The following is a 69,844-nucleotide window of genomic DNA, read 5'->3' on the forward strand; positions in this document are numbered from 1 at the left end:
AAAACCCTCCTTAAGATAGGAAATAAGAACCCAATATCAACCATTTATTTCTTAAAAACTAACGGTTGAGATTAGAAATTTTAAATGCACACGGTATTTGTAAAATAAAGGCATGTAAAGGTTATAATTGTAAATGTGCATAACCATTTAACTGACAACCGTAAACATATAAGGATCATATACTACCCACTAATACTTTAGGGGATCATTTCACTATTTTTGTGCAACTACAACCTATTTATGCTATAATAAATTTTAGCAGGCACTTATTAACAAACATAATTTCTTATAAATTATTGTATAATATTTTTTTTGGGAAACTAATACAAACTATTAGGATACAACAATATTAGTGAATTAATCATCTTTAGAAAATAAATCGTGCAACAACACATTAAAAGATTTCATTATTTTCTTATGTGCAAGGTACTTGCTTATATTGTTATAGCATAAATACGCACAAATTCGTGAATAAGACTATTGGGATGTCCATTTGCTTTAATTTTTTAGTTTAAGTGCATTTTAATTGTGTTAGTGGATTAGTAAATAATCTGTTGCATAGTTGCATAGCTTAAAAATTATAAATTATTAAGTTTTGCACATAAAATAATATGCGTTACTCGATAATACTGTGTGTTGTTGATTTTCATCCGTTTTATATTAATTATAAGAGATTTTAAGTGTGAATTTATGCATTGAAAATTAATATTTGCACAGTTAGCTGAATTTGTTGTTGCACAGATATGTTTGGTGGTTCGTATGCAACAAAATACCAGATTGTGCAACTATATCCTTATTATATGCAACTAAAAAAATATTGTTAACAACAAAAAAACACAAATATAACTCTGCGAAAATACTTGAATAAGACTATTGGGATGCACAGATGCATAGATGTTAAGAATTGCACACACAGATTTTGTTGTTACATAGATGTTAAGAATTGTTACACAAATTCCTGAATAAGACTATTGGGATGTTCATTTGCTTTAATTGTTTAGTCTAAGTGCATTTTAATAGTGAATTAGTGCATAGTAAATAATCTATTGCACAAAAGTATGTCGAGTTGCATAGGTTAATAAATTATTAGTTGTTAAGAATTATTGCATATACGAGAAATTACTTAATTAATTCATTATGATTTGTATACAAATTACCAAACTAACCTTAAAACTAACAAAAAGAGAAAAAAACGGCACCTCCTATTTTGAATACCTAATTAGGCGTTATTTAATAAATGAAACAATCATGACCATTAGATTTAAAATTTAAAAGGCCAAGATTAGGTTCTTAGTTCTCATTTTAATAGAGGTTTTTATTAGAACCTCTCCCTATATATATATATATATATATATATATATATATATATATATATGTGTGTGTGTGGTGTGCTTCTAGTGAGAACATGAGAACCATTATAATTAATTCATCTGCTGTAAAAATTAATGCATCACTATTTATAAGAATACATCAAGAAGGGTAAAAAAGACATTTCAATTCCACTCACGTACTCTTCATGCATGAGCATCCGTTGGCATCGCTATCTTTTGATATTCGCCTTTTCAACTAACTCACAACTTTTGTCGGAAAATTATCTATCACATTATCAGCGCCCGCTATTGCATTGGCATCTATCCTTATTTTGGCCTCCGTTTAATCTTTTGTTATTGCACTAGCATATTTCCTTCTTTTCGCCTACGCTGGTAAAAGGTTCCTGCCATTCTTACTGCTTTAGTGTTGTATAATAAGATAATGGATAATAAATACTCCCTCCGTCCGCCAAAAGTATTCCACAATTACTATATTTGGCGTCCGCAAAAAGTATTCCACTTTCCTTTTTAAGCCATGGTCCCACCATCCACCTTTATATTTTATCCTTACAAACACTCTTTATTTACTAAAAACCCACCTCAAATTCAATCTCAACCACACATCTCATAAAGTGGTGGGACCCTTTCTCTACTACATCAACATCATCACACATTTTATTAAACTCCGTGCCCGGCCAAAGTGGAATACTTTTGGCGGACGAAGGGAGTAATAAATAAGCGGATTATGATATTTTCAGCGCTGATGTAGGGATTACTCATCATCAATATATATATATATATATATATATATATATATATATTAAATAGAGTGGATTTTTAAAATAACCATTTTGAAATAGTAAATTTAAAAACTGGCTACTAAGATTAAAAATTTAAAAATTGGCCATACTTACTATTTTACCCTTCACATAAAAAATTTAAAAATTATCAATGAATTCACAACCAAGTCGAATTCACAATTAGCACTAATTTTAGTTGTGAATTCAAGTTTTAAAACTTGAATTCACAACGAAATAGTTAGTGCTGGTTGTGCATTCGAGTTTCAAATTTAAAATCGCACATCGATTTTTCATGATTTTTTATTGATTGAGAACCTAAACGAAAAGGATATTTACGTGTTTGGGTAATTAGTGAGTATAAGTATGTGGGTTTGGAAGGTAAACAAGTAATAACTGTTTTTTAATTTTATTTAAAATAGGTATTGGTTTATAGATTCTGAATCGATTCGAACATTAATAAACATATCAAATGGAATTTTTTATTTTTTATAATATATTTTTATTTAATTTAATTTATTTTTATTTATTTGATAACCAAGAATTTTTTTTTTTTTTTTGCTTTTTGCTAAAGTGCATAAATTTTCTTTATCTCTTGATAATAGGTAGTAGGTCTTAACAAGTGTACCTCACCACAAAAAAATAACTTTATTAGTTACTTTTTTTTAGGCGAAAAAGAAATTACTCTATTAAATCCGTGTGAACAATGTCACGAAGCCATGGCGGAATATCCGACTTCCAAGACTCAACACCAAAATTAGCCAAAGCGTGAGCCGCTTTATTGGCACTTCTATGAGCATGATAAAACTAAAAAACCACAGTATTCCTAATATGTTGAAAAACTTTCCGACCCTTTATAAGTATCATGAATCACATGAATAACAAGCAAAGAATATGTGAACATCGACACCGGCCCAATATCTTCTTCGAAGCAAAGACCAATAGCAACAAGTAAACCATGCAATTCACCCATGAGAATAGAATTTGGGCGACCAATCGGATGACACCCCAACCAAAATAGAACCAACATGCATGATCCCTAGCAATGAACCCCACACCAGCATGGGGACTATCCTCATGTATAGAAACATCGACGTCAACCCGCACCAGACCTGGTTTTGGAGGATACCAGTAGGGGCTGCCCTCCTAAGGTAGCAACCGTTGGTTGATGTGGAACCTCGCCTTTGCCTCTTGAAAATTCGACAGCATGGCATCACTAGCAGCAAAATCAACTCCCTTCGTTCCATGAGGGCCCTCGTGTTTAACATCACAAAGGAAACGCCATGTAGCCTAGAGCATCATACTCCATTTCTCCAACCCTTCAACACCCTCCTTATCATAAACCGCTTTGTAAATATCCACCATCGGGAACTGCCTGAGGGTTTTCAGCAGATGCCAAAGCCTAGAATTCTTCCAAGAAGAGACCACCATCTTACACCAAAGCAGACAATGCTCCGCCGTACCCCATCTCTCTTACACCACGAGCACACACCTAGCGTAGGAATATGGTGACGAACAAGGTTGCTATCAGTTGCAATAAGATTATTGAGCGACCTCCACACAAAATGTTTAACTTTTGTCTGAATATTGAGAGCCCAAATAAATTTCCACCATTTTGATTCCACCGTGGAAGCCATAGAGTAGTGGAGTTTATAATAACCAGTGGAGCATAAGTAGCCTAACTTAACAAAATACATACATTTCTCATTAAAACTCCAATAAGGGATATCAGTTGTAGCGTCCGTCGGAAGCTTAATAGAAAGAATGCGCTGAGCAACAACGGGGAAAAAAGAAGATAAAACTTTCCCCCTATCCCACGATCCATATCAGCGGTAATAAAGTCTGACACCAAGCAACTATCAGGAAGATTAATGGAGTAACGATCCCCTCCCTCACTCAAACCAGGAATCCTTTTCTCGCTTACTTTAATACGAGCACCATCGTCAACCTTCCACCGAATACCCTCCTTATGGAGCTCTCTACCCCAGCATATGGATCTCTTAATAAAAGAACAGTTAGGTGTAACATCGCTGCCATAAAATCACCATCTCTAAAGTACCGCTTCCTCAAAACCATAGCAAGAAACGAATTCGGCTTCTTTAAAATACGTCACACCTGTTTAGCTAGCATGGCTTGATTAAAATGATTCAAATTCCTGAACCCCAGTTCTCTTTTAGATTTAGGCTCACACAACCGTTTCCACGAAGCCCAATGCATATTATTCCCTGTCTCCAAAGTACCCCACCAAAAATTTGCCAAATCTTCATGATATCGTTGCAAACACCAACAGGAAGTCTAAAACAAGCCATCGCGTAGGTGGAAATAGGCTGGAGGACAAATTTTATTAGGGTCTCCTTACCCCTAGCCGAGAACCACTTGTGGCTCCAACTCTGAACATTCTTACCAATCCTATCCCGGAGATAGTCGAATTGCATTCTGCGCTGTCTGACTATAAAGGTCGGATGTCACGACCGGCCTTAACTAAGGATAGCTAATCCGGGAAATCGTGACTAGGGAAGGGATTTAAGAAGCGGGGTTAGAAAGGGCACATTTGACTCATTTACAACTCGATTATAGACATTTATATCTAGCATTAATTATTGAAATAAAATTTAAGACATTGAAAGATTGACGCATATAGTTAAAAAGGATACTCGATGAACCCGAGTAAGCGTTAAATATTTCTTGAAGAGTAATTGACATAAATATAGACTTGACTAAAACATAATCAGTGTTTGCAGCGGAAGGCAAGACTGAGATACATGTATGCAGACACATATCATTTCTGAGCCTATTCTAAGTTCGACAAAAGCTCCACTCAGCAACACTTCATCGTTCATCACAGCTCAACCTGCACATTCATAAACATATGCAGGGCTAAGTACAAAAGTACTTAGTGGGCAGTTGCCAAAAACTAAATTGTAAGCTTAACATTTTATCATCAAACCACAGCATCATATAAGCGACATGAATCTTCTTTCAAGTTCTTTGCATACTATCATTTTCAAATTCATAAATAGCGTAAGTGCATTCCTTATCATCAAAAGTCATATCAATAAGCATCGTGTCGTGAGGAAGATCCTCAACATACACAGGCATCGCGCCGTGAGGGAGACCTCCCTCAGCGGACACGGCATCGTACTGTTTGAGGGAGGCCTCCCCCAACAGACGCTAGCATCGTACCGTTGAGGGAGGCCTCCCTCAACGGACGTTTGACCGGCCAACCCTCTCATTGACTCACGGTCGCGTTGCATATATAAATATATATCCTGGCAAGATAGCTATCCGCTCAGGAATCGATCTTGTTAGCATCAAATAAGCATTAGATAATAAGCATAAAACATTAAAGCGTAACTCACATAGGCGTTAAATAATAAGCGTAAAGCATTAAAGCGTAACAAAGCGTGAACCACGTAGGCGCGTAACAAAGCGTAACTCACTTAAGCGTAAATCTCTTAAAAGCATAACAAAGCATAAATAATAAATTATAAAAATTTAAGCCTTAATTAAGCGTAAATAGCATAATGTAAATTATTAAAGCGTGACAAGCGTAGATAATAAAGTTTAACTCATTTAAGCATAATAAAGCATAACTCATTTGAAAATCTAATTTTGCATTTTAAAGCATGAAAGTTGCATAGTTCTTAAATAGCATTTTTATTTTACGCGTAAGAAATGCCCACCTGGTAGTAGAGACTCACGACTAAGCCTTAAACTCTTGTGCTTGACCTTTAATACGAGAAAATAAACAAGATTTTAATTCGAGGGAATTCTCAAATAAATGAGGATGCGTAATGTAATTATGCATGGCTCATATTCCTTTTTATTAAATCATTCTGAGATACTAAATCGAGAAATTTCTAATAATAATCCAATTATAGGATTAAAGCTCGTTTCATGGGGTTGGATTATAAATCTTAATAATCTACTCATCTTGAATTAATCTAACTCACTTACCAACTAATAATTAGTAAGTATTAAAATTAATCACTAATTAAATATAATTAGGATTAATAATGAGGCCTAAAATAATACTCCCTATTTTCCACAAAATTCGGTAGGCTCATCTCTCTCGTAATAATACTCCCACAATTAAAATAATCAATACTCTATTTTCTTTTTCTTTTTGATCAGAAATTTTAAATCCTCATAAACAACAAAATCGACACTTCATTAAGAAATTTTAAAAATTTATAGCACGCATGTAAACCCACAAAAATCGACACTTTCTTTAAAATAAAGCACTACTCATCATTTTCACTCCTATAATAAAACACCTCACATTCCCTTTTTATATATATATATATATATATTAATCGCCTCCCCCCAATCAACTTTTTATTTTCTTTCTCAATTAACATAAAGGTGGCAGACCCACATTTTCCCCAATTCTCGGTTCTCTCTCAATACTAGTCAAAAGTGGAAGTAAAGCATTTCTCTCTCTCAAACTTTATTAAAGTAAAATTTCTCCTTTTTCTCACATTAATATCGGTTCTCTCTCACTCTCCTCACACTACCGATTTTCTTTCACTCTCCTCACACTACCATCGGCTCTCTCTCCCTCAAAAAATCAAGAAGGAATCGCTGCTGTTCGCTAATATTTTCACCACGCCGCAAGTATACGGGTAGTTGTAATATATGGAAGCAAGGTCGTATCCCACAAGGATTAGTAGTTCAATCTAGTGATTATCCTAAGTCATTATGCTATAGCTATTTAGACTAAACAATGAGGTGAAAGGTTCAATTATCTAGCAATTTCAAAGACTAATAAGATCAAACAAACAAAGAGAATTAAACAAGTGATGAAGGTGATTTAGGGACTAGGCATCAATGGACAAGTAATGGATTTCAAATAGCTCAATATTAATCTTAACATTCCTAATTATCTAGAGTGATCTCCCAACTAGTTCTAGCCCCCTCCCGGACGACTAAAACGGTAGATTACGGGTCATAGTTGCCGTCCCCGGTCAACTTCTAACCTATAACTCCCAAAAGCACACAAAGATCGACAAACTCTCACCCAACTCTCAACCTCTCGGTTTATTGAGTTGATATGTTTCAAGCACCTAATCTATTATGATTATCCTCTCCCGATTCAAAACATAAATTGGAAATGCATAGAGAGTGGCCAACAATCCATACAAGATATAAATCTAGGGCTTGAAAAGATAATAGCAATAGAAATAACTAAGAAATATATTGAGCATAACATTCAATCCAATACAACATCCATCTAGCCTAATCCCCAAATCAAAGAGAAATTTAGCCTAACATGTTCAAACACAATAAATCAAAGTTAAAGGTGTACATAATGAAAGAGAGAGTAAGAAATGACAAATCCTATTAATGAGCTTTCTTCAATCTTCTCTCCTCTTCAATGCCTTCAATCTTGGTGAAAAAATGTGGTAATGGAGGCTAGGGTTTGGTGTGGAGGAATTGGGGAAGATGGAAAAATGGGTGAGGAAGATGAAAGATATGAGAAAAGAGGGGAAAAATGGAGTTTTGGGGCAAAAATCGCGTCTGGGCCCACCAAAAGGCAGATCCCCGCCTCTTCCCCGCGGTCACGGCATGAACCGCGGTTGAAAACGCGGCTGGAAGCAGGGGAGGCCGCGGTCATGGCCCGCGGCCGCGGCTCGGACCGCGGGTGCCTCTAAAAAACGTTCTGGACTGCTCTGGAGCAGAGGCCCGCGGTCGGGCCCGCGGCCGCGGCCCGGACCGCGGGTTACTGGGCAATTTTGGACAGAGGCCCGCGGTCGGGCCCGTGGCCGCGGCCCGGACCGCGGGCGCCTGGGCTTTATGCGCAGTCCGTTTGTTCGGCTCCGTTCTCCCTCGTCCGAACTCCGATTTGGTCGCCGTTTGCGCTCACGGATTCCTCTCGAGACGTACTTCGATCTCATGTCTTCAAAATCCTCCAATTAATCCTTGATTTTCCCTGAAATCACTCCAAAACTACACCAAGGAATCAAAACTCAAAATTGGGATACAAACACATATTAGCAATCAATTCATGGGGGAAAATGACAACAATTCATGCGATATTGAGGTACAAAAACCATGTTTGTCAGCTGCTCACATCTCTCTCTCTTTCGCTTGATTCCGGCGTCGCGCCGCCGCGCCGCTCCGCCTGCAATCGCCCGCGGAAGTCGCCGCCGTCTGGAGTTGCTGCCACCGTCGCCAGCTGGAGCGTCGGCAGCGGCTGCTGCCGCTCCTGGTTCGCCGCCGCCTCTGGCGGACGCCACCGCCCCTGAGCTTTTGACGAGGCTATAGACGTCATTCACTCCTTAGTTCTTTCCGCTTTCGAACTCAAGGGATGGGTCTTCTTTCGCTGTCTTCTGGGTTCCGGCTGAGAAGGGTAGGCCGTCGCTGCTGTCCTCCTCGGAGTCGACGGGCCTGACTCTTCACCTCGCCGTTGCTTCTTTACTCATATTCCGGCGAGGCAGCAAGGACTCGTCGTCGTTCCCTTGGTTCGACTGAACAGGTACATCAATCTAGTCCCCTTCCATTTTTTTTATGTTCTAAGTTAACATCTTATATTTGCGTGAAGTCTTGGTTCTACATACTATATGTGCAAGGGATTAATGGCGTTGTGGGGTTGCTACTGTGTTAGCATCTAATTTTTAGAGTCCAGTAGGAATCATAAACGCATAGGACATTCTACATAACATGGGTAAATCTGTATTACTGAAACGTGACTTTGCTAAGTCCATTATGCATATATATCTCAATTCTTTATTCTTACTTTCTAACACATAAGCATACTTGTTGGTGTAAATCATGTAGCATGAACTAGAGTAAAATGAGATTAGCAATCACCTTGTGTGTTTTGTGCTTGGTTGGCTGCTGTGCTAATGAATTCAGGAGTGAATAAACTGAAACATAATTGTGGATTTTTGCTTAACCATTGCAGGCTGAACTCAAGAAAAAAAATGGAGAAGTTTAAGTTGAGCTTACCTCTTGGGGTCCAGATTGCAGCTGAAATAAACTCTCTATGATTTTTGGTGCATAAAGGATGGAGTAGATTTGCTGCTGTGATGAAGAAGGTGAATGAGGATGGTTTTATACTGAACTTATGGAGAGCTGATTAGTGTGAAAAGATGATGAATAGTACGGCTAAATTGTAGAGCGTGGTTGAAGAATTTAAAGATGAGAGTTGCTGTTGACATTCTTGAGATTTGTTTGCTGAATTCTTTTTGATTATGTAGGAGTGGAAAAAGAAAAGCTAAGCACGGGTGAGCATATATAAATAGAGTGACTGAGGGAGCATGACGTGCTAGATTTAATACACGGAATAATATCTAAATTAATAACGTAGATTTAATTCTTCACAAGCCGGAATAAATTCACGACTCGAGAAATAAAAATAGAAAAATAATTCTATTGTGATTAATAAATAACATGACTTAACTAAGTCAGTTATGAATTTGAACTGAATCATTATTGGCTTAATCAATAATTCTCATCGTGGTTTTACTCACGCGAAGCTAATTGGCGTAGAAATAAAATAATAACCTTGCTTCAATTAGAAAATAATCCAGTGTCATAAACTGAATTTAAATCATAATTATTTACTGGGCTTGATTTACTGAAATATTACTGGATTTAAGTATAATAAAAGAGCGGGTTGTTACATCGGAAGCCCCAAATATATAGAGTGACCTTGCGTGGCTTTAATACCCAATCTAGAAATAGTAGCTGAGATATCAGGATGGCTCGTGTTAGGACTGAACATAACAGTCGACTTGTCCTTATTAATGGCCAGGCCCGATGCTCTTCATAGATGCCAAGCGCCTCCACCAACCTCTCAACCTCGTTATTCTCTACCTTGAAAAATACAAGGTTGTTATCCGCGAAAAAAAGGTTCGATATGGAAGGCAACCTCTCGCCACAGAAATTCGATCAAAAAGGCCTTGTCTTTCATAACTCTTGGGGCATGTTTGTTTGGCACGGATTCTGGCATGAGAAAGTAATCTGATTCCAAAATATTAAATTCCTGTGTTTGGTTAAATTTTTATGAGTCAAGGAAAGTAATAAGAATCCTGAAAACAAGGAAAGTAGTGCAACTTTCCAGGATTCTTATTCCCTAGCTTTTCTTAGGTATTCTTTTTCCTCATTCTCAGGATTCTTATTTATTTGTATTATTTTATAATAAAATGTAAATTATAATTTTTATTTAGTTGGAATTTAATGTTTCTATTATTATTATTATTATTATTATTATTATTATTATTATTATTATTATTATTATTATTATTATTATTATTATTATTATTATTATTATTATTATTATTTAATTAGTTCATAATTTATTTTAAGCAAATTATAATGTAATTATCGTAACTATGTATCAACTTTATATTATTATTATTATTATTATTATTATTATTATTATTATTATTATTATTATTATTATTATTATTATTTAATTAGTTCATAATTTATTTTAAGCAAATTATAATGTAATTCTCGTAACTATGTATCAACTTTATATTATTATTATTATTATTATTATTATTATTATTATTATTATTATTATTATTATTATTATTATTATTATTATTATTATCATTTAATTGATTAATTAGTTCATAATTTATTTTAAGCAAATAATAATTTAATTCTCATAACTATGAATCAAATTAATAATAATAATAATAATAATAATAATAATAATAATAATAATAATAATAATAATAATAATAATAATATTTTAAGCAAATTATAATTTAATTCTTAGAACTATGATCATACTTTATTAAGAAAATCTTAATTTAATTTTTTAAAACTACAAAAATCATACTTTATGTACATTATTATTATTATTATTATTATTATTATAAACAAATCTTGATTAAATTTTAGAGCTATGAATCACACTTTATTATTATTATTATTATTATTATTATTATTATTATTATTATTATTATTATTATTATTATTATGTAAGAAAATTTGAATTTAATTTTAGAATTATAAATCATATAATTAACCTTAATAATGTACTTTGTTGTTACTAAAAAAATTATAGAGAAATTTATTATAAAGATTAAATTACAATTTAATTCTTATATATATTGATTAATTATATTTATTTAATGATACAAATCCAGAATACTAATAAATATTTTTGGTATTTCCAAACACTGGAAAATGAATCCATTAGGATTCATTTTCCACAGAATCATTTTCCTGGGAATAACAATCCCAATTCACATTACTTTCCTGGCAAACAAACATGCCCTTGATAATAGTCGAGAACCCCTGCGCACACACCACAAAAAGAAATGGTGATAAGGGACAGCCTTGTCTAAGGCCTCGAGATGGGGAAACCGAGCCGTATACTTTTCGATTAACAACAAAAGAGAATTCCACAGTCGAAATACATTGTGAAAAAAGTCTCACGACCCTCTCCGGAAAGTGCATCACCTACATCATAGTATAAAGGACTATATTTTTATTTATACTGCTTATTTAATGCTCATGTTTTTATTGAGACTCATTACCAAATATTGTAACAATTTATATTTATAATTTAAACAGATTCGAATATTTAGCAGGTGGAGTATATAAATGAGTAATATATAGTATATGTAATATTATCGCCTTTTAATTGAATTTGTAACTAGGATAAGGGCACATGTATATAAATATATTTTTTAAACATGTAATAAAAAATAGAAATATATATGTATCTTATTTTTTATTTATAATTTTTTAAAAATACTTTTTCCAATAAATTGTCGAGTACAATTGCATGGAAGTAAAATATTGAACATTTTTTTAAAATCTATATTGATAATTTATAACATAAAATAATTTTTCCGTCGAATCTTGAGGGGTCACACTCTGAAAATGGTAAAACGCAAATTATGATGGAAAAGATTTAATGGGCAAAAAAGAGATGTCTTATTAATCTTATTTTTCAAAGAACTTAACAATCATATAGTAGTAACGAAGGTGAAATAGGCACTCATGGCCTTGCTGTTTTTCTAAACATACTTTTACTATCCAAATATCAAATGTTCTCACTTACAAAATCATTCCAACTATAACTTTTACTATATTTTTGAAGGGCAAAATACTTTTACTACTGATCATATTTACATTCATGATCAAATATTTGGTTCTATTACTAAGATTAGTCTACAACTTAATCTCTTGAAATACAATAGAGGAAGAAAAAATTACTTCTCTCTACATTTTGGTTGTGAATAATACTCCATACAAGTTTTAAAATAAAAAATCCAAATTAAGATAATGAAATCTAAATTAAGGTAACAGACTAAGGGGCCGTTTGATTTGCAGTTTAGGATTGATTAGGATTAAAATTATCTTGAGAAATTAGTGCGGATTAGTGTGGATTTATATTATTTCATGGGTGTTTGATATCATGGCTACTTAATCCTATATTATGTTTGATATCCATAGGATTATGTTGGATTATATTATCTAATACCAAAACTATCCTCACATAATTTTAAAAATATCATGTGTGTCCACCATTACTTGGGCATTTGCATCGATATGCGTGAGGAAGGGTAGCAGAATTTTTATCCAACTTCTCAGTATTAAATTTATCCGAGGGGGGTGAGCGGATTATTAGTATGGGTTAATCCCACAAAATAGCATGGAGAAGTAGGATTAAGTAGGAGTTGACCATATTAACTGCATATGATATCAAACATCACACTAATCTGTATTAATTTAATTTATCCTACTTATAAACCCATATCAAACAGGCCCTAAAAGAGGCAGACTGTAACGCGAAAGTAGAAAAAGTAGGATGGGAATGGGAGGGACCAAACAGCAAATAAAAAGTCTAAGCGGGAGAAGTGGAGATTGTGATAACTATATGGGTCCGATTCCAGCTCGGCTCCAAACCACCAAATCAATTATCCAAAATCTATTTTTTCATGTTTCCACCTATTCTCTCTCTCTCTCATATCTTATATTTCAAATCCCATTCCCTCCTTCCCATTATTGGAGGAAAAAAAGGTCACCGTAAAAAAATGAGGAGATAAAATACTAACAAACTGCTTTCCCTCTCATTTCGCTAACGCTATCCTTTGCCGATTGAAACGGTCCTCAGTTGACATCTGAATTCCCTAAACTGCCCCTGCTTTTATTTTTATTTATCTATCCATTCGACATCTTTTTGTATTTATTATAATTACCACTGGCTTTATTTGTTTTGTTTCACCGATTGACATGCCAATATGACACGACTCTATTACCACAAAAATGGACATGCCAAAACTGAAAATTTGCATGTAACTATTTTTAGTAGACATTTATATCTATGTTTCTCAATATTTTATTTTATTTCTTTTAAAATCGTTTCATTTTTCACTTGCATCTTCGAGCGAGTTGCTTGTTTGCTATGGATTATAGTAAGACTATATATATGGGCATCTAATATTAAAGATTAATCTAAATAGATAAAAAAAAAAGTTATGTGGATTAATTCATTATTTATTAAGATTAATTAATAATTTGAAAGATAATTCGAAAAAAATTAAAAATTTGAATGATAAATTTTATAATTTGACTTAGTTAATCTGATTCATTTCATTAAAAAACTAAAATTATAAATATTTTAATAATAATAATAATAATAATAATAATAAAAATACTCAATTTTTCCTTATAATTTCGACGCAAACAAAGTGCAAAACAACTTTTAAAGTACGTCTTGCACATTAATTTCTTCTCATTTGAGCGACAAACAAATTTACTAGTTCTAAAGTTTTGTACTTGCAATAATCATGTCCAATTAATGAGACAAAATTATTTGAAGTGGGTCCCAACTTAATAGCAATTTAATTAGTAGTAGTGTATACTGTACTTGGTATTCTTGAACAAGAAAAAATAATTAGTCAATGACCATGAAATACTAGTAATCATTATTAATCACATCTTGGTCATCAATATTTTAATAATAATTGCATTATCCACTCGGTGCTTCATATGCATACACGCAATTTTACCTATTTGTCCACGCATAACAATATAAAAATTGGTTTCTTTTGTTACAAAGGGAAACCCATCAGTAGTATTTGTGAAGGCACCAAAAATTCTTTTATATTTCGATAGTTTGTCAAGTTATTAGTATATGAAAATTTGGTTTTGCATCTGAAAAACCTCTAAATAATCCGACGGTTGTAATTGAAGGAGGTCCACAACTTCTTGAAAAAAAAACGAGGTTTGAGGCATACACAAACACAGATGTGCGGTCTAACGCATTCCATTTCCCTCACACATTGGAATTTCCGAAATTTCCAATTATTGTAACTACCTGGCATTTGAAAATGCTATGTGGGAAATATATACTATTAAACAAGGGTAGTTTTGTAACACAAGTTTCAAGCTGTCATCAACTATATCGCAAATCTAGGAAATATTTTGTTTATTTCCGATATAGTAGTATTAATTATATGAAGCGATAGCTGTGAGTTATTGAGGGAAAAAAATCCGCCATGGTTTGCAAATTGATTATCAGGGATAAGCATTATCTATTTATTTATTTAGGAAATGGTTTTAAAATAAATTATAAGCAATATATAAATGTGAAACTGCCAAAATACTGCAGTGAAGACGCATAGTGCCCCCTATAAAGCCAATATTTCTTGTCATTTTGCTTTGCGAAAGGAAGATGGCGTTGGCTTCTGTATGCTGAGAAGTTTCGGCACATAAAGTTAAGATTGAGAAGTAAAAAATAGAGCGGCGAGAGAGAGAGAGGGAGATCGATGGCTGGAGTTTAGTAACAGAAGTATTTTTTGTTGACATAGAGATGGAGACGGATTAGTTATTGTAGTATCCAATTTCTCTTTTTTCAACTTCTTGTTTTTCAAGTTCTGAGTGAAGGTTGGATCTGTTGTTCCTGCATACTTGATTCTGTTTAGTTGTTGTGTTGAAGGAACTGGTTTTACATGTTTTCTATATAAAGTGTTGTCAAGATTAGACTTTTCTTTCGTGTTCCTTTTCTTTTGCATGAGTTCTTGTTGATGCAAATTTCCTATTTCTTTTAACTTGGAGTTGTTCTCAATGTTTTTGTGGAGGCGCTTGGTTCTGTTTATGGTGCTGAATTCTGAGTCAAACAAGAACTCAAAAATTTGATTTTTTTGGGTTTTGTGACCCCAAATTTCTACTGTATATTATTTCCACATGCACTTTTCTATTCATTTGTGTGTGTGTGTGTGTGTGAGAGAGAGAGAGAGAGGGGGGGTTGCTGGATAATTGGAGGCTTGGAGCTTCCTTCTCCGGTTAACCTATTTGAGAGGTCATGTGATTTCTTGTTAGGCGAATAACTAATCAATTCTCACCTGAATTTGGATAAGAATATGTTATATTTGTCTGGCATGTATTATTGCTCCACACCTTTTCCATGGCGTTTTTCTATCCATACAACTTTTTTACGGTTTTCAAAGCTCAATTTGAAAATATTAGCTATTCTACATTTTTTTCCATCAAATTGTTTCTCTCACTCAGATACTGTGAAAAAAAAAAAAAAAAAACTTGATGTTTGCTAATTTTGATGCGTGTTGTGTAGACTAAATGGATTCTTCTGAGGCTACAAAGGTTGTAATCGAGAGAATTTCGAGGCTGGAACCCGAGCATGTTGCAAAGAAGATAATCGGATACATGTATTTTCAAGGCCTTTCTGACCAAGAAATGATTAGATTAGCCTTAGGCCCTGATAGCTTAATCCATAACTTGATACAGAAAGCTAAAACTGCACGTTTATTAGCCCCATCACAAGTTATTTCACCTCCAATTTCCCCCACCATGAATCCACCCTCTTTATCAGATCCTTCATTTCAGTTTGCTCCCTTTCAATCAGTTTCCCCTCGTCCATTTCCATCTCCAACTGCATTTCGGAGGATGGATCCTTACTGGGATGCTCAGTTACCTGTAGAACAACCAACAATGCAGAATGCCCCTTTGAAGCTTATGCCATATTCTGACTATATAGGATTCGAGGATACATTAGATGTTGGAAAGCCCGGGGCTTCGAGTTTTCCGAATGATTACTATTGCCCTGAAGCTGCACTCAACAGTTTGAGTACCAGGGGTGCTAGAAGCTCTTCTAACTTGATGGCTTTTCCTGTCAAGACTTGTCATTATTTCATCAAAGGTTTTTGCAAGCATGGCAATAACTGTAGGTATTATCATGGGGAGTCGTTTCCGGAGACTCTTCCCCATGCTTTTGGTCTTAGTTCATATGATGTAGCTGGAGACGAGGGGTTCTTACCGGGGTCACTTGAGAAGCTTGAATTAGAAATTACTGAGCTCTTGAAATCTAGAAGGGGGCATCCTGTTTCCATTGCTTCTCTGCCCATGCTGTACTATGAAAAATATGGGAAAACTCTGCAAGCTGAAGGGTACTTGACTGAGAGCCAGAGACATGGTAAAGCTGGTTATAGCTTGACAAAACTTCTTGCTCGGCTGAAAAACAGTATTCGTCTCATTGACAGGTGAGGTTGTGGTTCTGCCTCCTCGAATTTACGTATCAAGCTTGTCTCTTTAGCAAATGTGGTGTACTGATTCTTTTGTTCTAGGCCTCATGGGCAGCATGCTGTGATCCTGGCTGAAGATGCTGCAAAGTATATGGACATTCGCGCTGAAAGAAATGATCCTGGTCCAATTGTTAGTGGCTCGCGTCAAATTTATATGACTTTTCCAGCTGAGAGCACCTTTACTGAAGAAGATGTTGCCAATTACTTCAGGTAACATCTCTATTTTTAGTGTTGATTGTGTTCCTCCCAATTTTAAGTTTGAATTTCTCTAATTGTTCGTTGGTTCTCTTTGCAGTAACTTTGGACCGGTGCAGGATGTGAGGATGCCGTGCCAGCAACAACGAATGTTTGGTTTTGTAACTTTTGTCAGTGCAGACACTGTGAAGTTAATTTTGTCCAAGGGAAACCCCCACTATGTGTGTGGTGCTCGTGTTCTTGTTAAACCATATAGAGAGAAGGCAAAGCTTGTTGAGAGGTATATTTTCTTCTCGAGTCACTTGTAGGAATTCTGTTTTGTGGTCTCTGGTTATCCAACTTTTGTACACATACAATTTGATATAACTTCCACAATTCACGGTATTTGCTAATAGTATAGTCATTGCTCAATTTATGGTTTTGTTCCACATGCAATTTGTGTATGAGATTATGCTACATCTTCATCCAGATAATATTTTTTTTTCTCTCAGATGACTTGGTCTTTGTTTCGTCCTTTTGAGAGGGCGTATATGATTTTATGCCAATTAGCTACTCCTCACTAGGAACTTGAGTGTATCCTGTCAATTTGTATCATATGGATTTCCATTTCCCGTGCAGGAGATACTTGGAAAATTTTGATCATCAAGTTTTTTTCCAGTCACACCCTACAGATATAGACTCAGAGCTTCAAACTGGTAATTTACCACTATTTTATCCATTAACTGTGTAGTGTTGTTATTTGATCACTTTGACTTGTACTGATATTAAGAGAACGTTCATCATGTTGGATTTGGATCTATTTTTATTTTTTTCATGCTCTTTACTTCCACATGGCAGGCTGGGATTCATCAAGGCTGTTCCCATGGCAGCTAATGGAAGAACAGGAACACACAATTGAAGTCGAGGCAATGCGCCTTGCACAGCTCCAGTTAGCTGGCAGACCTATAACCAGCCAGTCTATCTTTGGTTATTCCATGGATGAGCTAAAAGTGCCTGAAGGTCCTTTATCTTGTCTTTGAATTAGGATTCTTCATTGAATTGTTCACATTTGATGTTCATGTCAAATTCTTGCATCAAACTTGCGCAGGTCACCCCAAATTTCCATCAAGAGAACAATTCAATTATCTGTTGGGCGTTTTGAACAGTGGCTCTACCAGTGATGATAACCCCAAGTATCCAGTTAACAACTGTGGTGATCAGGAGAGGTTGGCATGATTCTTTACCCAGATATTGTCTTCTTATAGTGCTTTTGCGTTCCTGCCTGTGATTGTTTTGATGACATTTTTGTCTAAAGAGTCCCCTCAATTCTTTTATTTGTTAATAGAAAATTTTCCTATTATTAATGTGGGAAAAACTCAGTCTATAACATTTGGGAGTCTGTTTTAGGTTGTCTTAATTTTTTGCTGCTTATTACTTATTTGCTGGTGATTACTCGTGGTGTGCAGCGCTCAAGGAGTTAGTCTACCGGATAGCCCTTTTGCCTCTGCGGTGGCCAGCAGCATTTCAGCAGTTATATAGTTGAAGATACAAGATTATAGAGCTTATAGAGAGGTGCTGGTTTTAGAAGGCAACACCACTAGTCAACACAAATACACTTAAATTTTTCTGCCACTCAAAGTTATGCTGCAAGTATACATCGTTAGTCAATACAACAGAATCATGTCCTCCCCACTGATTGGGTTGAAGGAGTTAGGAAATGCAATACAGAGAAAAGTACATCACATGTAAGCAAGTACTGATTTTCTTTTCGTTCAAGTCGTCTCTCTGCTGAAGAAGAATATAGGGATCTAGTTTTTTCTGATGAAGAAATGTAATATAGGAAGTTAGGAAGGTAGCAGAGATGTGATAAAATGGTCATACAAGGTAAATAACTTATTTACAGGTGTACGTATGAGTAGTTTAACAAATCTAAGGACATTATCAATACATATTTCTCCTTTGTCTGCTTCGATCCTTAGCCATTTACACTGCGCGAAACGATGCAAATTATGCTGGATTTTCCATAAGTAGATATATAGATGGATAGGGTTTGATTGGTTCATATATAGTTGCTTATCTTCTTCTCTGGCTTTTAGGTAAAGGCAGATTTTTTATATAGAAAAGTATAAACCACATGCACTAACACGTAGTGGATGTGTGTTGTGTGAAATTAGATCTGTTGTGCAGGTATGTGACTTTATATGTTGTATTATTATTATTGTGGTGGAGATGGATGATGAGCGTTGGACATTGATAGTGTGTTTCTGGGGCCATGCATGCAATTGGGATATTGAGTAAATGTAACCATAGGTTTCTTGCCATCATTTAATGATGGGGCATCCATTTCTTGATACATATGTAGAGAGTTGGGGGGTTTTGGTGATGGGTCCCCACACCAACCATCACCAATTCTTCCAACGGAGTCATTGTTGAGGAGATTGCACATGATATTCATTAGATTTCAGAAAATTAATGTGATGAAATCTAATCAAGTTATGAACTAAATGATCTCAACATTTTACGTGATCATAAAATATGTACTATTTATATGAAACATAAAAATAGGGCTAAATAAAAGAGGGTTAAGTCACAATTTGTGTCGTTTAACTTCGAGCGTTTTCATATGTTACCCAATTCTTTGAAAAAATGATCATAAAAATGTCCTGAAAAATGTTCCCAACTCAAAGTTTTGAATTTTTTATAACTTTGAAAAAAGTTTCGATTTATATTTAATACTCCTTCCGTCTTACTCTAGTAAGTTCATTTCTTTCGGGCACGAAAATTAAAAATTTATTTTTTTAGAAGGAAAGTAGTGTAGTCTACATCAATTAAATATATTTTTTTTACTCAAAAAACGATCCTATTCTAGTGTGACGTCACAAAAAGGAAAACAAGCCTATTAAGTGGGACGGAGGGAATATTACAAAATCCGACAGTGAAATGATGAATTTTCTAAAAAATGACGTTGTTTAGAATGCAGTAGTGCCACTGAACGTTCACGTAAGATTCAATTTGAGCAAAACTATAAATCATAGTATTAAATTTATAATAATGTTAAAGGTCATGTATTTATTGACACATTTTTGTATACAAAATAAAAAATATCAAAAGTTAGCATATTTAAACGCTAATAACTTTAGGACTTGTTTGTTGTATAGGATAATGGTGGGATAAATATTTATAGCAATTTCATATGTTATTTGTTTTATCATAGTCCTTTATAAATTAATGGACTGCTATCTACTATTTATATTTTTCTGATTTTGTATCACATTCGAAAGGTGTGCTAACATAACACTTTATATATATATATATATATATATATATATATTTTACTAAATATGATATTGATATTTAATAAATTAGTGACATATTAATGAAAGATATCGCACATTATCTCATACCACGCAGCAAACGAAATATAAATTAGTGGTAAGTTCATGGATCAAAAATTGTCAAAATTGAAATCATAAACTATTATTAACCCTAATAAAAATACAATTCATCATAATAAAAGTATAATATGGCATAAAGAAAAATACACAAAAAAATATGGCAACTTTTATGTAAACAAAATAAGATAAATAATACAAACTCTTTTTTATATTAAATGTGGTTTTTCATGTGGACATCTACACGGTGCAGACCACTTACATATTCAAATAGGACATTTATAAGTGTCTTATTATATACTCCAATAGGACATTTATAAGTGTTTTGGTCGCAAACGAATGCGTACTAGTGTATGGGGATGGGACAATACACTAGTTACAAACTTTCGTTTGCTTATCAGAGTGTTGTGTTTTGAATAGGGTCGGGTGATAATGAGTCAACTAATTTGATGTAGATCAATTTACCGATTTTAACTAACTGATATCTAGATAAACCTATTCTAACTGCGAGTACAGTTAATAATCCTACTGCCTGCTCAAAAGATGATCAGTTGAACTACTAGTTGACGTGTGCGGAATGTGGTGGTGTGTTCACTCGCTTTTTCAAAATCTTTCTAAGCTAACTTTTCAACTTAATCAATTCAGTTTATAATCAGAAAGCTTAAATCAGTTTTGTATGAAGATGCTGATTGTGATGAATAAGCTTGTCAGTATGGAGATAATATAAACAATAAAAGCAATACTGAATGTAAGTATAGAAAGTAATAACACAATCAGTTTAGAGTGGTTTGGAGAATTCTCGTACATCCACTTTCCCTGCATGCAGAAGAATCCAGTATACGCCGGGACTCCTTGTTATGAAGTTGCAAGTCAGCTAACCGATACTTACACTTTGTACTGCGGAAGTGACCCGTTGCAACTTACGTGAATTGCAACTGTAGATACCTATAAGATTTGAGTATGCACGAACTTGCAGCTCAATTTCACTACGTCCTTCTTCTACTCTAACATCGATCTTAAACTGAACCCGTGAGAGGTATAGAAGGTGGGTTTCCAATTAATGAGCACACTGTTACAATATGAACAGTAGGCATTGAGTGTGCTCGAGTTCTAGGCTTAAGATACAAAGATTTGATTCTAAGAACTAAGTGAATGTATATACTCACAATCTGGAAGAACTAAACTTGTAGTTCCAGAGTTGAGTTTGTTTACACCGTTGATTCCCTTCTTCGGAAATACGCTAAACTTTTTGTGAATGATAACTTGAAGGCTTGATCACTTGTGAATTCAAATTGACAGCATTTTTGGTAGCCATTCCGTTGAATATCTCGGGGTATTTATAGGCTGAAGCATAAATTTTTTTGTTGGAGAGAACATCTTCAAATCCTTGGTGGTTTGTTTGATTCCACGGATGGCTCTGCAGTTCCGTATGCTGACGATGTAGACATTCCTGGAAAATTCCTTGCACTAGGTTGGACTTTCTTCTGGAAAAGCGAGATACTCATTTAATGCCAAATCTATAGCATTAAATATCTTCTATGGTTTGTCATGCCTCGTATGTTTACTCCACTTCTATTTGACTTTAAACTTATGTAGCAAATTTGAATTGGGTGGGCAACACTTTCAGTTGGATGGTATTAGCTGATCTCCTAGTACATGAAGAACACTTTGGTCCTTCAGACTAAGCAAGTAGATTGTCTAGCTGATCCATTAGCTCACTTACCAAACTGATATCCTGTAAACAGAAAATGCACGCTCACCTAATAGATCAGTTGCAATCTACAAGATAGAGTTTTGGCATGTCATCATCAATTTTAGGAGTTCTGGTACCAATCAAACATCATAATTTTTCCAACAATTTACCCTTTTTTAATGATGCTAAAACCATTGACACTACATAATAGGTCTTTCTTCACCGTGATAGGATAGAGCCTCTTAGTGTTCTTGCTCATGTCGGGGTTGGTCATCTGCATCTCCAAGCTCCCCTTCAGACAAACATTGAACTCCATCTGATGTAGAATGTCTTCATTTTGGAGTGAATGATGATTTATTTTTTGTTGAACTCATCTTTTTATAGAGCAAGAATTCTTGACTGTTTTACACGGGAGCTGTGCATGAAAGTAGTTGTCACATGCCCACCATTTCTTTTTTATGTCTTGTCTGATTTAACCACACTCCCTTTTTAGGCATGCATTGTCGCGCTTAAGCCTGGATTGACGTGGTTAAGTGTGCATTTGACTTCATTTGATTCTATAATGAGACTTGATACGTTTCAATTTTATACGAAAAGCACAAATTTTGAGGAAATCTTTCTAATACTAAGACATTATTTGAGAATAACAGTTGTGCATTATGACTAATGAACGTAAGATCTTGCAATTAATTCAGATATTCATGTACATTAAATGCATTTTGTTAATACTTAATTGAAATGCATCTTACTTATATGATGATATAGTAATCAGCAGATACCACTTTAGTCGTCAAACGTTGAACTTATTAGCTGATGATATAGTCTACTGGCAGAGGTGGCTTGTGAGCATGCGTTTCCCCTTACTTCAGCAATTCTCTTCATACTAAATGATTGACTGATCATCTGGCTAATGAGGAGTCACATTAGTCATCTGGGTTGAGTAGACCCAGTTTTTCACATAGCATTCTGAACTGATCTTCAGCTAGAGGCTTTGTTAGTATGTCAGCCCGTTGAATGTCAGTGTGAATTTTCTTAACAATCACGTCATTCTTTTTAACGTTGTCTCTAATGAAGTGGTGTCTGACATCCACTTGCTTGCATCTTGTGTGAAGAATTATGTATTATAAAATAATGTATTACATAATTGTATGTTATTAATACATATTTCATCCGTTCCATTACAAATGTCCCATTTTCCATAATGGGATGTCCCATTACAAATGTCCCATTCATTTTTTGGCAAATAATTAAAAGACTAATTAACTAATGAACCACCACTTACTCTCTCTCTTTCTCTTACTCTCTCTATACCTACTTTTACAAATTTCAATATATTTTTCTCTCCATCAACTCATTTTATTTACTAATTACACATTACTTAATATTCGTGCTCAGTAGCAATAGAACATTTGTAATGGGGCGGAAGTAGTATTGTATGTAATGTCTTACTAGATAGTGTTAATGGGTACAAATGCCTATATTTATAATTTCTAACTAAAAATGTCCACTTTTATAAAAAAATCTTGATCATATACCCAAATTAAAGTGAATGGTCGAAATTTTCCTTGGATGTTGATGGCTTTATATCATTTTTGTGTAAAGTCTTATACTTTTTTGACACAAGTACAATTGTGTAAGAAAAATAACTAGTTGTCGCCCGAACGACAAGATACTTTTTCTTATAGTAAATAAAATTTCAATTGAAAAAGTAGCTTGCCGATCGAAAAAGTAGATTGTCGTGCGGGTGGCAACTTACTTTTCCGACAACAAGCTATTTTTGTCTCTGCAAGTAAATTGATTGAGATATTAAGGGTAATTTAATTAATTTAGGCATAGACACAATAGTTTTATCAAAGTGGGCATTTTTCATTATAACTTAACAAAAATGGGCATTTTTAATTTTTAATTTTTACTCTACTATAAAATATTCCCTCCCTCTATGATAAATGTGGCGTGGATGGCAAAACACGATTTTAAAAAAAATTGAGAAATGTGTATAAAAGTAGAGAAAGAGAGTCACCTAAATTGATTAGTTATGTAATTAATAAATAGTTAGTTAGATGAATTTTCTGTAAATGTTGTGTGTGAATGTGGTTAAAATATAAGGATATGGAGTATATCCTAACATGAAAAGATCACACTTATTGCGGACGAACGAAAATAACAAAATGGCTATACTTATTGTGGTCAAATGCAGTAATATTAATATTGTTTAATCGACATTGTCTTAATATGACGATGCAATTCCTTTTCATATTTGTAGTAGTAAATTATGAGATTATTAAGATATTATTACAATAACGGGCATTATTATATGAGATTGAAACATGAATGGGTAGAAAATTCACTTTTTAATTAATTTTGGAACGAATAAGAGTATATAAGTTATAAACGGGGACAAATATATAGATTCGTAACAACTTATATTTATAAAATTAAACGGGTTCGAATAGTTAATCAAATTTGGGACGACTACGAGTATATATATTTTAGACGGGTACGAACATTTATCGACATGTCTACCATAAACTTTCTCTAATTTTAAGTGTTTTTGTTATTTAAATTATTTGGATATAAATAGTACACATTCTTGATGGATACGAACATTTATCAACATGCCTATATGAATTATTTTTTTTAATTTTCAATGTCATATTTTTGTATATTAATATTTCTTATGTAATGTTCAATTTTCTATTAAAATAGGAAAATTATATGTGTGAGTAGTTGATGTATATTACAATACATTTTTGTGATTAAAATAAGTAATAAAATTACTTATACACCAATACACTTTTTATATAAATATATAGATTTTTTTGTAAAAATAAAATCTTCACAAACTGAAAATAGGAGAGGCAGAGAAGATTCAAACCACACCAACCTACACTATATTAGAAGAGGTCGCGTAATTTATTTATTTTTTGGTAAATTACATAATTCAAAGGCCACGCGATGGAGGACTCGAACTCAGGACCTCAGGTATTAACCTCATACCGGTAGATCAACACAAATACGGAAGTCGCGTAATTATTACTTCTTCCTTGCTTTGCCAATATTAATAACCTAATTCGCTAGTTCGTCAAACCGAAATAGTAAAGCAACGTTTGTAGGATACAATTAAATTAATGAAGCTTTAAAACAAAAATAAAATTAATGAACATCTCACAGCATTTCAGTCGACAGTACACAACCACATGAACAGAAAAATGAAGCAAAGCGGTAAAATATATTTGGTCTATATAAGTATAAGACTACAAGAAGAGCCCACTTAATTATGCATATTCCCTCAAAAAAATTATGCATATCTTCGTATTTACTGGACGAAGAATAGAAATTTCTAGAACACAGGAGAAAATTATAACCATCTATATTTTTAAGACCTAAAATCTTTCTTCTCATCAAACCTTAATATTGTGTTTGCCGATTGGAGCAAAATAGAAACCACAAGCTTACTTCTATATACTGGAAAGAAAGCAAACGCATACGCCTTAGTAATGCATCTGCAGCAAAGGCGACAACTCCATATTATATATATCCTTGATGAAATCCCTTGACTTATAAACCTGCTAGAGGAACATCAAATTTAGAATCAAGTTGGAACATGGACAACTCAAAAAAACAAAATACAAAAAGTTCGAACATGGTAAAAGCTCTAGTAGAGGAGATCTTGCTGATTAGAGCTTTGACAATTCCTTCATACATGTTGGTAATTCTTGATTTTACCACGTGCACATTATGTCAATACTTCCAAGTCTTTTTTCTTTTCTTTAAAGAGTGTCAATAATGGTTCTTATTTCACCTCTGTGATGACTCGAACCCCCGACCTAATGGATGGAGGGTAAACATCTTACCAACTGAACTCTGCGTCGTTGTTAGTCACTACTTCCAAGTTCCAATGAGGGATGTGATGAAGTAGGTTTTCACTATTTGTTCTAGTGGTGTATCAAAACCTTATTCAATCGCAACAATAAATAGCAAAAACTGTAAATGAAAATTGATGTGTGAGATCCTACATGCAAAACTTAATTTCTAAGAAAATGCTATAATGTCAGAGACTCTACACATGTCTGCATTTTTTAAATTTGAATTGACTTTTAATTCGTTATACCCTTGACTGTACATTCCCATTGACTTTCTCGTTTGAAGATACATATTTTCGACCACCGAAGGCCAGGATACTACTTCTTGAATCATTCTACGATGGGATTTCATTATTTTTCTTTAACATTATGTTTAGGATTTAGGCTATAATGTTCTACAGTCGAGCATATTCCAAAGGACCACAATCAACACCTTTCAAGGTTATATCATTCAGCCGTCCACGCAAATATAGAGATATATTAATACGAGGATAAAATGCCCAATGAAGCACATAACTGGCAATGGCAAGAAAGAAGGTATGATGATAGTATCTGAAATAGTAGATCTCTAATTTCTAATGACTGTAACAGAAAGCAAGGGTTTAGTAACACCTCTAAATCGTACCTTGAATTATGGAGAGATATTGTGCAAGCTGTAGAACTGTTAGAATCACCAGCAGTTAGTAAAAGCCAAAGCAGACTTCACCAAAATTGTTTCGCCAGCTCCAGAATCGAAGTGGCCCAAAGCCTAGCACTTATTTTATATACTACAATGACCTTTTTCCAGCTTCAGACGGAAATGCCCCAAGGCCTGCCACATATTTGAATACTAGAATTAAGTTTTACAAACATGCACCTTTTCCGAATCCCGAAAGAAAATGAAATATATGAGTAAGTTAGAAACCAGCAAGCAGTCTTACCATGGATAGGTAATTTCTTTGATCTTAAAGCATCGGTGGTCAGCAATCTGATATGTAATATGTTATACATCTTCTCGTTCACAAGTAGTAGACAAAGGGGGATTTATGCCTATTAGTACTGCCTTTCATATTTCTTTGCTAAGTCTTTGAGCAGTAACCTTTGGCGAAAATCCAGATATTTATCTAAGCTAGTTCCTGCCCACTGCCGGCAAAACGATTCATCAGTTGGGACAAATGAACTCAAAGGGAATGGCCCTTTCGGAGCTTTCTTCAATGAAACCAGGAATCGATGACGGGGTCTGATCCGTTGGTCCAAAGACAAGCTAAGGTACGTTGGATATTTGGTCAGAGAGTGGACCTCATTCTTAAGTTCATTTACCAAATACATGTATTTAGGCTTCAGATTCCCCTCCAGTGAAAGTGAGAATACCTGAAGGTTTGTTAGAATCATCAACTATTTCAGGCATAAAAGATATAGTATACTAAATCACAAATACGCTAAAGCAAACACAATTATCAAAAACACAACCAAATCAATTACACTAGGGAAGCAAGGGGACCTGTGTAAGGCTGGTTAATACTTTCAGTATCTCTGAATTTTGCATACCAATACTCCGTAAAAAATTGATTCTGCGGAGCAAGCCATCTTCAATGCTGTAGTGGAGGAGTTGGGGATGCTTGGTGACCATCTTCACTATACTCTGTCTAGGAGCACCCAACTCTTTCATTAGGAAATCAAGACGAGTTTTCCATGAATTATCTATCCGCTGAACCAGGATTTGAGGACTTAACTGCACAACCTTACTGATGTCTTTCTCCTGGATTCCTATCTCATCTTTCAAATACTGGACTGTGGGTTTTAAGGAATTTTCAACACTGTAAGAAAACAATGAGGGCGTGGCAGCGATTATTTGCCCTATTCGAGAAGATGGAATGCCCAAGCTACATAAAAAGGCAACATGAGACTTCAGATTGTTTTCCACAGTGTACTGCAATATTTGAGGCTGTCTCAAAATTATCTTTTGAATATCTCTATGCTTAACACCAACACTCAACAAGTATTCCAATCTTTCCTCAGCTGATTCAACATTTATCTGGAGTGACGGCATGTGCCTCTCATACATCTGGATGAAGTGGCGTTCCTTGAGCCCGAAGGTGCTCAAATAATTGAGAAGGGGAAAATATCTTTCGTCTAAGTCTAGCTCCTCCGACAAATGACCAAATCTGTTCTGAACAGAACTTTCTGCTTCCTGGAACAATCAGAGTGTACTCTTTAGTCCGGCATAACTTTGATATTGATATGAGATAGCTAGCTAGGAAGGCATAATACCTTGACTTTAGAATTCAATGTTGAAGAAACAACACCGAGAGGACCATCTCCATCTATTTTTTCCATATTATATATGCCATTCTTCGCAACGGACTTTCTCGGCCTTGTTGCAAGATTGCGTGCAGGGCTGGATGATTCCAAACCCCAAGTTTTTCCTATGTGCCTGGTTCGGCCTGTTTATGAAATATTTCCTTAAAATGATCTGTATCTATCACAATTTCAATTCTTTTTCTTAGTTTAGAACTACCTTGTCCCTTGTTAGCTGCACTTTTCAGCTTTAACCGCTGTCTATCAGTCTCAGAAATTTCAACATCTCCCAATTCATCCTGGTAAAAAAGCCCAAAACATTAACTTGACAAAACATTTCAACCATGATGAAGATACCTTGAACCACAAAGAATAGGTTATCTAAATCAAATGTAACAATTGATTGGTCATGTATATGGGGATCTCAACTTAAGTAACTAAACAAGCATATTCAGGAGGCGTTTCGTTCAAGTGATAAGACATGATTGATAAAATAATCCAACTTAATCAAGTGCTTAGTTTGCATGATTCGGCCTAACTCAGCCCGCACCCTAATCATATCAATCTTATTTATCCTATCCCCGATACCAAACGTCCAAGGCACATAACTGATTTACAGATTATCTTCTAAGAGAATCCAAATAAAACTTTACTCACTTCAAATTAGATCCAAATAGTCCAAATAAATTTGAGTGAATCTACTAAATGTACATGTAGCTCAACTGCTGAACTACATTCATGAACAGATAAAGAAAAATTAGGTGTTGATACTAACATAAAATTCTGCAATTTCGCAAACCAAGACACAGTGAAATGGAAGAATCATAGAGATAAGAAAAACATATACGTCAGACAACCAATCGTCCTCCCCGTCGTCGAGTTGATCAGAAGCAGCGGCGCGCACATCGTCATCAGTGTCGTAGGGCGAGAGCGGGTGGCCGTGCCTGGAGCGTCGGTTGGACTTCAATATCTTGGGATTGGAATGCGACGAGGCGACTCGGGTTCTGCAGCTGAATCTTCCAGCGGGGGATTGGAGGAGGGAGGCAGCGAGAAAGAGGAGAGAGGAGGCGTGGGAGAGGGAGCGGTGGTTGAGCGTGGCAGTGGAGAAGGACAAAACAGCCATTATTAGCTGAATTTAAGAGTGGAAGGAAGAGAATAGGAGAATATGCCGCTAAGTATGCTCTAAAACCCTAGAGAGATTTTAGGGAATGAAGGAGGAAACGCTACGACCGTACAATGCCAACCTTATCTTGTTGTATTCTTACATGCTCTTCTACTAGTTTCTCTGGTTTCGCTCCATTTTACGTTCTCAATCACTCTAGTCCTCGTGTCGGATGAATTTTGTAAGGTGAAAACCACCTCCATTTTTTTTTCTTTTATATTTCATTTCATTCCATCTACGGCATATCTTCTTAATTTATTTTACAAAGTAATTTCAATAATTATCATCCTTATATTTTTCTTACATATTTATATATTTTTTCACTAATAAATATACCACTTTTATTTTAATTGAACTATTAAGGGTTAATTGTCTGTAAATCCATAACGTTTACACGGAATTGATTTTTGCTCCTAATTTGAAAAATCCGCTTTTAAATCCATAACCTTTCTTTTTTGTCTCGTTTTTATCCGGTGACCGGTTTTCTTACTCCGGCGCCGAAAATGACATGGTGGCAGTCGGAATTGATGTCGTGACAGCCGGAAATTGACACCTAAGCATATTATGACATGTGGCATAAAAAAAAAGAATATAAAAAAGAAAAATGCCCTCATGTCTTCTTCCCCTTTCCCCCACCCCAAACCCTAATTCCCCCTCCCCAATCCGACGCCACCCCTTGCGACCTCCGGACACCGACGCCCGCCGCCGTCCGTCCCCCATTCCCTTCCCCCACCTTGGTACCGCTGCTGCCTCGATGGAATTCGAGAATGACGACAACGGTAGAGTACCCTTCTCTGCCCAAATCCAGAACAACGACCAAGGCACCGGATTTGAGAACGACGACGACTGAACCAGATGGAAGAAGAGAGCTAGGGCTCAGAATCGATTTGAGAAGGGGGTGAGGACATACTAGACGACTTGAGAGAGATGGAGAGACCGACTCTCGTCCCTCCGCCGCCCCTGCCCATTCCTCTGCTCACAGCTCCTGCTTTCAGCCGCCACCACCCTTTGCTACGACCTCAGGAGCGTCGACGGCATCTGGAGAAAGAAATGGGAAATGAGAAAAAAATCGGCTGCCAAAATCATCGGCAAACCCAAATCTGTAAGGCCTGATTTCGTTTGCCGATTTGGAGGTGTACCGATTTCATTTGGGTTTGATTTGGTTGTTGCAATTGGAGTTTGATTTGATTTCATTTGGCGCTTTGGAGTTTGATTTGGTTGTTGCAGTACGTGATGGTGGTGGTGAATGGAGGTGTGCCAATTTCATTTGCCGATGATTTTGGTAACAGCTTTAGATTCGGGTTTGGGCGGCGCCGGTGGTGGTGGCAGGGGGAGGCGGCGGCCGGTTGGGGGAGGGGAATTAGGGTTTGAGATTGGGGGTTTGTGAAAGATGATGATGATGATGTGGAATTTTTTTTCTTTTTATTTTATTTTATTTTATGCCACATGTCATAATATGCTTAGGTGTCAATTTCCGGCTGCCACGACATCAATTCCGACTGCCACCGTGCCATTTCCGACGCCGGAGTAAGAAAAAATCGATCACTAGACAAAAACGAGACAAAAAAGAAAGGTTATGGATTTAAAAGCGGATTTTTCAAATTAGGAGCAAAAACCAATTCCGTGTAAATGTCATGGATTTACAGGCAATTAACCCAACTATTAATCATTATTACCATTTTTTTATTATTAATTTTTCTAATTTGTGGAACTATTCTCCACTCATAAATTACACAGTTAACTTTTTTTAATACTCGTATCAACTTTGCTTGAAAAAATATTTTGTGAACGAAAAGAGTATATAAATAATTAATTGTGTTATAACTTAATAAATTATATTATTAATGCGATGATTTATAGATTATAATACGTGTTAAAAAAACAAAATAGAGTCAAAATTACTTATCTTTAAGCCATAAACCCTATTGAAAAACCATTCAATCATAAACAATTAGCATGCAACAACAATGTGACGTCCATTAAAATCATTTACATCTATAACCGTCGACTCGACTGGGCCTGCCAATCCAAGCTCGATATGGGCTGGCCCCTGGCTAACCCGTTCGAGTAGATGGTTTAGTTGAGCTGCTCTTTTGAGATAGGTTTTACTTGGATTATTTATCAAAATAAAATCTAGCTCAACATCTGAATCGCTAAAAGTTCAATCCGAGCCTAGAACTTTCGGATTCCAGGCTAGCTCATCGAGCTCGAAAAATTTATAAAATAAATTAACTAATATATTTCGCTTATTTGTCACCAACAAATATATTCATAAAATCAATGGTATTTCAATATCGACTTATATAATTAATATGCAATTTTTAGAGGGATATGGATGAATGCATTTTCTTAAATCATTATTATTTTCAAATTTTTACATCTAATTTTTTATGTTAAGTATTAAATTAAAAATATAGAGAAGTATTGGTTCTAAAATAAACATAAAGAAGTAAAATGATGAACATTCTTTAATAAAAATATAGAGAAGTATTCCTTCTAAAATATGGGCCCCATTCCATTCTAGGAGCAGTTCATTTTAGTTGTGCTCATAGACCGAACTGAGCCTACAAACTCTATTTACATCCAAAACTTTTGCCCTTGATTAGTGTCGTCCAATTGAGCTTTCTCATTTCTCTTATTATTCTCGTAGGAAAGTGAACAAAACTCATAAAAAACGGACATTGCAAGAATACAACGGATCGTACGTACGGGACTAGGGGTGGCACAGTACGGTATACCTTATTAAATCGAACATACCTTATACCTTACCTTTATCTCCGGTATGGAGAAAATTTATACCTTTATCTTACCTTTACATACGGTATACCTTAGTTCGGTATACCTTAAGTACGGTATGGAGAATATACAAAACCTTTACCGTACCTTTATTTCGGTATACCTTACCGAATTTCGGTATACCGTACTTTCATGGTATACCGCACTTTAACGGTATACCAAAATAATTGGTATTACCGAAATCGAAAAAATTTAATACGGTAAAAAATTGATAACTAACTTATTTATTTAAAACATGTTTAGATAATGAATAATATTTAACAAATATAATAATGACATAATAGTTATATCAAATTGTATAACTCATGGAAGTATATAATTTTATTATATTTATAGTCTCATACTTATATATTCATAAATTATATTTATGTTATAAGTTGGGTATAATTTAGTTTAGAAAAATAATCATAATTATATATACTATACAATATAACTATGTAACTCACGTCACATGATTATGATAATAAAACTATGTTATATATATATATATATATATATATATATATATATATTAATATAAACAACACTATCATATAATTATAAGATACTTATATTATTTGATTATATCTATAATCTCGTACTTACATGTTCATATATTATACTCCCTCCGTCCCGCTAAAGTTGGCAACATTCGTTTCGGCACGGAGATTAAGAAATTGAGTGTTATATATTTTAATAGAGTGTGGCCTACAATTGTTGACCAAAATAGTAAGTAATTGTTGACTTAATTAAAGTAATTTTGGCATTTTTAGAAAGTGGCCTACAATTGTTGACCAAATTAGTGAGTAATTGTTGACTTAATTAAAGTAAACTTTTGCCATTTTTAGAAAGTGGCCAACTTTAGTGGGACACCCAAAATAGAAATGTTGCCAACTTTAATGGGACGGAGGGAGTATAATAAGTTGTATTAATGTTGTAAGTTAGATGTAATTTGTTTTAAAAAATTATTCATATACTACACAAAATAACAAAATTAACATTGTCTACATCTCAAGTCTCATCAATTAAACTTCAACAAAAGCAAATTTAAATATTATATTATAATTGTGTTACAATATCAATATAAATAACTCAATTATATTAAATCATAAACTATATGTAACTTATAACATCTATATAATTTACTATATATTACATGAATGCATACAAGTATGAGAATATAAATATCATCAAATGATATAAAAGTGAATAAAATATAATATAGTATGTAAGTTATATCAATATACTGAGTTATGATATCAATATAAATAATTTATACTATATTAAATTATATAACTTACATACTATATTATATTTTATTTACTTTTATATCATTTGATGATATTTATATTCGCATACTTGTATGCATTCATGTAATATATAGTAAATTATATAGATGTTATAAGTTACATATAATTTATATGTTAGACGTAATATTATTTATAATATAATACTAATATTATAACTATGCTATTATATATGTAACTATTATAAGTTAGATGTATAATCTATTGTAAAACAATAATTTTAGTTATATATTATAACTATACTATAATATCAAAATAAACAATTTTATTTTATTGTATCACTTATACTATATACTGTATTTTATTTGTTTTTGTATCATTTGATGATATTTATAAATTCATGTACAATTGTATATATTCACATAATATAGATTATATACATCATTTTATAAAATTTATAAATACTTTTAAAAATATAAACATAAAAATATATATTATTTATTTTAAAACTATAGATTTTGATACGATATATACCGCGATTTTCGGTATACCAATATATACGGACAACTGCGGTATATCAGAATAAGGTATTGTACCTTATTACCGGTATATACTGAATATTAAGGTATACCGGAATAAGGTATGATACCGCATCACCGGTATATACAGTAATATTCGGTATATCAGTAATATGGTATCATACCGTGTTCCGGTATATACCTTTAATACGGTATTTATTGATTTTTTCGATATATACCGCGGTATCGGTATACACCGGTATACCCCGGTATCTGGAAAATCCATACTTTTACCTTACCGTAAATCTTCGGTACGGTATCATACCTTACCAAAAAAACCGGTATACCTTAAATTCGGTATTTTACGGTACGGTATGATCGGTATACCGAGTTTTCGGTATATTTTTCCAGCCCTATACGGGACTATAAAGAGAGAATTTCCCAGAAACGAAACGAGAATCAAAAATGGATATTCGATTTTTGTATTTGGGTCAGGTAAAATAAAAATGAAGTGGATTATGGGCCGGCCCATATGTTTAAGACATACTAATGAACCCTGTTGTTCGCATCTGAAACATTGAAGCTGGCATCAGATTTTGGTTCATAGAAGAAGAAGAAGAAGCTCACCAAAAAATCGCAAGTATGAACACTGACATTACGTCGGCGGCGAAGCCAGAGTACCCGGTGATTGATCGCAATCCTCCATTCACGAAGACCGTCGCCAACTTCAACACCCTCGACTACCTCCGCCTCTCCACCATCACCGGCGTCTCCGTCGTCGTCGGCTACCTCTCCGGTTTATTCACCAAACCTATTGGTCATTTCTGATTAAGTGCCTAAATGTTCGATGACTCTAATTTGATTGATTGAATTTATTGATTAGGGATTAAGCCCGGGATTCGGGGGCCGTCGATGGTGACGGGTGGTCTGATTGGAGTCATGGGAGGGTTTATGTATGCCTACCAAAATTCGTGCGGCAGGCTCATGGGATTTTTCCCCAATGAAGGCGAGGTTGCCAAGTACAAGAACAAGTATTGAATTTTTCCTAGGGTTTCTGCCGGTGAAGGATAATTCCTCTTGCTCATTACATTTCGATATTTTGTAAGAATGTCAACGACTTGTATGCTGTTGTTAATAATTAAGAGGTGGTTACTGAAACTTGGAATTACTTGTATTCAGATTGCTGCTTGGTGAATTTAACTGGCATTTCCAATGCTGATTAGCATCTGTTTTTCTTGTTATTTTTCAAAAATGTTGTTATCACAGACTCACAGTGTTGTGTAAGTTGTTGGGGAGTTTGCAATCATTATCATGATAACACCTCGTCTTTAAATGTCATTTGCATACATAATCATGATTTGTGCTGTTACATCTTTTGCTGATTGAGGATTAACCATAGATGGTATTGAGCGATTTTCTGCAAGAATAGGTGTATAATTAGTTACTGGTGTGTGCATCTGTTTTATCCTCCAGACATCAAAGGGCATTATTGTTTTCTTGAAGATTTGTCTTAAGACGTCGCAAAGAAACTAATACTAGAATTATAGATATATCTTAAGACTCTTTCTGGTGCAGAATAGCTGAATAGTTCATAGATGCATGATGGTAAGGCCTTCATACCTTCATGGAGGCTTTTCTTGTGGAATATTATAGTCTCAAGTAATACACCGGGTGAGAGATGTTGTACCATCATGGGAATGAAGTTGTTTCTCAAAATAACTACTGATGAGAAAGTCCTTGTGTGTGTATTTGTGTTTTGATATCTCTTGCTCTTTGCATTTCTGAACAATGATGGGCTTTTTTCTCAGGGGTTCTTGCCACAAAACGTTCTGATATTCAAGTGATAGAAAGCTCAGCTCGGTTTGTCTCTTTGTTATATCATAGTATTGGTTATTGACCAACCACTGTACTATCTAGTATCTGCTCCATGGTTTTAGTAGAAGAATAGTCGAACAAGGGATTCCCTTTGATTTAAGAAAGATTGCATTTGGCAACATGACTTCTGTGTGCATATATATGAATACGAGGAGTGTTCCAATTCCAAGTTTTCCCCTTTCTTGGATGGGCCTCTTAAGTTTATGTAGAGTGCTGGTAAAAATATAGTTTGTCTTCTCATTGAGTACTCTGTATTAGAATTGGCTTATACTGACATTGATAAAAATATGGAGTGTTTCTGAATTCTGAGTCATTAATACTTTTTCAGAAATTGGGAGGCGTGGATATTGAATTTAAAAATAAAAATATTAGAGTTATACTCCCTCCGTCCCCAAAACATCTTCCTAAGAAAGTCCACTTGATAATTCAATATGGAATGTTTTGCAATAGAATTTGGTGGAATATAATTATTATTGAATAAGTTTGTTAAAAAAATTGACATGTTTACAGTATAAATATTGACTATGATATTTATATTTGAAATAACCAGTAAATTATCTTACGAGCCCAACTAAAAAAAAAGTATAAAATCATTTAAAGAAAGTCCAAAATGATGGACCTAAATACAAGTTTAGAAGAGGACGTGGAGTAATGTGATGGTGGCAATTTGTATGGCTGTAAATATAGAGTATAGTCGAGGCGAAAGAAGGGTGTTGTGTTGTGTTGAGATATGTTGGGTGTTGAAATGATTTCCCCAAGATGTCCGAGCAGCCATGGGTGGCGTCGCGCAAACAAACCGGTGGTTTTAGTCCGACGACCCAAGGCTGTCAACATTTCCGAGCCGGCTCAGGCAGAGCTCAGCTGGCAAATTGTGGTTGGAGCTATAGGTAACTTTTCTCTGCTTTCTAGCTGATTAATTACATCTAAGAAATATATGTAACGCTATGCGCAGCTGGTGTTGCTCCATTTGTGGTGGCTGGGGTTGAGTTCAGCAAGAGAATTGTACGTAACCTAAACTAAGATTATTCGCATCTAATTTATATATATAAGTTGTGAATTGGCAATGGAAATGGCAGGTGGAACAGAGGAATTGTAAGGTGTGTAGAGGGTCTGGGCTTGTTCTCAGGGACAACAAGTATTATTTTCGATGCCCTCGTTGCGGTATGTATGTATTCGCTTTTCATCGTTATATTATACTCTCTCCGTCCCATTACAAATGTATCATTTTTTATAATGGGACGTCTCATTACAAATGTCTCGGTCCTTTTTTGGCAACATATTCTCTTTCTATACTTAATATTTAAATAATTTTCACCAACCACTTTATCTACTAATTACATACTAATGAGACATTTGTAATAGGAAGAAGTGAGTAGTATTCTTCAATGGAGTTGCAAAATATGTTTAAATGGAATATTATATGGTGCAGGTGGGTTTTTGCCGTGGCAATCGTGGAAGAGATTCTTCACTGGTTAGATGGAATGGAATGGCCCTTTGTTGTCTCACACATTTCTCTACCATGTATCATAATGTTTAATTAGGTTGCTTTTGGAATCTTCTTTCACGCCATTACTTAGATTTCATCATAATGTGACTATAAGCACTAATTAATTAATTGTCTCAAAATTTAAGAAGAAAATGATCTATTTATACTGCTACTACTTCTCTATTCGTCCCATAATATATAGTATGATCACTTTCTTTTTTTTTACTATCCCACACGAAATGCATAATTCATTTTTTTGATATGATCCCACTACTAATCTCTTATTTTCTATACTCACTTTCAATATTTATTTACAACTTTATTAATATGATCCATTATTATTTTTTCACTTCTCTCACAAAAGTGGATCACTTACTTCACTCACAACATACTTATAATATTTATTAAAATTGTGTCAACAAATTAAATACTGTATATTCTTTGATGATGAAGAGAGTATATTTTAATTTTGACGGGAAGATTTTATTGTTTCAAGAATAAAGAAAAGAAAACGATTCTGTTCTTCTTTGGCGGGAGTGGAATGGCACGTGAGAGATGTTCATTGATTGGTGAGAGGGAGGAAAATTTCAAATGTGTTAAAATCTAAATTGAAGGTATGTTAATACCAGTTCAACATTGGATAAAGCGTCTTTCACAGTAACGCAAATGAACTTCGGGTGAATAAGAAAAGAGTTACACACAAGCTATTCGAAATTCGACTTAAAAAAAGTTCGTTCAGAGCTTGATTATATAGTAAACGAGTCGAGTTCGAGTCTGATTTTGAGCTCAATATTTTTATCGAGTCGAGCTCGAGCCTGACAGCACTCGACTCTTTAAGCTTGCGAACCTCAGATTCGATTGTACACGAACATGTTTGCGAGCATGTTCACAAACCTTCCGTTGAGCCTTTAATCTAATTAGTGGACAAGTCTTAAACAAATCGAGCTCGAGCTCGAGTAATATATTAATTAAGAAATTTTTTCTAATGAGTCGAGTTCGAACATCATATATATGAACACTTAACGAGTCGAGCTCAAGCTCGAATTAGATATTATTGAGTATCACTCGAGCCGAGCTCAAACCAAGCTCGAGCTCGGTAAATGAGTGACAAGCCGAGCTCGATGAATAAGATAAAAGCTTGAATACCCAAATATTTGAACGAACCAAACTCGAGTCTGTTAGTATTTGGTTCAGTTCGACTCGTTGACCGGCCTACTTCATGTTATGGGAAGTTATGGTGTATTCATAGGCCCCGTTTGTGCCACATGTCTTATTTTTATTGAGTTTCATAGCTTTTATGTATATAAATTTATATTTTGAATATTCTTATTTATTTTATCTGTATAGGTAGCATATACTTTTGTTACATGTTTTACGACAATCTCACACTCTCATATTTCCTTCCTCTGAACATGTTATTAAAAGGTTGGGATTAATTGTGATGAGTAGTTATTAGTGTGGATAATCTTACGTAGTGCCTTTGGAAGAAACAAATAAACCTTATTTGAAATACCTTACACCACTTTCTGCTAAAAAAAAAAACCTTACCCCACAATTTTATCAATAACGTGTCAATATTTTCCACCGCAGCTCTCTCCTTAAAAAATGCATTATACATTGATTTCTTTGAGAAACTCGGGCCGTAAAATTTAATATTTACATCGATGTTATAATATTCTACCCCCACATGTTTGGCAGTAATCAATTGCGCATTAAATGTTTGAAAACAAATGCTTTAATTGTGGCAAAAATAAAATAAAGATGCATTTAGAAGAAGAAATTAAAAAAAAAAAATTTAAAGAAGGTGGAGTCATGGGGAAAGGAACAATAAATAGTGGGAGGATTGTCCGTTTTGGTGGTGAATATAGCAAGACATGTGCGTTTCGTCCTTACCTACTTCTAGAATGATGGATTGCATTTGCATTTGTATTTGTAACCTTCCCCCAATCTCATATATAAATCCAAATTCCACTGCACCAACCTGCTTAAACTTCAAATATGCATGCTTTACCTTATGTTCAAAATTGCAGCAAATTAAGTAATCCTTTCATATCTATAGCATACAGCGTTTCATCATGGATTTAATTTTAGTGTTGAATTTGTGCAGCTGCAGCGCCAAAACAAACTGAAGAAGATCCATGAATGAGGGTTGTCTGTATCTCCACTTGGTTTTAATTAATTAATTAACTAGCATCTTGTACCCAAAATATTTTTATATTTCCTTCTAAATATAAAGTTGATACAAATTTAATTAATATATAAAAAATTTTAAATATAATTTAAAAAAATAATATACTACTATAATTTTAGCTAAATATATTTGAGTTTAATATATAAAAAAAAAAAAAACAAAGAAGAATTCACTATAATAAAAAGTGATATTGTGAAAAAAAAATGAAATAAAAATATATTTATTCAAAAAAAGGAGAGAGACAAGAGAGAATTTTCTTAAGTTTTAAATTTTGAATAAATATAATTTTACATTTTAAATCCAATACTTACATAACATATACTCCTCAAATTAAATTCTCGTGTCATGATCTTTAATTTGATATGCATATCAAATATTTCATAATAGTCAAATTTCACAATTTTAAAAAAGAAATAAAATAGAAAAATAAGAAGTTACAAAAAAAAGAAAATAAAAAAAATATAATTTATAAACTAAATATTCAATCAATTTTATTATAATCACAAACTTGGCGCTCAATTTTATAAATGATTTGAAATTTTTCATTTTAAATATATTATAGATTTCCTTATGGAGGAAAAAAAAAACAAAATGAATTAATGAGTTGGTTTTTGGTTTTTTTGAAGCACGTTTGTGAGAACCCAATCACTTGGTAAATATTGTAAGGCAGAGTTTTTGTCCCGTTGATGAGATAAAATGTGAGATTTCTCATCACTTCACTTCAACTTCAACTGCAAATTAAAAGATGAATGCGATATGGATTTCTTTAAAGGAAAACATCAAGTGCAGCAGCAAGATTAAAGATGTAGCCCACAAAGCAACGGTGCCAAAACGCAGCAGCAGCTTTGACGAAGATAATGACACCACCACAAACAGGTTTCACGGTAAGAAATTCAAAAAAAAAAAAAAATCACTTCAAAGATGTAATCTAACTGCATGCTCTCTAATAAATTTGAGGAGCAGAGCTGGGAAAGGGAGAGGCTTCGAGAAACGTGATTGAGATGATATTCCGGTCAAGTAGTTCGGCAAAGGCAAAGCCGAGGAAGATAAAGCGAGTGCTGAAGGTGAACAATCCGGCCGACGTGGTGGCCAACTTCGAAAACTACAGAAGACAAGTGATGATGTCGTCGAAGCAGCAGCACCCGAGAACCGTGGTGGACGGCAACGAGGTGCTGCAGTTCTACGGCACCACCATGAGCTGCTGCTGCAGCAGACTCAGAGTATCTCGACTCTGCAGCCTTGCCGGCTGCCGGGTGTGCAGGCTCATCGCCTCGGGCTTCGACACTTACTACAACAAGATACACGGGATTCGGCTTAGCACCAAGAGCAACGCCATGACGGAGGAGGTTGGCGCCGCCGCCGCCCACAAAGCTGTCATCATTTGTCGGACCATAGCAGCTGGAGTTGAGTACAGTGTTGGAGATACCATACTTGTGCCTAATCCAACTGCGCTTCTCCCCTGCTTTGTTATACTCTTTCACTAAGGCTGCTCTCTCTTTGAATGCCTCTTTTCTCTTCCCTCATCTTCTACAAAAAGAATTTCACTATTTCTTATTTCTTTTTTACACTTTTTTATTATTTCTCCATTTTTGGTGTCATAATATTTTTCCTCCTCAACTGAAAATAAGAATGAGAAAGGGTGAAATTCTCTTTTGCAAAAAATGAGGCATTTAAAGGGAGAATTTGTTGTTATCATTCATTTTTTTCATGATAAATTTATCAACTAAAAAGAGCACACCCTAAATTTGTTGTTATCCCTTATTTTTTCCGTAATTTTCTGTGTTTTCTATAAGATATCTCCAACTTTCATTTTTCCTTAAAACCCCCCAAACTTCTAGCTTTATTTATAAAATGCCGCAAACTTTGTTTCTATTTAAAAATGCACAACTTTCGATGTTTTTCAAAAAATGTCCTCAACTTTCAGGGTTTTTAAAAAATATTTCGCTATACAAAAACCAGAAACAGAATGATGAATAACCTCATCAAATTCTTAAATGGAATATTGGAATTCCAACGCAGAATCAATTGGGGAGTTTGGACTTCAAGGATTCTCTTAGAATCCCACGTGTTCCTTGACTAAACTCTATTTCCTCGCTAGATTTTCTACTTTTTCTCTCCAAATTAGCGATTTAACTTGTTGTGGCTAAACCCACCACAACATGTATGTTGATTCTACATATTTTTATTTTATTTTTTATCAATGTAGATATGCATAACATGTATCTTATTAAAAATGGGTACTTATACATGTTAACGCATGAAGCTCTCAAAATCTTATAGTTACTAGATGCTCTCAAAATCTTATACTAGTTACTAGATTGTTATCAGATATCCCTCTGTTCATCAAAAGTGCTGTATGGTTTGGAGGACAAGAACTTTAATAAATAGTTGAAAAATATTTATAAAATAAAAAAATAGATCCACCAAATTAATTTTTTAAGCAATTAATAAATGATTTGTGAGATTAATTTTTGGTAAATATTTAACGCGAGTAGGGATTCAAGTAGCCCTTAATACTCATTTTTGTTATTATTACCTGACCTTTCAAAAAAAAAAAACTGAAAAATCAACTATGCACAACTGGTTGTTGTTCATGGCAGTGAAGGTTGGAAGAACATATACACAGCAGCAAAATACCAGAATCTGAGAAAAGAAAATGCACATAATAGAAGACAGGAGAAAGGAAGAAAAGCTTGAACTCGTAATATCCTAGTACCATGAGGATAATTCACTAATGAAAATAAAAATTATTTATGATAATATATATTGATAATATTCGGCAACAATTTTAAGGCCCCATAAGTATTCTTCCAAGGTTTTGCTGACATTGGTTAGAGGCATTTATGGGCGGCGTCTGAAAGTTATGAGCTTCTCTATTTCCGTACAGATTCACAATTTCATAGATTTGATTATTTTGGGTTGGTCCAGCTCCAGCTTCACCATCCAAACCTTCCTGGCTTTTCTGTTCACCTGCTGCTGCTGCTGGCCCTATTCCAACACCCAGGTCAAGGCTAATCGAATGCGCTCTCATCTTAGATGTTCCTGCGTATGCCGTACTTGCAGCGAATTCGTGGCTGCTGTTTCGTGCAATTGGGACGTCATGGTTGTGCTTCCCCTCGTACGTTGTAATAACAGCTTTCGGGTCATGAGATGCCCTCTCCACGTGCTTCCTCACAGGGCATCCAGCATTCGTGCACTTGTAGTAACTCCTGCATCACAAAGCAACAGCCATATCAGCTTTCATACAATAAGTAGGACTATAAGAAGTAGTTTTACACCAATACACTTCTAACATCATTCTAACAATTTTCGATAATGGCAGTATACACTGGCAAAAAAACATATAGGTAGAACAACCTGTCTCAGCACATGGGGAGAAAGATTCTAAAATCAGTTGAGGTTTACAAAGGCTTACAGATAGCTTTACTACAGCTGGTCAAAACTAAGACGATTAATTACCAACTTTTAAAGAAAAATGCAAAACAACCGCACATTTTTTATTTTTTTCAATTACAACATACCCAATTTTTTCAGCAATGTTTGCCCAACGTCTACCACGAAAAAACTATGTCATTCTATTGATGAAAAGAATTGGGTATGTTGTAAACTCAAATGGTTAAAATGTGGTATTATAATTGCAATGTTCTATAAGTTGTGTTGCAAATGCAATTGGTTTTGTGACTAATATTATATATAGAAATTAAGACAAATATGTGGTTGTCCTTCTGACTTTTATGGAAAATATAAGGTATGAACTAGAAAGAACACTTTGATAAATCTTAAAAAAAAATTATGAGATCAACTGCCCATACTGGCTACTGCCCATCGACAACACATTTAAAGTATTCTGTTATTCCATATTTTTATACCTTAACATTTATATTCTTCTGTAAAATCATCTTTATTGATGCATTTTTCACACAAATTCTGCCATCAAGGTATTTAAAAAAGAAATTATATTCTTCCTCATAACCTCAACGTGACTGACATAGCATGGCCGCTTCTAACTACAACTCTGACACCATCTTTATTCGGTCGCTCTCTTGTGATGTCTCAGACTCCTTCAAAACAAAAGTCCACCACCATATACAATAAAACAAGCCGCCTCTTATAAATCCTAAGTTGACTAGTCATTAGTGGTTATGTCAAAGTACCAAAGAATGCTACAATGTCATATCTCATTTTAGGGGGTGTTTACTTTTCATGATTGATAAGATACATGATTGAGTATTTTTATCTTCATTACTAGAATTTCTACAATCCCACATTTTCAATAGGATACGAATCAAGCAAAATCAGCTCATACGATAGAAATTATCAAAGGTCTTGGGATATCCAAAAGTTCCAATCCCATCTTAGTCAATGGATTAGCCTATACTATTTTTATCTACCTAGGCTAATCCTTAAAAGTAAACGCTCCCTTAGTTTATGCATTTTCAAAAATATTAAACCTCAATGGCTTTCAAGAAAAATCTTATGCAAGTTTCTCATTTAAATGAACTTGCAAAATTACGTGGGTGCATTGATAATAATTAGGATTTTTAAATATCTGGGGTGAACAGGAAGATGGTTCTAGGGGCAAAGTGCTATTAAATGCTTATCTCATCTATTAGGAAATTAGAACATTCCCAAGAATTGTTAGTACTAATAACTAACAAGTCAACGGCTGTCACATGTTTTCCAATCAAAAGGGGAAGGTCCAAATACTGATCGATCATAACCAAATTGCACAAATCTCAGGATATACAAGAATGACAAATACTAATAGACTTCAATGTTTCAAAATGCACCACACAACGCATTTCCAGTTTCTATTGGCAGCCTTCACAACCCAACATTCACCAACATAATACAATGCTTCACATGCAATTCATGGTTTTGCTTTCTTCTTTTTTATTGTTTCTCTTGTGGTTTTTATGTTCATATTATTCATTTAAAGAGTAATCTTTCCTTGTACCACTTTTTATCTTTTATCAGAAGGTACCAATGTTCTAAACCAATCTAGAAGGGGCCCAATGTTTTACTTACCTAGGATTTGGGTTTCCTCGGACAACTTTCTGGCCATACTTACGCCAGCGATATCCATCATCCAATATATCAACCTCACTCACAGTTTGAACAACAACTCGTGGTTCACGAATGGGTTTCACAACTGGTGTAACATCAGTACCATCCTCCATTTTCCTGCTCAGATTGGTCACCAATATACTCACAAGGGAATAACAAACAATTAAGCATACATTAGAAATTTTACAAAAGTACATACCTTCGTTTCAAGAAAGGATCATCATCTTCAGCATCATCATTTTGGCCATGAAACTGTGAACCTGAACCATCTATTCCCTCCTCATTTGTTTGCAGAGGTGACAGCATGGGAGAGCCACTTTGCTCCATATTATTAGCGTTCATCTTGTCTTCAACAACAGTAAATAAAATTGCATAAATGCTAGCCATATATACTTCCAAATGTGATCTTACGGAATAATTAATGAGCAGTCAAATTTTGAAAGTTGGAGCTTGGATATTTGAGGGAAGTCCAATTTGGCTTTACTAATTATGTGAAACTAATGATTAACATTCAACATGGTGGCAAGTTGAAAAGGCACACATAAGCATAACACATGTAAGGGAGAAACAAATCTAGATGACACTACCACTTTATGGTAAAATCTTAATAACAGATTGACTTTCTGAAAAATAAAATTGCATCAATTGAATGAGAACCCAAAAATCGTCTTGATATATAAACAAACTGTTTGGCGTAACCACATACAATGGACAGCAGAAAAGAAGATTTTGCAACTCGGTGAGACAACAAGCTTCAGCAACAAAGAGTACAGGTGGGTCAGATCAGAGAATTTCATTTCTTGACACTATGTGCACGGAAAACAGTTGGATATATATAAAGAGAGAGAGAGACATAGAGAGGGAGAGAAGCTACACATAATAGTATCAGTTCACACAACAGCATATTTTTAATTATTAAACAAAAAATAATAAAGTTAGGCCAGTTACCCTCTTGACCAGCCAATGATAAACCCTTGTCCAATTTATCCTCTTGAATGGACATAAGAGCCCCAGGATTGTGCCGACGTGCACTTTGAGGTTTGGGATGATCATGTGAACCCTTGTACACAATTTCTGTAATATGTCCACTTGGAGAGCGTTCAAAGATTTTTTTCACCTCACAGTTAGGATATGTACATTTGTAGTAACTTCGTGGAAACTCGCTTCCTTTAACCAGTTTCTGCCCATATTTTCTCCAGTTATACCCATCTTCTGATGTTCTTTCAGCTGAGACTGACGAGCTGCTATCTTTATGCTCAGAAACTGACGCTTGTGTACCCGTATTGGACTGCGCCCCTTGATTTGATTCATCAATATTATCATAGACAGATGAATCCTGTCGAGCTACTGCATGAGATTGTGATGCTAAAGAAGAGGGTGCAGCAGATTGAGAATATCGCTGATCTTGATGAGTGACTAGCCCATTTCGATTCATTCCTACAGGAATCTTTTCCCCAAAAAAAGGTATCCAATGAGATATATTTGCTTAAGTATTCACATGAGCCAGTAATTCAACACTTGCACCCATTAAAGTTGGATATGAAGATATTGGTTGATTAAAAGGTTCGGTCAGAACTCACTGATCCTAAAAATTAGATCTCCGCTCCAAATGTGTAACCTTTTTTTACCATGTCAACAGTAGCAGCAAAATAATCATTCATATGTTTGTGCACAAGACAAATCAATCAGAAGTTCTACCAGCTTGTCATTTGAATACAAGTTACTAAAATCATAAGATTGATAATGATCACGAGACATTAATTGAACACCGTGGACATGCAAGCTGATGCTACTATTCTGAAGAAATTATTTGGACAGCACGATATATCAAGACTAATCTTATGAAACATAATTTAAAAAACATTTTGCGACCCATTCAATTGTTTGAGCCCATGCAGCTTATTTTGAAAGCTATACCATACATGAGAATGATCTTAAGACCAAAAGGAAAGTTTTGGGACATTACCGACATCCCTGCAGAAGATAATCCTGATGTGGTACTAACTCCAGTATGAAACCTAAATTCAAAACCACTGGAAGTTCTTTCATCTACAGCATTACCACTAGCGAAATTTTTCTCTAACATAATCGCTGCATTTTCACCAGATGATTGCATCATCTGAGGCTTGAAAAAGGAACCCGTGGTCGGAGAAGGCTCAGCCTGCAAAGTAACAGGGAATTCAAATAAATGAACTTTTCCTAGACGCTAGCTGTACCAAATCTCCTATAGATCTCCACAGAAATCAAAAGAAATTTGATGTCAGTACAATTTAAAAGTTTTTATTTTCAAAGTTCCAATTGCAAAATAAAACAATTAACTGCACTTCAGATGACAATGCCAAATGCACCCCAATGATACCATTGGCGGAATTTGATGCTTTAAATAAGCTCAAGCATTCCAATGTACCATATAGTTTCCAGGGACCAACACAGTAGAAAATTTCGAAGCGCTACTAAGCCCAGGAAGATTCAATTTGCAAGAAACAACACAAAGACTTGAAACCTTTCACTCTACAATTCTAATCACTCCTTTGATCAGTGGCAATCTTCTTTATCAGCATGCTGCTTCTTATCGCTCAGATCTTCACTTGACAGTACAAAATGTGAACGGTTATGGTTCTAATAAAAGGAATGGTTTCATATTCCTCCTTCTGAGTGGTTATTCCTCTTTATTCACATGTCTTTCCAATTTCAGGCTCCATTAGCTCAAAAGATTCATATTGCCAAGTCTCCACAAAAGGTTTAAAGTTGCTAAAGATAATTCCATCTAGAAACCAATAAAATACACCCTAATGCGAGCATCAGAATCCATGGGTCCCGAAACACACGCAACTGGACACATATATTATTCACTCAACGATTAATATTCTCAAACTAGCACTCAATGGGAAAAGACGTATTTTTCAACGACACCATGATGATGAAAACGAACCAACGTCAAATCAATAATGAAATCCACCCACTAATTCCAATTAAATAACCCAGAAAATCATACTTTGGCGTCAGTATAACAGCATGCTTTCAGACTGAAACTAAAAACACACAATTCACGCGACCAAGAACGGCAAAGCTGTGTGTTTTTCGGCAGAATGCTTTATGACAGAGCGGTTAATAACCTAATTAGGAAACAGAGGTTGAATTTCAATTTTATTCCACATTTGAAACAACATTAAACTCGGTACCGGATCCGAATCTGAATCTGTCCTGCTAAACTAGTGCATAAATTCACTCAAGGACTAGACAAGTGAAAAAGAGAGGGGGATAAAAGTAGAAAAAGGAAAATGAAAAGAAGGGAAAGGCGACCTTAATGTTAGAGAGAAGAACGGGAGACTCGAGGAAGGAGGTCGGGCTGAGACCGGGAGGAATAGTAATGCAAGTAGACCTAGAGATCGGGAGCTTGGCCGGGGACATGAGGCGGTACCTAGCTCCGTTGGTGGATCCGCCGGCATCGGTGACGTGATCGTGAGCTGAGGTGACGTTTTCGGAGTGCGGGTGGGAGTAGTGAGGCAGTGAGTGGGAGCGGTCTTCCATTGAAGGAAAGGAGAAATTAATGAGAGAAGGAGAGACGAGAGAGGTATGTAGGTATGTATTTGAGAAACAGCGAAGGATTGGGGGAAAGAGGGGAGGGGCACGATGGTAATTTCCACACAGGGTATCGTCAGAGCCGAGAAAGGACCGTTCAAGTTCGACGTTGTTGACTTTATAGATTCGGATCTGCCTTCCTATTGGCTACTCGCTTCTTATCCAGTTCTTTTCTCTTTTTTTTACATTTAACCCCGTTTTGCTCTCTCAACAATCAAAGTTTTACACTGTAAGCCAAAATTATTAAAGCTTTTCCTTCTTGTCCACATCTCTGCCAAAAGAAGGGTAAAATCTTGTCAACAGATTGAGGGGCCAATCATTCAATCCCTATTTTGTTTTTACTTCATTCCTGTATTATTCAATTGCTTGTTTTTGGGATGCGCTGGAATGAGAAAGAGTAGAGATTGATTTATTAGATTGAAGAAATAAAACAGCAATGCAGTATGAAAGGAGAAAAAATTGTTGCATCATCATGAAACCAATAAAATATGGAAGCGCAACAGAATCTAGAAAGCGAATCCGAAAAATGGTTAGTTGCGGTATAGAAAACAGAAAGAGATTAGTGGGATTGGATATGATAAAAAAGAAAAAAAGTAGGACCACAGCAATCATACAACATTTGACAGTTGGTGGTCTGAGTTAAGAATCTCAGCCTAACCTGTACCAACAAACATTAATTCTCTCCTCCACATTATTCTATCTTCTCTTCTCTTCTCCACATTGTAATTTTCGACACAATAGGAATCAGGAATCAACGGCGGCTGAATCCAGCCTCTTCTTCAATACAATAATAATTACGATACATATGATTATGAAGGGAGTACACAGTATACACAATAACTAACCAAATCAAGAAGATACACCTTGTTACTTTTTCTTTGCATTACACACCAGCTACTCAGCTTCTTCCATAGAACATGGCATGAAAAGCCAGGAAATACTAGTTATATCTTCAACGAATTAATGCCCCACAAACAACCAAAACCAGTAGATGCTGGTGTAAAGGTGAACAAGTTTACCTTCATATGGCGTGCCACACTGATGCCCTGTAGAAACAAAAATGATTGCACAATCTATACTTCTGATAGATTGGTATAATAAACATACATACTCCCAAGAAATTCCATCCTAGGAAACTCAAGATTGTAAAACACCGTAAGTGGCGATAAAGCATTTCACCAACCATCAATCCACTATATGTTCCAAAATAGAGCTCTAAAAGGAAGCCGCATTTCTCCACTGGGAGAACTACTAACCGAGACAACCTGCTCGCGGCAGTAATTTTGATTATGTAAGAGGTTGATATTTATGTCTGCATCTTTAGCTCAACAGAGCCAGAGCAAACATGGAAAGCAACTACTTCGCAGTTTCCACGAAAGAAATTCATTACCCAAAATAAATAAATGAATTCAATCGAACAGGGGCTAGACTTAAATAGGGATGATGCAATGTACCATTAGGAACATTGGATCTTCCATTTGGTCTTGGAATCAGCTAAAAAATGAATGATCAACATGATACAAGTCATATTAATCAAAACATCTGAACCATGGACATTGGTTCAGATAGTATTTCAAGAATTCCTTGCTCATTAACAACTAAGGGAAAAACCAGATTTGGTCATCATGCCAAAATCTTGGTGATAAAAAAAAAGGCAAAAAAGCCTTCCACATATTGGCATTCTATTCAAACACATGCATAGACCACCTAAAGTTTGAGAACTTGCATATCACTGTGGATAGTACACTGGTGGGTATTGAGATGATACATCATATCCACCATAAGCTATACCCCTGTTATAATAACCATGTTGTGCATGTGTTTCTGGATTATAGGAATTGGAGGTTGATGGATTTAGGTTCCCGGAGAAGCCCAAAGGGGCTCCTGACAACCCATACAAGTCTGCAGATGAGCCCACATATGGGGCAGCAACCACAAGAGATCCTGTCATGCCATATGCTCCAGAAGATGAACCAAGGTATGGAGCAGCATGATCTGGCAACAAGCCTACCCTCTTCATAGAAGATGGCTGTGGTGGGCGAAAACCTGAGTTGCCACTAAATTTCCTTTTAAATGCTGATGGAGCAGCAGCAGTCGCCTTTATTCGCTTGTTCCCATTATGTTTTGGTTGCTTTGGTGGCTGCTGAGGTTTGGGTACAGGGGCTACAGCAGGTCTTTTCCTGTCAGCCTTCTCCTTTTCCAACTTCTCGATACGCATCAACATTTCATCTTTTGGGTACTGAGATTCCAAACCATGATCCTCGACGCACTTAATCACCGACTTCAATGCACTAATTTCTTTCATTGCAGCATCATTCTACAGAGGAACATAATAAAGTAAGTATTCCCCATTGCAGATATTCTGCAGCCCAAATCTCTTACAGTCCGCAGTAACTATCAAATAAGACATTTAAGAAGCTAATATCCCTTCTACCAACATTGACTAATTAGTGAAATTGATTTGACTAATGCACTTCAGCAATGACCCTTCTCGAATCATAAATATCATATGTCGATAAGTTAATGAAAGCTATTCGACAGGGGATTTTAGTTTTCTAGAAATTACCAAACTAGTGAAAATTATTGACTAATGCATTATTTTAGCCATGATCTTTTGTAGAATCATTGATATCAGAAGATAATGAAGCTATTTGACATATATTCTTAACAAGTTCAAGAACAGAGTACTAGCCTCCAATTAAAAAGTGGCGTAACACATCTGATGGAAAACAGCTACTACAAGCATCTCCGGGTTGACTTTACAGATTTTTCTCTTAGTTAATGTGCATTTATTATCATCAGCAATCCAATATATCCAATGATAGAGCACATAAATGACAAATCACCTTCAGATTTACCATATATACAAAAGCTTTGTGATAACAACCCAATCAACTTTGAAATGCACCAACGGTAAGAGGGATACCCTCACAATACAAGGTAAATGAAGAAATATTTAACAGTATTACCAATGACTGGCGAGAACTCTTCCCACTCTTACGCACTTTCTGGGCAAATTTCTTTGAATCCATCACATATGCTTTCAGTAAGGGCACTGGAGGGTACTCATCAGTTAGCTCAAACTCAAAAACGAATTTGAGAGCTATAAGTTGTTTGCCCTTACTTACAAGCCTCCGTACAACATCTGTTGAAAACCATAATTTTGTTGCTCACATCAAAATTTGAACTAGATGAGCATGAAATATAAGAGCACAGAAAATCAACTGTCTAGATTTCAAAATATTTTTAAAACAGACAATGGGGCTAATCAGAATGCATAGGCATCATAACCAGCTCAAGCCTTGACTTGTACAATGATGGAGGCTCAGTTTGTAAGCATAAAGCTAAAGATCATATCTATCATTATATTTCTTATGTCCATGAACATGGTCCATGAGAATATGACCTCATTCTCATACCCTAGAATGATTGAAAATTTTGAATAGTCTGGTATGATCAAGTTATCATGACGGGATATTTCACATCCAAATCCAAATTAGGCTGTAATTTAACATAGTATTCAAGTAGAGGTCTCTAGAAAACTAGATCCTAAATCACCCATCTCAGTCATAATCGAGTAGGGAACAAATTTTCTCTACCTAAGGCTTTTAATACCTATAAAGAATCTTCACTTGACTGCGAAGTTGGTCTCACATTTACCACTGATATTGTTGTCTAATTCCTTAAACTTGATAACCATTCCAATTAATGGCCCTAACAAGTTAGAATTCCCTCATTAACAGGCTTTGAATAATCAATTCATCATGATGCCAGATGAGATCATCGGAATCGATCATTTTGACATAGGTAAGTGATGATCATATCTGCAAATATCTCTAACAGGTTGCAGCATATTAATATCCAACAAACGCATTCTTAAGATGTTACAGTGCATCCACGAAAAGACTGGAGTCCAATAAATACAAAAACCACAAATGGCCTGATAGTTCAGGTTGTAACACCACCCAAATTTCATCAGAAGATGCCCAATGCACAAAATGCAAGCAATTATAGTGAAGATTAGTTAAGATATAATGTTCACTAAGATAACTATGCAAATGAACACATTAATAAGTTCACATGTTAATACATACTTACCAGAAATTCTACCCTCGAGGCGGAGAACTCGACACAAGTCAACCGTCTGTCGATATCTAGCGCTCATAACAACATAATCAACTAGCTCATTGACATCAAACTCGCCATCAATCAACAGATTATAAGAAGCCAGGAGCTGCAAATAACCCAACCTCTCCAAACCCCAGTCTTCCTCTTTCCCTTCTTCATCCCCTTCACAATTCAATTCCGCCATCTTCACCTTCCACTCTGACGCGACGGCTGTGGCCCGCTCCCTAACCTCCGCTCTCATCTCCACCCCAGCCCTCATCAACTCCTCCAACAACACCACGCAAGCCGTCCTAAGCCTAGACCCCGACCCTAACTTGTCATCCCAAAAGCCCTCCAACGTATCCAAAACCATCGAGCCCGCGTCCGGAGCGTGCTTGAACGCGTCGGCCAACTCAGCCCTAATCGCAGCCCTTTCCTTGGGACGGTCAAGTACGTATTTGCGCAAACCCAAAGCATCCATTTTTTCACAGAAGGACTTCAGCTCGGGTCGGGCCAGCACCGGCTCTGACAATAGCGAGTTTTTTTCGTTACCGGTTTTAGAGGATTCTAGGGCTTGAAGGACGGCCAATTTGTCGAGGAGCTCGGATTGGGCGCCGGAGAAATACGAGTCGAGATCAGTCCATGCGAAATTCAAGGAGGAGAGCGAAGAGGAACGCGATTCCAATTCTTCGAAGGCTTTTTTCAAACTCTGCTTCTTCTCGTCGACGAGGCTGAGCGCCTGTTCGATCGATTTTACAGTCGTCAACGCCATAGCGTTCAGAATTGCGGACTGTGCTGAGCGCGGGATTTGGTAATCAGTGGGCACGCAAATTTCTGAATAACATTTATTGGTAACGGAATCCAGAGAGACCAACAGTGGAACACAATGAAGAAGAACGACGATGCTACACGAGACGTGTTGCTTTAACAAAAATAAAATAAATGTATTTTATGAGGAGTAGGGCTGGGAATCGGGTCGGGATCGGGTACCCTACCCGAAAAAATCGGGTACCCGATCCCGAAAATGCCAGAAAAACGCCAGCCGACCCCGAACCCGAAAATTAATCGGGTACCCTAATACCTGACTCGGGTACCCGAGTCGGGTATTCGGGTACTCGAAATTACCCGATCAAAATTAGGTTTTTGAGGTCAAAATGTGAAATCGGGTATTTCGGGTATTAGGGTACCCGAATTACCCGATTTGTGCTTAATCGGGTATTAGGGTACCCGAATACCCGAAAATACCCGAAAAATACCCGATTTTTTTAAAAAAAAAAACGAAAATATAACCCCTATTTTAATGCTTTGCCCTATATAATCTTGTACATTTTCAATTCCCTGTTTTTAACAAATAATATATAACATCAAATCCAAAATCAACAACCACAAATCTCAACTCCGAAGTCTAAAATTTTAAATGGAACGAACGTCTAGTACCCAAGTCTAATACACAAAGTCAAAGTCTAGTACACAAACTCACAAAGTCTCAAACAAATGTCAAAGACAAAGTCTAGTACACAACTAGATCACAAAATGATGCCCATAGCTACGAGCCTACGACTACGATGCACGAGTTCCACTTAGCTCCGTTTGACTCTGTGGCGGCCTCGAATCACCATGAGTATAGCTATGGAGCACTGTAAGAATTAAGAAATTGAAATTGTGTGGGCTGCGCAACGCATATGGAGGTAACCTCCATCGAGAACTCTAGACTGCACCTCATCAAGATAATAGGTCACATATCTTACTGCCCCATCGTTTGCTGTTGCATTGTCTAGCGTGCAACAAAGCAATCTCTGCAAGCCCCAATCCTTCATCGACATCACAATAGCCTCACCAATATCAATGGCTTTGTGACTAACGATCTTGACAAATGTAATGATCTTCTTATGTAATCTCCAATCCTTACGAATGAAGTGTGCAGTAACACACATAAAATTGGTGTTGTTTATTGAAGTCCAGCTATCTGTGGTCAATGAGACCCTACCCATGCCCTTCTTGGTGAAGAAAGTCTTCAACCTATCTTTCCGCTCCAAGAAGATCTTCACACAGTCAGCTCTGATCGTTTGCCTTGTAGGAATTTGGAACATTGGGCAAGCAGCAGCAACAAATTTTTGGAAGCCCTCCTTTTCCACATGTGTGAATGGGAGCTCATCAAGGATAATCATCTCAGCCAAAGTGAGTCGAACAAACTTCTGATCAAACTTCCAAGCTGACAATGAGCTAGTTCCATCCGTGCTGGCAGGTGTGAAATGCAATACAGTTTGACCTTCCGTTGTATTTTTATGCTTTTTGGAGCACGAAATAGTGTGGTTCTTGAGGCCATTCGTCCCATTACGGTATGAATCGGCGCAAATTACAGCTCCACATGTCTTGCACTTCCCCTTGCGTGTCTTCTCCGGAGGATCACCTTCTTCAACCCACATAAGTGTGAAACCTTTCCAATGATCTGAGCGTGCACTTCCTTTTTTCCTTTTCTTTGATACACCACTTTGAGATCCGGTTTCTATTGTTTCTTCCCCGTCTTCGCCGATAGGAATATCCTCTAACCCATCATCATCCATATCATCATTCATATCAATAGCGTCTTCCTCAACACGATTACTATTGCGAGAAGATGCCATAACAATGTAGCAAACTACAAAATAAGTAAACACACTCATTTAGTCATTTAGAAACTGAATTCATAAAGAAAATTGTCATAATAGCTCAAACTAATTTAGAAACAATCAATCAAGCCAACTGAAATCAATCAAACCAATAATAGATATGATGAAATCAATCAAACCAATCAATACCAAATGAAATCTAAAGCCAACTGTACCAAATACCAATCAAACCAAGCAAAACATTCAAATTGAATTCTGAACCGAATCAATCAATGAATCAATATTACAATAAAATACATAAAGCCAACTGAATCAAACATTCTAAAGCCAATTGAATCAAACATTCAAATTGATGCATAACAGATGTGATTTAGCTAATTTATATCAAACATTCAAACTCAACTGAATCAAACATTGAACTCAACTGAAATCTAAAGCCAACTGAATTCATAACACATTCACATTGAGTCATTTAAAAAAAAAGGAAGAATAAGAAGATTCAGAAGAAGAAGAAGAATCGTACGGACCTGGGGAGTGGGGACGGCTGGCGGCGTCTGCTCGGACCTGCTCGGAGGCGGCGCGGTTGCTGGGACGATGGCGGCAGCTGCGTCCTGCGTCCTGCGCGGCTGGCGGCGTCTGCTCGGTATTTCGGCGGCAGCTCGCGACCTGGCTGGGGGCGACGGAGGCCGGCGCCGGCGCGCCGCGTGAGGAGGCTGGGGAGGCGGGCAGAGGGATGGGAGGGCAACTGGGCAAGGAAAGTTTGGAACAGAGAGGGAGGCGGGCAGCAAGAAGGAAGGAAGAAGGAAGTCTAGGGCTGGGTGGGAAAGTCAAAGTTTTTGAAATTAATTTAATTAATTAAATAATTTAATATATAATTATTAATTAATTGCAAAAATCGGGTATTTTCGGGTATACCCGATACCCGATATTTTAGTACCCAAAATACCCGATACCGACCCCGAACCCGAAATTTTCGGGTATAGGGTACCCGATACCCGATTTTTTCGGGTCGGGTAATCGGGTACCCTATACCCGAACCCTATCTTCCCACCCCTAATGAGGAGCCTCAAAAATGTCTTCAATTTAAAATTTATTTATTCATTTATTAATTTTAGGGTTAATTGCATGTAATATCATGAACTTAACGCGAAATCCAAATTTAGCACGACTTTAAAAAGTTCCAATTAATATCACCACCTATGCCCCGTGTCCAATTTTAGCACCGTTTTTTGACGTGGCTTGTCGGCACATGCTTCGATCCTACGTGTCATTGACGTGGCTAGCCGGTACAAGCTTCCGACCGACGAGCCAAGCTCTCTCTCTCTCTCTTCTGCCGCCTCCACCCTCACCTCATCCTCTTCCACCGCCCACGCCTCTCACCTCCTCCTCGCGATTCCGACGACGAGTGCTGCCGCCTCCACCCTCACCTCCTCCTCTTCCACCGCCCACGCCTCTCACCTCCTCCTCGCGATTCCGACGACGAGTGCCGCCGCCTCCACCCTCACCTTCTCCTCTTCCACCGCCCACGCCTCTCACCCCCTCCTCGCGATTCCGGCGACGTGTGCCGCCAATTCCAGAACTTTCAAACCCTACCCCCAATTCCAGAATTTTCAGTCGCGCCGCCCTCTGCGCGATTCCCCTTCTCGGTGACTCCCCTCCTCGCGACGCCGCCACCCTCATCATTCTGGTAGGCTGAGGTGGGGGGGGTCATCGCGCCGCCCTCTGCAAACCCGCCGATTTTAGCCCCCCCTTCTCTCTCTCTCTTCGGAGTACGTGGCAATGACGTGTTTACCGGAAGACACGTCATTGCCACGTGGTTCTATCGGAAAACAAAACGGTGCTAAAATTGGACACGGGGCATAGGTGGTGATATTAATTGGAACTTTTAAAAGTCATGCTAAATTTGGATTTCGCGTTAAGTTCATGATATTACATGCAATTAACCCTTAATTTTAAAATAGGTTAATTAAATTTTTATTAAATTGATTAATAAATTCCAATGCTGAAGCTGTTATTCCTAAAAGAATAATTAAAACTTCTCAATTCCTCTCATCAGTTGATTTTTAATTCCTCTCTCTACCTGAAATTGAAGCTATGAAGTTTTTTTAGGAAATATAGCAAATGCGGATTATTACAAATAAAATAGAAAGGTAGAATATTATATTATAAAGAAATAAATTGTATTGAAATTACAATTGAACAAATTTATAGGATAGGTTCAGAAAGTCGAGCCAAGGAGTCATCTATCTACAAGACGAGATACGATCTAATAAAGCTTTCGATTTGGTGTGCCGTCTTTAAAGATAAAACAGGTTTTGTCTCGTAATTAACAGCATCGCAGACCAACGAGCTCCAGTGAATTGAAACGAACCGAGAACTCGACAGTATGTATGCAGAGAAAGTATGAGTGCTTGTATGTAATTTTGTTTTGTGTGGAATGTATAAGTGATTGTTCTATTTATAGGCACAACTACACGTAGGGATGGCAACGGGCCGGATCTGGACCGGGTCTGGTCAATACCAGATCCAGATTCGTTTTCATATACCAGATCCAGATCCGTGGATCTGAAAATTTTGGATCCAGATCCGTCAGATCCGCGAGTCCACGGGTCCAGATCCATGGATCTACTATTTTTAAATTAAATTAAAAAAATTTCACAAAATCAACAACGTCTAATTTCCATCATGAAAAATATAACACAAAATACTTTTATCTAATTACTTTTAGTTTTTATTCTTTTGAATATAATTTATTTATTATTTTTAATTTAATTAATATTATTAGTAAACTAAATATAAAATATATATATATATATATATAATAAAACGGATCCACGGGTCGGATCTGGGCCGGATCCGGATCTAAAATTTCAAGATCCAGATCCGTTTTCAAAACTGAGATCCAGATCCAGATCCAGATCCGTCGGATCCAAAAAATTGAAATCCAGATCCATAAAAACGGATTTGGATCCACGGATCTGGACCGGGTCCAAGATCCACTGCCATCCCTAACTACACGTGAGACTGCAAGTTTAAAGTCCCATAAAGATGGGAGCTAGTTAAATTCAAACTCGTCTTGTAATAACCACTCTCGTCTCATCAAGATCCAACTGAAATTTCAGTTGTCGTCATTAATGCATGGTGGTTACCAGTGTAACCTCTATAGTCCAATTATGACGGAAGGTTTATAGGACAACTATTGGTAATATCAACTAAAGACCAACGGATGAACTTTTCATACTAGCTACAGAGACAATTTCCCATGTACACGATTGGGCCTGGTCCAAAATATATAGTCTAGTGAAGTCAAATATCAGGCCCAAAGACCACCAAAAGACCAATTGCTACGATTCAAGTCCACGGACGGAGAGGCCAGGAGCAGGAAACCGAGATCACGAGGCCCTACACATGTACGGGCTTAGGTACAGGCATAAGATCGGGATTGGGGCCAGGCTGGTGACACACATGTGGGCTTTGCAACCCGTGACTTGTGTAATTACATGTACTGATGAAATAACTTATAAAGCAAATTAATTTATGTTAATTAATCAATGTGGGATAAATAATGATTATCACTTTTTCCCACAAAAATATTTCCAAGTGTTCGCTATTATTTGTAGCTACGGCGCAAATGCACGGTGTAGTTGGAATAAGTGAAAGTAAGGTTGTATCCCACAAGAATTGGTGAATTCAAACTTTTAAATACTATTGAGTTGTTTTCAACCTATTTAGACAACTAAAGTTCAAGAGATATAGATAACTAAAACAAGGTTAAATAATGCAAGAATAAAATAACAACAAAATAATCTTAATTAGTTAATAAATTGGGGAATGACTCGAAGGAAAGTTATCCTATGGATTAGATTTCAATGAATCGTAATGAATTTTAATCTAAATTAATATTAATTTTGATATGCCTACTTATCTAGGGCAGTCTCCCCACTAGTTTTAGCCCCCTTTCGGACGACTAAATCAGTAGATTACAGGTTATAATTGTCGCCCCCGATCAATTTCTAACCTATAATTTCCAAGAGCACAAAAGATCAATAAAGCCCTCACTCAAACTCTCAACCTCCCGGTTCATTGAAATGATATGTCTCAAACTCCTAATCTATTGTTGATTCAAATTACAAATTAGAAATGCACAAAAAGTGGCTAACGATTCATACAATAAATAAATTTAGGGCTTGAAAAGATAATAAGTACAATCAAGATATATATACAAAGATGTTAATCCATTACATAAAGCCATAAACCATCCAGTCTAATCCCAGGAATTTCAGCTAAGCATATTCATAATCAAAACAAATATCAAGTCATAAGAAAACATAAACAAAAATATAAAAAGATAGAGATTCATAGACAAATCTTATAATCTTGATCTTCAATTATGTAGTCTTGATGAACTTCTTTCCAAGTCTTCCCCCAAATGGTAGAGAGAAAGTGAGAAAAATGGTAGAGGATATATGGATGCTAGGGTTTGGAATTGGAATGTTGGGGATGAAAGAATTGTGAAGAATTTTCCCCAAATTGAAGGTTTAAAGAGTGTTGGGGTGAAAATTATGTCTACGGTCCATAAAGTGGCAATTTCCGCCTTCTTTCCATAGTCACGGCCGTGATCGCGGTACAGGACCGTGGGAAAGCTGTTGGAGAGGCCCGCGGTCGGGACCGCAGGCGCCGTCGGGCCCACGGCCACTACCAGGACCATGGGCTCTGTTGGTCTCTATGCAACCGACTTGCTCGGCTTCGTTCTCCCTCGTCCGAGCTCCGATTTGACCATCATTTGCGCTCACAGATTCGTATCGAACCATACTTCGACTCCATGCTTTCACATTTCTCCAATTATTTTTTGATTTTTCCTGAAATCGCACCAAATCTATAACCAAGCATCAAACCTTCGTAAATCTCAACATTAGGGTACAAACACACTTCACAAAACAAAAAACGAGGTAAATGACACAAATCATGTGGAATTGTGGTACGAAAACTATGTTCGTCATCAAGTAAAAAACTTTAAATAATTATTTCTCAGTCACCAGAAAATCGATTTTGAGTAAATAAATATACTACGATCATTTGCTCGAAACATAGATTAATCTTCTGCCATTTAATTCTATTAAATTAAATATATTCGTTACTCAAAAATTGTAGATGCTAGGTACGATAGTATCTTTAAGACTACATGTGAAAAAGTAAAGAGGTGAATTAAAATAAAAACCCTTAGGGCGTACTTTTTGAATTTCTCTACAATTCTAGTCGAAGTAGAAGTGCAGTCAACTGAATTCAATTTTCCTTATTTAATCCCCATCAAATTCACGTGACCGGGTAAATAAAATCCCAAAAACCTATATATACAGCAGCCCCAACACTTCTTACTTTTGCCTTTGCTTTGTTTCAGCAGTGTTGAGGGTCAAGCGCCGCGCCTTTTTCTCTCACTCTCTTCCTTCGCCGGAGAAGAATCGGATTTACCCTTTCTTCCGATCAACCACCTACGGTAAATTCGTAGTTTTTACTTCATCAATTTAATGTTTCGATGTCGCGTGATGTTAGAGTAGTGCAATTCCCGTCCAATTTTACAAGAGAATTTCTTCTTTGCTTGTTTTTGTAGCGGTGAGAAGATTTCTCGCATGTGTAGTTCGAATTTTTTAGGGGGGGAATGGTAGCTTGTTTGATTAAATTATTGCGTACATACCGACTTTTTTGTAGATGAAATTTAAGATTTAATGATTTTGCCATCTGGAATTGAATCAAATTGAATGGAATGTTTGATAATGTATGAGATTTGTTTGATTTGGTTGTAGATGGCTAGTGATGTGGGCGATGAAGATAAGGAAGCATTCGTGGAGGTTGATCCGACCGGTCGTTACGGGCGGTATGAGGAGCTGCTGGGCGCAGGGGCCGTGAAGAAAGTGTATAGAGCCTTCGACCAAGAAGAAGGCATCGAGGTGGCGTGGAACCAAGTTAAACTACGCAATTTGAGCGATAACGAGGGCATGATCAACCGCCTGTATTCGGAGGTTGGATTACTGCGGAAGCTGAGGAACAAGAATATCATCTCCTTGTACTCGGTGTGGCGGGACGAGAGGAGGAATACGCTAAATTTCATCACCGAGGTTTGCACATCGGGAAATTTGAGGGAGTACAGGAAGAAGCACAAGCACGTTTCCACAAAGGCTTTGAAGAAGTGGTCGAGGCAGATACTCAAGGGCTTGGACTATTTGCATACTCATGAGCCTTGCATCATTCACCGAGATCTCAATTGCAGCAATGTCTTCATGAATGGCAACATTGGTCAGGTATCCATCCATCCATCAATGGCAATGTCTCTTTGTTTCCATACATTCCGTAGTTTTAATGAGCTTTGGTGATGGTGGTCGGATCATAACTTGAATACAGTAAAGTTGTGGGATAGACTAATTGGATTTGTGAAGTTATAGGTTTGAAATTGTGGGGGATGTGATTATGATTATCTTCGTCTAATTGGTTCATGTAGGTTAAAATTGGTGACTTTGGCTTGGCAGTTACAGTTGGGAGAAGTCACGTGGCTCATTCAGTGATAGGGACACCAGAGTTCATGGCACCCGAACTGTACGATGAAGACTACACGGAGCTAATAGATATATATTCATTTGGCATGTGCTTGCTTGAGCTGGTGACTCTAGAGTTGCCATACAGCGAATGTGAGAATGTTGCCAAGATTTACAGAAAGGTAACATCCGGGCTGAGGCCAGAAGCCATGAAAAAGGTTAAGGACCCGGAGGTGCTAGCATTCATCGAGAAGTGTCTAGCTCAGCCGAGGGCTAGACCTTCCGCTTCCAATCTCCTCAAGGACCCGTTTTTTGATGGAATTTATGATGATGACGATGAAGAAAAAGCTGATGAGTAGAGTAGAGCAGGTGATTCATGTAATTTTCTTTGGGATTTAGGTAACATTTTTTTAAACCTTTGGAGTTTGGAAAGGGGTGCCTTGGTTTTTTGGTTTACGAAATTTGATGTTTTTTTGCTGTTTGGTTTTTGATCAACGCCCAAGGCCGGGATTAGGCTTTATCTGGTGAGGTTTGTGTAAATAGAGTTTGAATTTGCTGATTGACTGGAATCATCTAGTGAGAGAGGAATTTGTACATGTTGGTGCAAATTTTATTCCAAGCACAAGAGGAGGTCAAAGAAAAGGGGAAACAACCTTTGAGTAGAAGAAATAGGCATATGTTTGGCGTGAAGATGAGAAAACATGATGGGGTTTAACAAAGGTTTTCACCGCCGCCAAAGTAGAGTTTTAAAAGGGTGGCGTGGTAGGGCAGCTTCCTTGTTTTTGCCCGTTGATAAAGGAAAAAGTCGTCCATCCAACTCCTACTAGTTGGGTTTTGTATTATTTTACGACGCCAATTCTGATGGCCAGTGGGATGTTTGGTAATATGCTTCCTCGTTAATCATTATATTTTCTCACTGTTGCCCCCGCGCAATCTACGCCTAACACTTTACTTTATTTCTATATAAAATAATACTAGTATATGTATAAGTTTACGCAAATTGTAATTATATAAAACTAGTCGGTAACCCGTCGAATAAATGAAAATATATAAATATTTGTAATTATTCAATACATTTTTTATTTGATGATATTTTTTTACTAAAATAAAGCATTAAATAAATCTGTTTTAAAGTAAAAGATGTTAACTTATATTTTTACTAATATTTAGTCAAACAATTCTCTCAACTCAGAAGGTAATTGTAAGAAAGTAATTTTAGACACTTCCACCAATTCAATCTGATTATGATGATTTTAGAAATTTCCGATGCTTAAAGGTCAACTTCTGTCTCCCCCTCCAAAGAAAGAAGAATAAGCAAATTCCGAAGTCTCAAGCCGAAACATGATAGAGTAAAAGATGAAATATATCCATCCTCATATAACACATTATTATAATGCGATTATATATAAAAGAAAAGAAAAACCAAAGAAACCCTTGAAAGCACAAAAGAAGCAGACTAAGGGGCCGAGCCTCATTAAAACTCTTTTACGAAAAATCCGGTAGGAAAAACCGTAGAAGGAAAAAAGAGTACTCGTCTAAAATGAAAACAAAAATGATAGGAAAGAGGAACGGGAAGGTTAGTTTCAATAACTCCGGCCTAACCATCGTTCCCAAACCGACCCGGCTCAACCATCCTCACATAACATATTTTACCTATGAACATGAAAAAATATGATGGGATTTATTGCACCTTTCTTCCCTCCAAGCACAAGCAGCACACACATATCAAATCAACCTAGCAAAATATAAGAAAAAAATGTTTTAAATAATATCGTTAATGACTTAAAACTTTTAAAGTTTGAATAAAATATTAAATTTGCAATTACCTCATAATCTATCGAAAATTTCATCATACACAACATTAGTTGTTGTGTCTTGCGTATGACCACTCTCATCACATACTAAAATCTTTAGACCTCTTTTTCTAGTGACTCTTGAGATTGCCACGTAGAGTTGTCCATGACTAAAAACTGGTTTCAGTAGATATAATCCTACATTTGAAAGAGATTGTCCCTGGCTTTTATTTATTGTCATAGCAAAATAAACACTCACAGGAAATTGCCTTCTCTGAAATCGAATTGGAAATTTAGCGAAATCTAATGGACTCATAATCATTCTAGCTATGGGAAACTTCTTGCCCGCATTTTTTCCTGAAATGAGTTTGCCTTCAATTACGCGTTCTCCAAGTTGAGTTACTATCAGCCTAGTGTCATTGCAAAGCTCATTAGAGAGATCAATATTTCTGAGAATCATTATTATGTATCCTTCTTTCAATTTAATTTCATGACTCGGTAATCCTGCACACTTGATTGTGTTGAGATATTCAACCGAGAATACCTGTTCATCAAGGTCCACTTGTCCATCTTCTTTGCAAATACTGTCTGAACTTAGATAAACCATTTCCTTGCTAGACATCAGAGACATGACGTAATCATTGATTGTATCAACCATCTCATTGGTGGGGGCCAAGATAGCTCTATTCTTAAACATTTCTGGATCAAATGCATTATTCATGACGTCATTGTATGTGTTAATTTTCCACTATAGCTGCAATAGGATTTGTTGCATCGCGTATAAGGATATCTTCTGATAATACCACAATAGATTCTCCATCACCAAGACTATGTCCGGCTGTACCGTCACCTATTTTAAGTATCCACTCTGCAAATTCTTTGGTTTCTTCTGCATCCGAACCAGAAGCATTTGCCTGAAACAAAAATGTGTACCAATATGTCTTATTCGAATTATCACTAAATCAAACAAAAATATCTATTGTTTTTATCAGCCTTATTGCCTTCCCTATACGTTGTATTATAGTATTTTCATGAAAATATCCTAGCTATACACAATTACATTTAAATGTTCACAAAATCAATCAAGATAAGCCATTTAACCTTACTGTGTCGTCTTGTAAAGTATGTAATCCATTAGAAAAACGATCTATTACTACATTAGTTTTAATTAGCCTAATATAATTGACAAATGCCGTCGTATTCTATCAAGGTATTTGGATTTAGAATAAATTAATAAATTTTTGTTATTATCGCTGAACTTAATTTACTAAGTCACCTTTATATAACATCTACTAAGGAATGAGGACTAATTCGAACAATGCAAGATAAAATTATTAAGATACAAACATTTAGTAATTTTTATATTTTAATATTTTTTATTTGAATTAAAATAATATTAATAAATTATCATGGTAATATAATTTTTTAAAAATATATATTTAGATTAAGATTAAAATACATAAGAAATTAATTTATCTAAGAATTTGAGATTTATTTAAGAATTTGAGTCTATCTATAATAAAGATGACAGGTTGAAGTAAATAAAATAAGAGCTCGCCTTTATATAACATCTACTAAGGAATGAGGTCTAATTCGAACAATGCAAGATAAAATTATTAAGATAAATACATAGATACAAACATTTAGTAATTTTTATATTTTTATATTTTTTATTTGAATTAAAATAATATTAATAAATTATCATGGTAATATAATTTTCTAAAAATATATATTTAGATTAAGATTAAAATACACAAGAAATTAATTTATCTAAGAATTTGAGATTTATTTAAGAATTTGAGTCTATCTATAATAAAGATGACAGGTTGAAGTAAATAAAATAAGAGCTCAAACGTGACTGCATGAGGCCGAAATTAGATATATATGATTGGGATATAATTAATGCATAAGAAATTAGATATAGAAATTTGTTGATGATAGGTTCGAAATTAGATATATAGAAATTTGTTGATTAAAAATTTAGAAAAAATAAGAATGAATGAGAATTGAGGAAAATTTGAATATAGTGATTCTATTACGCCACGTAGGATAGAACTTATTTTACTTATATATATATATATATATATATATATATATATATATATAGATGAATATATCATTTTTATTGTAAAATAGAGAGAATGAGATGAAGTAGTTTGCAGGCCCTATATTAGTTGATTGAGTCAGTCCCACTCATCCAGCTGCCTCTATAGAATTAGTTTAATTTCTATCCTTTTCATTTAATTTAAATGACATAAATTTAAACAACACAATTACTTTAATTGAGTAAGTAATTTTATCAGATGTAGGGCATTTAATCTACTTTCAGTTTTTTATTCCACCCTGATTGTAAAGAGCAGGAATATTGTGTCTCTTCGGATATCTTTTAGAATGCAACACATTTAGTTTGGTTTTCAATAAAAGATTATGTAGGATAATTTGTAACCAAGATATTTTAGCGTGGATAATGACAGATTATTAATACTGAGTTGGTGTTTGCTATCATGGCTAAATACAGAATATCCTGATTTAAGTTAATCATAGGGAGAGGTGATATTATTAATCCTAAGAAATCTGGTTAATAATACTGGGTCGTGAGATTAAATCGGGTCATCCGCATTATTACCAAATACTAGACTGATCTGTACTAAATTAGCTAACTGATGTAGAGTTACGATAAGCTCAAACTTAGCATGACAAAAATTTCTAATTATAAATTGTGTATATGAGTTATGATTTCAAGAGTTATGTGCAGTATTACTTTTGAAATAACGTGGAGAAATAATCAATAATAACAAAATTCGATCAGATCAATTGTTTAACTATTATGAAGATAATCAACAAAAAAAATATATTTAGATTATAGCGTAATATAATGTTTCGTTGAAACTTGACGGATAACACACAAATTTATCATACTAAACCATGCCGGTGAAATTTATTTGGATGTGATAATAAGAGATTGAGTGGTAAATTCTGATGAGAAGTGAATCCTACCGTTCCTTATTTATATAAATGAAGTTTACTTTTTTGAATGTTCCTTAATAAACAATTAACGTATTATATATATATATATATATATATATATATATATATATATATATATATATATATATATATAGGGGGCGCTCCAATGAGACCCCCTAATTTTAGTGAGATCTAGGGCACGATTTGATGCGTTTATTTTATCAATCATATGGCTGATATTATATCCGGAGGGTGAAGAAATATTCAAGATTTCAATATTTTACAATCGACCATGCAATTTTAAGTGTGGTAGTTTTACCCGTGTAAAATGAAGAAATAATATATTGCTTTTGGAGCAGTCCAATATAGAGCTGATCATCTCCCGTGCACACACGCACATTAAGGTCAGCTCTCTAGTTATAATTAGTTTATCTTAATTACTCCTGTAAACATCTTCTTTTCATTTCATTTGGTCCTCCAAGATATCTTCGTTACCTATTTTTATGAGATAATTTTACTAATTATTACCCTTATAATTTTTACTTTTTATGGAATCCATTATTCACTTGTCAAATATACAGCTAATTTTTACTAAAATACATGTTATATATGAAGATGTTTGAGGGATGGAGAAAGTATTATTTAATTAATTTAGTTAGAATTTAATTAATTCTAAGTAAAATTTAAGAAACTATAATTATTAATATTTTATGGGAGAGTTTATGGCGAGAGAAAATTCACACAAGTTTTTGTTTTTAATACTCTCTCTATCCACGAAATGAGTACTCATATTTCCTTTTTAGTCTATCCACGAAATGAGCACTCATTTATTCTTTTGGCAAGTGTATCCCACACAACTCTTTAATTAATACTCTAAAAAAATGAAACCCTTCTTTCACTCACACCACACTCAATACATTTCTTAAATGCCGTCCCGAAATGGGTACTCATTTCGTGGACGGAGGGAGTATCTGATACTATTTTCTTTCATTACTCACACCACACTCAATACATTTCTTAAAACTCGTGTCATCCCAAAATGAGTACTCATTTCGTGGATGGAGGGAGTATATGATATTTTCTTTCATTTTCTTTTAATTAGCAGTGAAGTAATCCGCTGGGGGATATTAGGAGACTTTGCATGCGATTTATCCTCTTCTTAGTTTTAATAATTATTCAGGAATTAAAGGTAAAAATAATTTAATAATTGATGTCTTGTTTCCCTCGCATGGCATTTGTTGTCCACTTAGACTGACCAATTACATGTAGCCCAATACCCTTTTCCACGTCTCGTTCAGCCCAACTTCAATAAAGTAATCTGATCATCCAAGTCACCGGCCGAGGCCTACTTACAATTAAAAAAAAAAAAAAGAGAGAGAGAGAGAGAGGAGGGGATAAATAATTACTGTATAATTACACCTCGACTTTCAGAAATCAAATAAATATACTTGGACAGCGTCAAGTCGCCAATATGTTAATCTCTTTTTAGTATACAATTAAATGTTTAAGAAATTGCAAAGTAGAAGTCATATACTATTATTATAATTTATGTTCATGTCTTTTCCATCAAGTACGTATTAATTGTGAATCATACTCAAATTTATTATTTTGTGATCCCCTTTTGATGGCGGATAAAGAAACCTAGAGATGTTGCCACACTAGGCAACTTATACATTAATTAAGAATATTAGTAACAAGAAAAACCCATTCGTTCTTCCAATTAGATTAGACAAGTTTAATACTTGAAACTTAATCAAATTGGTAGTTTGATACTGCTTGCGCGGCAGCTTTGTTCACGTTTTTGTCTCCTACCATAACGCTTCGAGATATATAGTGTTATGCGCCGATACCAAATCCTGCAGAAAATCGGCAAATTAATTAAAAACTTGGCCCACAAAAGATCCAACTGCACAAGGTTGATTATGAGGTTAGCAACACAGAAAACTGCAATCCTAGAAGAAGAAGAAGATCATCCCAAGTCGAGTTTAACGACATGGCAAGTGTGGAGTTTGTTCACACTTGGAGTTTTGATGATTCTTTTACTGGCAGGTCTCATACTGAAATGGAGACGAAGAAAAGAAAGCAATTGCAAGGAGGATGAATCATCAACCAAAGATATGGAGATGATGATGAAGCCTTCGGAGCTGGTGTTTTTTGTGGAGCAGGAGGAATGGTTCAAGGTGGAGGAGCTTCTAGAAGGGGTGGCTGAGCTCCGCACGCAGGGCTTCTGCAGCAGCCTATACGTGGTCCGCCTCAACAACGGCGCCGTCTACGCCGTCAAGCGACTCAGGAGACTCAAGGTCTCCTTGGACGAGTTCGGACACACGATGAGGATGGTAGGAAAGTTGAGGCATCCCAATCTTCTCCCTCTTGTTTCCTTCAACAGTACTCCTCAAGAGAAGCTTCTCGTCTACACATTTCAAACCAATGGGAGCCTGCTAGACCTCTTTCAAAGTGAGAAGACCTACTTTTAATTTAATTTCCTCCCAAGCATATACATATATATATATATATATTATTGTGTTGCAGGCTACAGTGAAGGCAAGAGGGCATTCCCATGGAGGCTTCGGCTGCGGATAGCAGAGGGTATAGCAAGAGGGTTGAAATTCATCCATGATCAAGAGGAGATCATCTCTCATCATGGGATCATCAAACCCTCCAACATCATGCTCGGCCACGACCACCACCCCCTCATAAGTGAGTATGGATACGCTAAGTTTGTGGACACGGCTCCCTCCATGAAGGGCTACGCGGCGCCGGACACGGAAAAGGCCGATGTGTACAGCTTGGGCGTGATCCTGCTGGAGCTGCTCACCGGGAAATTCGTCGGCCTAGACCTTCCGAGGTGGGTGACGACGGGAGAGGTACTGTTCGACAAGGACTTGTCGGATGTTCAAATGTATGCCTTCCCGCTGCTCAACGTCTCTCTCAAATGCGTGGCGCGCACCTCCCACGACAGGCCCGCCGTCGCCGAGGTTCTTCACAAGATTGAAGAGCTTGTCCGAGCTCAACAAGAAGATGCATAATCATATGTTGATACAATCTTCCATGTGGAACAAGCAAGGCTTTAATAATTTCATACAAGGGTGGTGATTAGATTAATTGGGCCAAAACTTGATTAATGTGGAAATAAATGAGTGTGTAACCACTAACTAGAGTATGCATATATACCTAACTTTCTTTTTTAATCACTTGAATCTTTCCCCAAGTGTGTGTCTCCTATCTCTGAGTAAAATGGAGGTAAAGAAATGTAAGCATGCTAATTAATTGTAATATTAGTTGAGGGGCGGGCTTGTTTTGTTAGATGAATGTGGTGGGCGAAATTGGTATTAGATATAAGTGAATGATTATTAACAGTTGGAGTTTGAACTGTTCCATGATAGTGCTGGTTTAGATGCAGATGAGATCCTCTGTCCCACAATTTAGTGTGTACTACCGTGTACCACTCTTAATTTGTCTATTTTACAATTATTTGTTGTAAAAATAAAAAAATATTATTATATTATGAACTCTAATTGATATTTATAACTAAAAATTGAAATTTAAAAAAATTATATATCCTAACTTTGAATTAATTAACCCAAATAATCAATTATTAATTCAAATAAATATAAAAAAAATACTCCAATTGGATGAGTGAACCCTTGTTAATTATCTTCTTATTATATTAAAGCATAACAAATTACAATTGAAGAAAATATAATTAAAAATTATAATAAATTAAGAATGGTACGCACTAAATTGTGGGACGGAGGATCCTATATATGTGGTTTAGATGGCATCATGGGACATGAGGTATTAGCCATTACCAGCTAAAATTGTTTAATTTCTCATCATTATTATATCTTCTAAATTAACTACTATGGTAATTAAATCGCTCTTTTTCCTTGTGATAATTTTAAAGATGCTACTTCAACTG

General features: G+C 35.7%; 9 protein-coding genes and 3 long non-coding RNA genes across 18 annotated transcripts; 7 read left to right on the top strand and 5 right to left on the bottom strand.

Moving 5' to 3' along the window:
• Positions 1-4,745: 4,745 nt before the first annotated feature.
• On the bottom strand, positions 4,746-9,191 carry LOC130986204 (uncharacterized). The gene is made up of 4 exons (XR_009089214.1): positions 9,059-9,191; positions 8,921-8,976; positions 5,791-5,836; positions 4,746-4,958 (listed from the first exon to the last, which is right to left on the bottom strand). It is a non-coding gene; the product is annotated as an uncharacterized LOC130986204 (long non-coding RNA).
• Positions 8,169-9,304, top strand: LOC130986203 (uncharacterized). Its single transcript, XR_009089213.1, has 2 exons — positions 8,169-8,585; positions 9,015-9,304. It is a non-coding gene; the product is annotated as an uncharacterized LOC130986203 (long non-coding RNA).
• Positions 9,305-14,545: 5,241 nt separating this feature from the next.
• LOC130986205 (zinc finger CCCH domain-containing protein 18-like) lies at positions 14,546-18,764 on the top strand. Its single transcript, XM_057909520.1, has 8 exons — positions 14,546-14,968; positions 15,654-16,578; positions 16,663-16,830; positions 16,916-17,095; positions 17,434-17,510; positions 17,653-17,814; positions 17,903-18,020; positions 18,261-18,764. Exons 2-8 carry the CDS (start codon positions 15,659-15,661, stop codon positions 18,331-18,333), a joined length of 1,698 nt encoding a protein of 565 aa, XP_057765503.1. The 5' UTR covers positions 14,546-14,968; positions 15,654-15,658; the 3' UTR covers positions 18,334-18,764.
• Positions 18,765-25,089: 6,325 nt separating this feature from the next.
• On the bottom strand, positions 25,090-29,376 carry LOC130986206 (transcription termination factor MTERF9, chloroplastic). 2 transcript variants are annotated; one of them, XM_057909522.1, is made up of 7 exons: positions 28,867-29,376; positions 28,240-28,318; positions 27,993-28,165; positions 27,223-27,912; positions 26,663-27,092; positions 26,368-26,553; positions 25,090-25,445 (listed from the first exon to the last, which is right to left on the bottom strand). In XM_057909522.1, exons 1-5 carry the CDS (start codon positions 29,140-29,142, stop codon positions 26,775-26,777), a joined length of 1,536 nt encoding a protein of 511 aa, XP_057765505.1. In that variant the 5' UTR covers positions 29,143-29,376; the 3' UTR covers positions 25,090-25,445; positions 26,368-26,553; positions 26,663-26,774. The 2 variants fall into 2 exon arrangements, with proteins under 2 accessions (XP_057765505.1, XP_057765504.1); XM_057909521.1 differs by having other exon boundaries at positions 25,090-25,448; positions 28,867-29,369.
• A 4,762-nt stretch (positions 29,377-34,138) lies between these two features.
• Positions 34,139-35,054, top strand: LOC130986208 (uncharacterized). Its single transcript, XM_057909526.1, has 2 exons — positions 34,139-34,517; positions 34,605-35,054. The coding sequence occupies exons 1-2, from the start codon at positions 34,364-34,366 to the stop codon at positions 34,757-34,759; spliced, it is 309 nt and encodes a 102-aa protein (XP_057765509.1). The 5' UTR covers positions 34,139-34,363; the 3' UTR covers positions 34,760-35,054.
• An 844-nt stretch (positions 35,055-35,898) lies between these two features.
• On the top strand, positions 35,899-37,254 carry LOC130986207 (uncharacterized). Of its 2 annotated transcripts, none has more exons than XM_057909524.1 (4): positions 35,899-36,483; positions 36,549-36,598; positions 36,673-36,757; positions 37,026-37,254. In XM_057909524.1, the coding sequence occupies exons 1-4, from the start codon at positions 36,327-36,329 to the stop codon at positions 37,070-37,072; spliced, it is 339 nt and encodes a 112-aa protein (XP_057765507.1). In that variant the 5' UTR covers positions 35,899-36,326; the 3' UTR covers positions 37,073-37,254. The 2 variants fall into 2 exon arrangements, with proteins under 2 accessions (XP_057765507.1, XP_057765508.1); XM_057909525.1 differs by having other exon boundaries at positions 36,682-36,757.
• Positions 37,255-39,916: 2,662 nt separating this feature from the next.
• LOC130986209 (uncharacterized) lies at positions 39,917-41,003 on the top strand. Its single transcript, XM_057909527.1, has 2 exons — positions 39,917-40,157; positions 40,237-41,003. The coding sequence occupies exons 1-2, from the start codon at positions 40,019-40,021 to the stop codon at positions 40,755-40,757; spliced, it is 660 nt and encodes a 219-aa protein (XP_057765510.1). The 5' UTR covers positions 39,917-40,018; the 3' UTR covers positions 40,758-41,003.
• Positions 41,004-42,008: 1,005 nt separating this feature from the next.
• LOC130986210 (probable WRKY transcription factor 20) lies at positions 42,009-48,348 on the bottom strand. 5 transcript variants are annotated; one of them, XM_057909528.1, is made up of 6 exons: positions 47,644-48,348; positions 46,307-46,501; positions 45,289-45,787; positions 44,540-44,687; positions 44,302-44,457; positions 42,009-42,482 (listed from the first exon to the last, which is right to left on the bottom strand). In XM_057909528.1, the coding sequence occupies exons 1-6, from the start codon at positions 47,869-47,871 to the stop codon at positions 42,062-42,064; spliced, it is 1,647 nt and encodes a 548-aa protein (XP_057765511.1). In that variant the 5' UTR covers positions 47,872-48,348; the 3' UTR covers positions 42,009-42,061. The 5 variants fall into 5 exon arrangements, with proteins under 5 accessions (XP_057765511.1, XP_057765516.1, XP_057765513.1 ...); XM_057909533.1 differs by having other exon boundaries at positions 46,844-48,348; XM_057909530.1 differs by having other exon boundaries at positions 46,748-48,348.
• A 1,076-nt stretch (positions 48,349-49,424) lies between these two features.
• Positions 49,425-52,988, bottom strand: LOC130986211 (truncated FRIGIDA-like protein 1). Its single transcript, XM_057909534.1, has 3 exons — positions 52,021-52,988; positions 50,892-51,067; positions 49,425-50,239 (listed from the first exon to the last, which is right to left on the bottom strand). The coding sequence occupies exons 1-3, from the start codon at positions 52,799-52,801 to the stop codon at positions 49,652-49,654; spliced, it is 1,545 nt and encodes a 514-aa protein (XP_057765517.1). The 5' UTR covers positions 52,802-52,988; the 3' UTR covers positions 49,425-49,651.
• A 6,894-nt stretch (positions 52,989-59,882) lies between these two features.
• Positions 59,883-62,081, top strand: LOC130986212 (probable serine/threonine-protein kinase WNK11). Its single transcript, XM_057909535.1, has 3 exons — positions 59,883-60,132; positions 60,440-60,934; positions 61,132-62,081. The coding sequence occupies exons 2-3, from the start codon at positions 60,440-60,442 to the stop codon at positions 61,522-61,524; spliced, it is 888 nt and encodes a 295-aa protein (XP_057765518.1). The 5' UTR covers positions 59,883-60,132; the 3' UTR covers positions 61,525-62,081.
• A 5,421-nt stretch (positions 62,082-67,502) lies between these two features.
• Positions 67,503-68,877, bottom strand: LOC130986214 (uncharacterized). Its single transcript, XR_009089215.1, has 2 exons — positions 68,741-68,877; positions 67,503-67,781 (listed from the first exon to the last, which is right to left on the bottom strand). It is a non-coding gene; the product is annotated as an uncharacterized LOC130986214 (long non-coding RNA).
• Positions 67,605-69,113, top strand: LOC130986213 (probable inactive receptor kinase At2g26730). The gene is made up of 2 exons (XM_057909536.1): positions 67,605-68,379; positions 68,455-69,113. Exons 1-2 carry the CDS (start codon positions 67,764-67,766, stop codon positions 68,949-68,951), a joined length of 1,113 nt encoding a protein of 370 aa, XP_057765519.1. The 5' UTR covers positions 67,605-67,763; the 3' UTR covers positions 68,952-69,113.
• Positions 69,114-69,844: the final 731 nt, after the last annotated feature.

This window comes from Salvia miltiorrhiza, chromosome 5, assembly GCF_028751815.1.
Source record: "Salvia miltiorrhiza cultivar Shanhuang (shh) chromosome 5, IMPLAD_Smil_shh, whole genome shotgun sequence".
In the NCBI taxonomy this organism is placed as follows: domain Eukaryota; kingdom Viridiplantae; phylum Streptophyta; class Magnoliopsida; order Lamiales; family Lamiaceae; genus Salvia; species Salvia miltiorrhiza.

What these genes read in the sequence shown, in the direction of transcription:
- LOC130986205 (XM_057909520.1), top strand. Translation starts at nt 15,659, where the DNA reads ATGGATTCTTCTGAGGCTACAAAGGTTGTAATCGAGAGAATTTCGAGG. An exon ending in AGTATTCGTCTCATTGACAG is followed by an intron (nt 16,579 to 16,662) that starts GTGAGGTTGTGG and finishes CTTTTGTTCTAG; the next exon opens with GCCTCATGGGCAGCATGCTG. An exon ending in AACTGTGGTGATCAGGAGAG is followed by an intron (nt 18,021 to 18,260) that starts GTTGGCATGATT and finishes CGTGGTGTGCAG; the next exon opens with CGCTCAAGGAGTTAGTCTAC.
- LOC130986206 (XM_057909522.1), bottom strand. Translation starts at nt 29,142, where the DNA reads ATGGCTGTTTTGTCCTTCTCCACTGCCACGCTCAACCACCGCTCCCTC. An exon ending in AGGACGATTGGTTGTCTGAC is followed by an intron (nt 28,319 to 28,866) that starts GTATATGTTTTT and finishes CTTTTTTACCAG; the next exon opens with GATGAATTGGGAGATGTTGA. An exon ending in CATTGAATTCTAAAGTCAAG is followed by an intron (nt 27,913 to 27,992) that starts GTATTATGCCTT and finishes TGATTGTTCCAG; the next exon opens with GAAGCAGAAAGTTCTGTTCA.
- LOC130986208 (XM_057909526.1), top strand. Translation starts at nt 34,364, where the DNA reads ATGAACACTGACATTACGTCGGCGGCGAAGCCAGAGTACCCGGTGATT. An exon ending in CGTCGTCGGCTACCTCTCCG is followed by an intron (nt 34,518 to 34,604) that starts GTTTATTCACCA and finishes TTTATTGATTAG; the next exon opens with GGATTAAGCCCGGGATTCGG.
- LOC130986207 (XM_057909524.1), top strand. Translation starts at nt 36,327, where the DNA reads ATGTTGGGTGTTGAAATGATTTCCCCAAGATGTCCGAGCAGCCATGGG. An exon ending in AATTGTGGTTGGAGCTATAG is followed by an intron (nt 36,484 to 36,548) that starts GTAACTTTTCTC and finishes CGCTATGCGCAG; the next exon opens with CTGGTGTTGCTCCATTTGTG. An exon ending in TTTTCGATGCCCTCGTTGCG is followed by an intron (nt 36,758 to 37,025) that starts GTATGTATGTAT and finishes TATATGGTGCAG; the next exon opens with GTGGGTTTTTGCCGTGGCAA.
- LOC130986209 (XM_057909527.1), top strand. Translation starts at nt 40,019, where the DNA reads ATGAATGCGATATGGATTTCTTTAAAGGAAAACATCAAGTGCAGCAGC. An exon ending in CACCACAAACAGGTTTCACG is followed by an intron (nt 40,158 to 40,236) that starts GTAAGAAATTCA and finishes TTTGAGGAGCAG; the next exon opens with AGCTGGGAAAGGGAGAGGCT.
- LOC130986210 (XM_057909528.1), bottom strand. Translation starts at nt 47,871, where the DNA reads ATGGAAGACCGCTCCCACTCACTGCCTCACTACTCCCACCCGCACTCC. An exon ending in TATCTTCTGCAGGGATGTCG is followed by an intron (nt 45,788 to 46,306) that starts GTAATGTCCCAA and finishes TTTGGGGAAAAG; the next exon opens with ATTCCTGTAGGAATGAATCG. An exon ending in GATCCTTTCTTGAAACGAAG is followed by an intron (nt 44,458 to 44,539) that starts GTATGTACTTTT and finishes CAATCTGAGCAG; the next exon opens with GAAAATGGAGGATGGTACTG.
- LOC130986211 (XM_057909534.1), bottom strand. Translation starts at nt 52,801, where the DNA reads ATGGCGTTGACGACTGTAAAATCGATCGAACAGGCGCTCAGCCTCGTC. An exon ending in CCTCGAGGGTAGAATTTCTG is followed by an intron (nt 51,068 to 52,020) that starts GTAAGTATGTAT and finishes GGTTTTCAACAG; the next exon opens with ATGTTGTACGGAGGCTTGTA. An exon ending in AGAGTTCTCGCCAGTCATTG is followed by an intron (nt 50,240 to 50,891) that starts GTAATACTGTTA and finishes GTTCCTCTGTAG; the next exon opens with AATGATGCTGCAATGAAAGA.
- LOC130986212 (XM_057909535.1), top strand. Translation starts at nt 60,440, where the DNA reads ATGGCTAGTGATGTGGGCGATGAAGATAAGGAAGCATTCGTGGAGGTT. An exon ending in TGAATGGCAACATTGGTCAG is followed by an intron (nt 60,935 to 61,131) that starts GTATCCATCCAT and finishes TGGTTCATGTAG; the next exon opens with GTTAAAATTGGTGACTTTGG.
- LOC130986213 (XM_057909536.1), top strand. Translation starts at nt 67,764, where the DNA reads ATGCGCCGATACCAAATCCTGCAGAAAATCGGCAAATTAATTAAAAAC. An exon ending in CCTGCTAGACCTCTTTCAAA is followed by an intron (nt 68,380 to 68,454) that starts GTGAGAAGACCT and finishes ATTGTGTTGCAG; the next exon opens with GCTACAGTGAAGGCAAGAGG.